This window comes from Danio aesculapii, chromosome 4 (assembly GCF_903798145.1).
Source record: "Danio aesculapii chromosome 4, fDanAes4.1, whole genome shotgun sequence".
NCBI lineage: Eukaryota > Metazoa > Chordata > Actinopteri > Cypriniformes > Danionidae > Danio > Danio aesculapii.
The window spans coordinates 16,214,340-16,286,428 of NC_079438.1; the positions used below are offsets into that span (position 1 = coordinate 16,214,340).

At 37.8% G+C, this 72,089-nt stretch overlaps 1 protein-coding gene, 3 long non-coding RNA genes and 9 other non-coding genes across 13 annotated transcripts in view; 4 read left to right on the top strand and 9 right to left on the bottom strand.

The window, feature by feature from the left end:
• LOC130222248 (uncharacterized) overlaps window positions 1-3,740 on the bottom strand; it is a 4,953-nt gene extending 1,213 nt beyond the window's left edge. Inside the window, exons 1-3 of the long non-coding RNA XR_008836377.1 lie at window positions 3,656-3,740; window positions 3,324-3,569; window positions 2,877-2,955 (exon numbers count right to left, since the gene is read on the bottom strand). This is a non-coding gene — a long non-coding RNA (uncharacterized LOC130222248). The remainder of the gene's footprint in view (window positions 1-2,876; window positions 2,956-3,323; window positions 3,570-3,655) is intronic.
• A 1,360-nt stretch (window positions 3,741-5,100) lies between these two features.
• trnay-gua (transfer RNA tyrosine (anticodon GUA)) lies at window positions 5,101-5,187 on the top strand. Its single transcript is given in 2 exon segments — window positions 5,101-5,137; window positions 5,152-5,187. It is a non-coding gene; the product is annotated as a tRNA-Tyr (tRNA).
• A 94-nt stretch (window positions 5,188-5,281) lies between these two features.
• Window positions 5,282-5,353, bottom strand: trnae-cuc (transfer RNA glutamic acid (anticodon CUC)). Its single transcript has one exon. It is a non-coding gene; the product is annotated as a tRNA-Glu (tRNA).
• Window positions 5,354-5,651: 298 nt separating this feature from the next.
• Window positions 5,652-5,724, top strand: trnar-acg (transfer RNA arginine (anticodon ACG)). The gene has a single exon. It is a non-coding gene; the product is annotated as a tRNA-Arg (tRNA).
• A 1,153-nt stretch (window positions 5,725-6,877) lies between these two features.
• trnay-gua (transfer RNA tyrosine (anticodon GUA)) lies at window positions 6,878-6,964 on the top strand. The gene is given in 2 exon segments: window positions 6,878-6,914; window positions 6,929-6,964. It is a non-coding gene; the product is annotated as a tRNA-Tyr (tRNA).
• A 94-nt stretch (window positions 6,965-7,058) lies between these two features.
• On the bottom strand, window positions 7,059-7,130 carry trnae-cuc (transfer RNA glutamic acid (anticodon CUC)). The gene has a single exon. It is a non-coding gene; the product is annotated as a tRNA-Glu (tRNA).
• Window positions 7,131-15,792: 8,662 nt separating this feature from the next.
• On the bottom strand, window positions 15,793-15,875 carry trnal-cag (transfer RNA leucine (anticodon CAG)). Its single transcript has one exon. It is a non-coding gene; the product is annotated as a tRNA-Leu (tRNA).
• A 22,527-nt stretch (window positions 15,876-38,402) lies between these two features.
• On the top strand, window positions 38,403-45,527 carry LOC130222085 (gastrula zinc finger protein XlCGF57.1-like). Its single transcript, XM_056454709.1, has 3 exons — window positions 38,403-38,454; window positions 39,035-39,229; window positions 43,173-45,527. The coding sequence occupies exons 2-3, from the start codon at window positions 39,100-39,102 to the stop codon at window positions 44,537-44,539; spliced, it is 1,497 nt and encodes a 498-aa protein (XP_056310684.1). The 5' UTR covers window positions 38,403-38,454; window positions 39,035-39,099; the 3' UTR covers window positions 44,540-45,527.
• Window positions 45,528-49,874: 4,347 nt separating this feature from the next.
• LOC130222293 (uncharacterized) lies at window positions 49,875-50,526 on the bottom strand. Its single transcript, XR_008836425.1, has 3 exons — window positions 50,481-50,526; window positions 50,035-50,213; window positions 49,875-49,954 (listed from the first exon to the last, which is right to left on the bottom strand). It is a non-coding gene; the product is annotated as an uncharacterized LOC130222293 (long non-coding RNA).
• Window positions 50,527-50,580: 54 nt separating this feature from the next.
• On the bottom strand, window positions 50,581-51,698 carry LOC130222274 (uncharacterized). Its single transcript, XR_008836406.1, has 4 exons — window positions 51,619-51,698; window positions 51,230-51,398; window positions 51,059-51,135; window positions 50,581-50,747 (listed from the first exon to the last, which is right to left on the bottom strand). It is a non-coding gene; the product is annotated as an uncharacterized LOC130222274 (long non-coding RNA).
• An 18,822-nt stretch (window positions 51,699-70,520) lies between these two features.
• On the bottom strand, window positions 70,521-70,592 carry trnah-gug (transfer RNA histidin (anticodon GUG)). The gene has a single exon. It is a non-coding gene; the product is annotated as a tRNA-His (tRNA).
• A 263-nt stretch (window positions 70,593-70,855) lies between these two features.
• On the bottom strand, window positions 70,856-70,937 carry trnas-cga (transfer RNA serine (anticodon CGA)). Its single transcript has one exon. It is a non-coding gene; the product is annotated as a tRNA-Ser (tRNA).
• A 714-nt stretch (window positions 70,938-71,651) lies between these two features.
• Window positions 71,652-71,724, bottom strand: trnak-uuu (transfer RNA lysine (anticodon UUU)). The gene has a single exon. It is a non-coding gene; the product is annotated as a tRNA-Lys (tRNA).
• Between the last annotated feature and the right edge of the window lie 365 nt (window positions 71,725-72,089).

The window sequence follows — 72,089 nt, forward strand, 5'->3', positions numbered from 1 at the left end:
AGTGAAGAAGCTCTGTCCTGCCTCACTGTAGTGTTGCTGAAAGTACCAGAGGTCGCTACTGTGTGAAACTTAGAGCTTATTTAATCAGCTTATTGTAATCTTTTAGAACAGCTTTATCATTGTTATTGTGATCCTTCTCTCTGTGTAGGAAGCTGTAGGGATGTGTCACAAATCACGACTGAACCCAATAGCAAGTGAACAGGGAGTTTATTAATTCTCAAGAGCCTGATACAGTAGCAGGCACAAATAGTTTGTGAAACTGAAATAGCTGTTGACAGGATGCAAGGAAATTCCAATATAGAGAAGAAACTCAGCTTCAGGAAGCGAACTCGCCACTAACGGAACTCAGCGAGGACAATGTGACAAGACACAGACACAAACATGAACAACAGTGAACTGACAATGTGAAACAAAAGCGCAGACTAGATAGCAAAGTAAAGTAATGCACAGCAGCTGTAGTGTGCTGATGAATCAGCTGAGTGGTGCTAAGCAACGAGAAATCACCAGTGACAACAATACCACATGACCGCACATATGCTGAAGGTAAACACAGAACATCAGCCACACACACCCAACACAGAAAGAACACACAGACCCACAACGTGTGTTACTAAGATTGTACCGAGTACAATATTACCAAACTTGGAAAAGTGATCTGTTATATTTCTGCAATACAACAAAAACTAATATATTAGTGATTGCTTTACTTCTGTAATGTGTTACTCTCAACACTAAGATTAAAAGCAGAGCAAAAGCTTCTACTGCTAATAGATAGATAGATAGATAGATAGATAGATAGATAGATAGATAGATAGATAGATAGATAGATAGATAGATAGATAGATAGTCAGAAGTTTTCAAACCTTTCTCGGGGCAATGACCTGCTCCATAGACCCTATAAACCAGCTCAATCCAGCAAAACTTCTTGTCCTGCCCGAAACTCTGACTACACATCATATCTTAATGATCAAACTGGATTTCGTGGGTTTCCTCTGGGTGCTCCGGTTTCCACCACAGTCCAAACACACGCGCTCTAGGGGAATTGAGTAAGCTAAAGTGCCCGTAGTGTATGAGTGTGAATGTAAGAGTGTATGGGTTTTTCACAGTACTGGGTTGCAGCTAGAAGGGCATCCGCTGCGTAAAACATATACTGGATAAGTTGGCGGTTTATTCTGTGGTAGCAACCCCTGATTAATAAAGAGACTAAGCCGAACATAAAATAAATGAATCAATGTACTTTTGAAAATGATTTTCCTGATTTTAGAGGAGAATTTGTTAGTTTGTTTTCTGCTTTTCTTTTGAGAAAATTCATGATCTCTGAAATTTACAGGTTTAATAGTATTTAGAAAAATAAAACTATATAAAAAATAATGTAGGGCTGCACGATGGTGCAGTGGGTAGCACATTCGCCTTACACAAGATGGTCACTGGTTTGAGCCTCGACAGGGTCAGTTGACGTTTCTGTTTGGAGTTTGCATGTTCTCGCCATATTGCGTGGGTTTCCTCCGGGTGCTCCGGTTTCCCCCACAAGTCCAAAGACATGCGGTACAGGTGAATTGGGAAGTCTAAATTGCCCGTAATGTATGTGTGTGAATGTGAGAGTGTATGGATGTTTCCCAGTGATGGGTTGCGACTGGAAGAGCATCCGCTGTGTAAAACATATGCTGGATAAGTAGGCAGTTCATTCTGCTGTGGCGACCCCAGAATAATAAAGGGACAAAGCCAAAATGAAAATGAATGAATAAATAATGTAAAACAGGACACTAGGACATAGTTCTTCCTCTGTTTTCCCCTGATAACTATGGTTAATAAAAGAATATCACAATATTTTAGTTAAAAGACTGCTTTATTACCTTTTTATCATTATTTTAAATGATTATTGTCTTCACTGAACCGGCCATGGAAAGTGCAACAGTGAATTATGTTGGATGTTGTTAATAAGAACAGAATTTTTTTTTCCATTAAGGTCAAACTAAACTGTAAGTGGGTAAATGTAATTCTAACAAGCATTTACCTAATGATTTTTTACCTTTTTTTGCATTTTCCTCGTCAGTAAATATGCTGTCTGTTAATTTACAGTTGTTGATCTGTCCATTTTTTTACCATTAAAACACAGAAAATAACCGTTTTTAATATAGAAAACCCTTAAGTTTATATAAAATGTTTTGTATTTTACAGAAGTTTGACCGTCAAAAAACTGATATTTTTGCGTTTGTTTATGTGGACACACTGTCAATTAATGGAAGTTTTCCGTTTTTAATTTACGGTAAAACATCTGTGTGATGAGCTGCCAGTACATTTTCCATTTTTTTTCCAGAATTTTTTTTTAGAGTGCACTCAAAAAACAAACTAAATGTATTCATGAACACTATTATTGCAGTTTGAGTTTCCTGCATTTAAGATCTTCTGTAACTCTGTGTTCAACATTTGCTCTGAGCTTAATAAATGACCATTCCTGTCTGAGGTAGAAAAATTGCTCAATTTAAGGAAAGAGTCTGTAATGAATCATGTAGACACAGTATTACATCAGAATGAAGCTGTCGAGTGAGTTTCTGTCTCAGAGTTCACAGCAATATGATAAGAAACAGTTTGAGAATCACAGACTCACTAATAAACACACAGATCACTCAAACACACAGATCGCTCATAAACACACAGATCACTTATAAATCACAAAGATTTCAGTATCAGAATGAGCAGCTTTCTGTGATTTAGTCTAGAAACACACACTGTTTGATCACGATATCAAGAGGTGTATGAAATCCTCAAAATGACTTCAGCTCAGCTGTAAAGTCTCAGAAACACAAAGAGATGATCGACGGATAATCAGACGATACTCATAGATGATATAAAGTACCGAAAGAGCAAACTCTCACCTCAAATAATGCCTGCAGATTTTTCTGTTCCTCCGCTAAACTGTTGAGTTGAACAACAGATCTGAAAACTCTTGCACTTCTGAAAAACATGTCAAAACATGTTTAAAACATGAGGGAAAAAAATATGAAAAACTGTCTTCCTCTGTACTGCAGTAATATAACAGGTCACTTTTCCAAATTTGGTATATATTGTACTTGTTACGATCTCAGTAACACAAGCTGCAATGAATGAATTCAACCCCAGTTGTGTTATTAGTATTGTTTATTCATATTTGTTATTTATATAGTTCATGATGTTACGTGTGTAGTAAAAGTAGCACAACAATGATTAAGCTGTTCAAAAAGGCTACAATAAGAAGAGAGAGAGAGATGTAGCATCCAATAATATATAATAAACAACCATGCAATGTAACATCCCCACGATAAGTTTTCAAACCAAATACTCACATTTGTATTTGTTTACTCTAGAGCACAATAATCTCTCGAAAGCTGCGTCATGTTCAAAACCTTTACTGGATCTTCAAGGTCTGTTCTTCATCATCATCAGATTCTGATTAAAAGAGGATTATGGTCTGCATTAACACTGATTATATGACTACTTCCTCCAGTGGAAACTCCAGAATGCAGTAAAGCTGACACCAGCACCTCCTCCTCAGTTGTCCTGTCCTGTACTTTTGAGCATTGGTGAATTTCCTGAAACACATACAGAATAATCTATGCCAGGGCTGGCAAACTCAATTCCTGGAAAGTCCTGCAGAGTTTAGATCCAACACATTTACCTGCTGCTCAACTCTTATCTGTGCGTCCTCGCTTCATCTCCTGAATTAACTTCATGCTTAAAATTCACATTCATGTGTATTTGTGTTTTTGGCTGAGGAGGAGCTGAAAACAAGGAAAGATATTGAGAAGCAGCCCATTATTCAAACAGGAATGAAAGACTCATTTTTTTTTCAATACACATATGGAGTCATTAAATCCTAATGGCAGTGTAATTCTGCAGCCGACTCAAAGACAGAAACTGAAAACTGACTGCCCTCCAACAGCTCACAGAGCCACTGTTGGTCACCCAGAGCATGATCTGACAGAGAATCAGGTTAACCACTGTCGGACGTACTGCTGAATGTTCACCCTGTCAGACGATGTTTTGATGAACACAAAGCACTCGCTGCTGAATGTAGAGTCTGAATGAGTTCAAATGAACTGTTCCTATGGTCTACTGTATTTGATCATAACATTGGAGTACAGTAAGGGTTTTTATGTGTCTGCAGAAGCAGAGATAATGTCATATAAGACAAACACAGATCTGGAGATCATGGAAACACACTGCAATATTTACAGCTCAGAGAATGTGGAATCAGACAGGATTGATTATGTTTGATTAATAATAGTGCAGCAAACCCTCACTGATGCTCCTAATATCATTCACAGCAGCTCATATTAAGCTGGACTCAATAAAAGACTTTCTACAGCTTATATCACGGAGTATACTCGATATATACAGTGATGTTTGTGTCCACCAGTGATGTGTCTTCATAAGTGTGCATGTTTACTGCTTCAGGATCAAGTATTCAGTGGAAGAAAGTTGTGTAAGTGCTGTGAATTCTTCAACAGGTTTCTTCATGTTTCTCAGCACTTCCTTTAGCGGAAAACACAGATGAAATTTCAACTTTAATGACACACAAGAGCAGCTCATTGTCCCGCTAATTATTTACTGACAAAACACTGGAAAACGCAGCAGATTATATGTAAGAAAGATCAACACATCAGTCATGTGCTGAACACTGTGAATTACACTGCTGCTGATTATTACTGCAGATTCAGCATTTACCGAAATGTGTGTGTGAGGGAGATCTGTGTGCGTGCGTGCGCCTGTGCAGTCACCCAGCCAACTTGCAGCGTAATCTCTTCCACTTGTAAGTCTCTGAGCTGCAGCAATACCTAAGTGCTCTGATAAAACATACATAAAAGAAACTATGGGATTCTAGCTTACGGAAACCTTGAGACTGTGTATGAGATCAGAAAGAACTGAAGTTTGTGCAAAGACTGGCCCTCACAAGTGATAGCTCCCATATGGTCTAGCGGTCATGATTCCTGGTTATCACCCAGCGGCCCGGCTTGGACTCCTGGTATAGGAAGGCTTGAGCGTTTTTGCTTCTGCCCTTTTTGGCCAGCAGTCAGACTGCGGCAACCCTAAGAGGGTGGGCTTGTGAAAAACCCTCGTACGCCTTCGATAGCTCAGTAGGTAGGGCGGAGGACTGTAGGTGGGATGTTGGCAATCCTTAGGTCGCTGGTTTGACTCCGGCTCGAAGGAGATCTTTTGCGCTCAGAGCTGCTTTCATGCCTGTGCAGTTCGAACATATCTATGTCGCTAGAGCTCAAAGTTCACCATAGAGGTGAAAAGGAAGTTCCCTGACCGGGAATCGAACCCGGGCCGCGTAGGTGAGAGCGCCGAATCCTAACCACTAGACCACCAGGGAAGGCTGGCAATATTTTGCCCTCAAGCCTAGCTGTGGGCCTCCACGCAAGTATGCTGCAGCTGCTCTGTCAAAAATGAATCTAATGCTTGTAACCTCCTCCTGGCGAAGAGAAAGTCTCAGACCATGGATCACAGTTCTTCTAGGGAGGGACTGTCCCATGCTCTGTGAGAGCATCCTATCGACACCACAACTTGCCATAATAACAAAGCACAGCATGTGTTGAATGAATTCCATGTTGACAGAGCCGTGTCCTTAATACAAGCAACAAGCTAACGATGACTAACTAAGGCCAGTAACAGGGCCAGTGGCGCAATGGATAACGTGTCTGATTACGGATCAGAAGATTCTAGGTTCGACTCCTGGCTGGCTCGCTTTGGTATTTTTGCTTTGCTGTCAGTCAGTGCACTGCGGTCGCCTTTCCCCCCGCTGGAGCTGTTCAGTTCCACTCTGGAGTGAATCGAGTTTCTGGGGCCGCCAGCACAGAGCCCGTGGGGTGCTCCCCTGGTTTCAAAGGCTGTCCCAACTGCTGATTTTTATTAACGTCTACTACAGCTACACCAATCGTAAACCCAGCCTACTTGTTGCAAAAGTCCCTACCACTTTGAAGTCACCCAGCCAACTTGCAGCGTAATCTCTTCCTCTTGTAAGTCTCTGAGCTGCAGCAATATCTAAGTGCTCTGATAAAACGTGCATAAAATAAACTATGGCTTTTAACCTCCTCTTGGAGAGGAGAGAGTCTCCGACCCTGGATCTCAGGTCTTCTATGGAGGGACTGTCAGGAATCCTGTAAGAGCATCCCATCCACACAACCTCTTGCCATAAAAACAAAGCAGAATGTGTGGTGACGGAACTCCAGGTTGACAGAGCCTTGTCCTTGTTTCAAACAATGTGCTAACAAGGTGCTGAACAGAGTGCCAGTGGCACAAAGGATAACGCTTATGACTATGGATCAGAAGATTCTAGCTTACAGAAACCATGAGACTTTGTATGAGATCAGAAAGAACTAATGTTTGTGACTCCTGGCTGGCTCGCTTTGGTCTTTTTGCTTTGCTGTCAGACAGTGCACTGCGGTCGCCTCAAAGGCTGTCCCAACTGCTGATTTTTATTAACGTCTACTACAGCTACACCAACCTTAATCCCAGCCTACTTGTTGCAAAAGTCCCTACCACTTTGAAGTCACCCAGCCAACTTGCAGCGTAATCTCTTTCACTTGTAAGTCTCTGAGCTGCAGCAATACCTAAGTGCTCTGATAAAACATGCATAAAAGAAACTATGGGATTCTAGCTTACGGAAACCATGAGACTGTGTATGAGATCAGAAAGAACTGAAGTTTGTGCAAAGACTGGCCCTCACAAGTGATAGCTCCCATATGGTCTAGCGGTCAGGATTCCTGGTTTTCACCCAGCGGCCCGGGCTTGGACTCCTGGTATAGGAAGGCTTGAGCGTTTTTGCTTCTGCCCTTTTTGGCCAGCAGTCAGACTGCAGCAACCCTAAGAGGGTGGGCTTGTGGAAAACCCTCGTGCGCCTTCGATAGCTCAGTTGGTAGAGCGGAGGACTGTAGGTGGGATGTTGGCAATCCTTAGGTCGCTGGTTCGACTCCGGCTTTAAGGAGATCTTTTGCGCTCAGAGCTGCTTTCATGCCTGTGCAGTTCGAACATATCTATGTCGCTAGAGCTCAAAGTTCACCATAGAGGTGAAAAGGAAGCTCCCTGACCGGGAATCGAACCCTGGCCATGGCGGTGAGAGCGCCAAATCCTAACCACTAGACCATCAGGGAAGGCTGGCAGAATTTTGCCGTCAAGCCTAGCTGTGGGCCTCCACGCAAGTATGCTGCAGCTGCTCTGTCAAAAATAAATCTAATGCAAACAACTTTTGAAGACTTTTTTTTCTCTCTCCCTTTATTTCCACTTTTCTCCATGTGTTTCACCCATCCAAAATCGGACTACATCAGTTCAACTGGACTATACTTTCTTATTTTTTTCTATTTCATCCTGGATCAAATTCAAGAATACATCGACGCACAATACAACACATACTGCTGCAATATGGACACACCAGATCACAAACAAAAAGGTAATCCCGCTCCAAACTCCAAGAGACCATGAGCCGATTCACCCTCTAACATGAACTCGACACCCTCCTCACCATCCTGTTGTACCGACTTAAGCGAAATATTACGCTCAATTGAAAATAAACTCTCCGGACTCGACAGAAAAATCGCACTAATAGAAGTCATTCACAAGGAATTCCAAGAACTCCGTCACAGTTTAGAATTCAGCCAAGAACAGATAGACACTCTCACTAAAGAAAACAACTTTTTAAAGGACTTAGTTCACGCACTTTCCACTCAGCTCACCTCCGTTGTCCCAGAAAACAAATCAATGAAAGAAAACGTATTGGACTTACAATCACGCAGCATGAGAGACAATCTAGTTTTCACAGGTATCCCGGACCAAACTCCAGACGACCCTGAAAAATTAATCAAGGACTTTATGACTAAACAACTCAAACTGCCACCTGAAACTGTACAAAACATCACTTTTCATTGTGTCCACCGCATCCGTTCCCAACAAAACAACAGCCGACCGCGTCCGATCATTGCAAAATTCGAACACTACAAACACAATGAACTGGTTCAAAAACAAGGCAGACAACTTAAAGATACAGCTTACGGTCTCAACGAACAATATCCAAAGGTCATTCTCGAACGTCGAAAACAACTCTTCCCAATCAGAAAACAGAAAATGAACGAAGGAAAACGAGCAATCATTACAGTGGACAAACTATACATAGATGGGCAGTTATACCGTGATAAGGACATTACCCCCTGGCTTTTCTGAACGCATCACTCCCGTAATGTCATCCAATCTCTCTATTCATCTCCCTCATATCACTGAGTTATGGTTTTTTTATTGCACCTAGGTCTTTTGTTTGCTCATTGTTCTGTGTACATCTTGTCAGCTCATTGTTTAAATTGTATGTCTATCAATCCAAAATTAACATTGCATTGTCATACACACACACACACAGGTACAATTCCACACTTTTTCAAATACATACAGTAACAGTTATGCATATGCAGTAACAAGAGACTCGTATATAAACATACATTGCTATTTTTTTACTTACTTATTTTGTACTTCTTTAAAATATGTCACCAATCACATTTCTATCTTAGAACGTCCGTGGACTCGGCTCCCAGGCAAAGAGGATCAAAGTTTTTAATCATTTAAGTAAAGTACAAGCAGACATATGCCTTCTACAAGAAACTCACTTATCAGAATCCGATCAAAACAAAATTAAATCATCGCAGTACCATCTATATTCTTCCCACTACAACACAAAACAGAGAGGAGTGTGTATCCTAATAAATAAAAAAAATCATTTGTTCATAATACTACAGTTACGGACCCAGAGGGACGTTTCATTATCATTAACATTTCAATTAACAATAACTCGCTCACAATAGGAGCAACTTATATGGCCCCAACACAGACAAACCACCTTTTTTTCAAAATTATTTTCCTCCATTTCAAATCTTTCTAATTGCCCCGTCATAATAGCAGGTAGCAGGTGATTTCAACACTGTTTTAGATCCAATTACAGACAGATTTAACAACATCGGCAATAAACGCACCTGGAAATCTGCAGATACTATAAAACAGTTCATGAATGATCTTGGTCTTGGTGATGGTTGGCGCCTCCAGCATCCAGACATCAAAGCATTCTCATTTTATTCACCAGTTCATCATTTGTACTCCTGCATTGACTTCTTTCTCACCAGTAATTCAATTATATAAAATATTTCTGAAACAAAGATCCACCCAATAATCATTAGTGATCACGCTCCAGTAATATTAAAACTAAATATAACCACCGCACATAAACCCATTTCTAGATGGCGATTTAATACTTCTCTTCTCCAAGACCATGATCTTGACAGCTATTTTAAAAGAGAGTGGGCATGCTTTCTAGAGATGAATGACTCTCCTGAAATATCTCCATCTCTTCTGTGGGAAACAGGAAAGCCAGTAATAAGAGGGAAAATAATTTCATATTCGGTTTACAAAAAAAAGAAAGAAAAAGAACAACAAGCTGAACTGGAAAAAAAAAATTAAAGAACTAGAAGACATTAACATAAATAATCCAACAGAAGAAACACAAGATACACTGAGAAAATGTTAATCACAATTAAATAAACTACTTAATGCACACACTCAGTTCCTTATTCACAGACTACGACAAGAACACTTCCATCATAGTAACAAATCTGGTAAATATCTGGCTAATCAAATCAAACACAATAAAGAAAAAACAACAATATCAGTAATTAAGGACTCAGCAGGGAAACCCACCAACTCACCAGAAGAAATAAATCAGATCTTTCAAAAGTTTTACAGCAACTTATATTCCACTGAAAAAGACCCATCCCAGGATGACATAAATTCATTTCTTAGCAATATCAACTTACCTCAACTAAATGAACAGCAAATAAATACTATTGAATCCCTTTATCAGATCAAGAAATTTTTAATGCACTTAAACTTATGCCCAATATTAAATCACCAGGTCCTGGTGGTTTCCCTGCTGAGTTCTATAAACACTTTTGGTCTATTTTATCACCACTTTACATTCGTTTATTAAATGAATTAAAACAAAAATCAAAACTTCCAGATACCATGAACACAGCCAGAATTGTACTCCTCCTCAAACCCAGTAAAGACCCAACATTACCATCAAGCTATCATCCAATTTCATTAATCAATGTAGACACTAAAATAATTGCTAAAGCACTCTCCCATAGAATGGAAAAAATCATGCCATCCATAATTCATCCAGATCAAACCGGTTTCATTAAAGGAAGACAATCATCAAATAATACACGCAGACTCGTTAACCTAATACACCACTCATCAATAAACAAAAACAAATCTATCATAGTCACCCTTGATGCAGAAAAAGCTTTTGATAAAGTAAACTGGAAATTCCTGTTTTCCACATTAGAGAGGTTTGGTTTTGGGGAGTCATTTATCAACTGGATTAAAACTCTCTACACATCACCATCAGCTACCGTCATTACTAATGGACTAACATCACGCAGCTTCACTCTACACCGGGGAACTAGACAAGGATGCCCACTCTCTCCCTCCCTATTCACCATATTCATCGAACCACTTGCAGCAGCTATCCGTCAAAACAACCTCATCAAAGGAATTCAAACATTAAGCATAAACCACAAAATAAGTCTTTACGCTGATGACATATTATTATACTTACAAAATCCCCAAACATCATTACAAGAAACAATAAAACTTATTGACACTTTCTCAAGTATTTCTGAATACTCAATTAACTGGAATAAATCTGCTATACTTCCGGTACATTCCGATAGTGTGGATGTGACATCCTAAACATCCCAATCCCTCTGTGCACCAACTACATCACATATTTGGGTATCAATGTTTCCCCCAGGCTGTCAGAGTTGTTTGGTTTCAACTATACTCTGTTACTTAAAAAAAAAGATGACGACCTTCAACGCTGGATGAACTTACCACTATCCATCGTGGGCAGAATATCAGTAACCAAAATGTCCATACTCCCAAAGATAAACTATTTATTTTCAATGATTCCAACACAGCCCACTCGTACCTGGTTCAAAACTCTAGATTCAATTATCACAAAATTTTACTGGAAAAACAAGACCCCAAGAATTAAATTGACAACCCTACAAAAACCAAAATCACAAGGAGGATTAGAAGCACCACATTTTTACTACTATTTTTTTGGCAAATCAGCTTCAAAACATACACAAATGGATTAAACCTAACTCATCAGAATACACCTGGCAAGATATTGAACAATCAATCTGCAAAGATATTAACATTTCAGAATTATTTTTTCGCAGTCAAACAATCAAGAAACATCACTGTTTTAAAATGCCGACAATAGAAGCAACTCTGACAGCCTGGTGGAAATTCTATCAGGTCACAAATTCCCCACTCACTCCATCTAAATACACCCCAATCTGGAAAAACCCTGATTTCGTAGCTAACAAGAAACCACTCAACTTCCGCACATGGGCAGATAAGGGAATCACACAACTTCAGCATATCTTTAATAATAATAACCTGGCACAATTTTCGCATATAGCCCAGACATACAGCATTGGGAGTAATTGTTTCTTGGAATATTTACAAATCAAATCGTCAATTAAATGAAAATTACTTAACCAATCAATCAATCTAGACCTTCCCCCTCAAATCTCAGAGTTTATTAATATATCTTACTACAAAAAATTGCTCTCCCAAATATACAAAATTATATCAAAATCAGACAATGCATTAGTTCTACCAACTGCTAAATGGGAAAAAGACTTATCCATTACTCCCAATGCTGCACTCTGGACTCAAATTTGCAAAAACACATTTTCCATGACTAAAAATGCTAATTTACAACTTATACAGTATAAAGTACTTCACAGATCACATCTAACTGGGCAGAAATTATTTAAAATGGGTTTCACATCAGAAATATGTTCACATTGCACACAAAACACCACAGACACTTATCTTCATGCCTTATGGCATTGCACTTCAATTAAAACATTTTGGGAAAAGGTTACTGACTCACTCTCCAACTTAATGGAATATCACATCCCACTGTCTCCTTCCCTCTGCATATTAGGTGACATATCCACAATAGATATAAATAATACAAATAGTCAATTACTTCTGGTGGCGCTAACTATTGCCAAGAAAACTATCCTCATGAACTGGAAATCAAGAAATACCATTCACATCTCATCCTGGAAAAACTTACTAACAGAATTCATCTCCATAGAAGATTCTCTTTGCCTGAAGCCATGCCCCAACAACACCTTCATCAGTACATAAACAAGAGGGGAGGGGGGAGAGGGGGCCAGGTAGAGGTAAGAAAAAAAAAAGTCTTTAATATCAAATCTAATTAAAAATAAATAAATTAAAATGAAAAAACAAAAAGTTTTGCATATTAATCTTATTAATACTTCCCCACATTATAATTCGTTATTTACATACTTCTTTATTTCCCCTTTTGTTCTATTCATTCTCCTTTTCTGTTTCTATCAAATGTTTTTTTTTCTATTTTATTTTTTTATTTTATTTATTTTTTTTTTTTATTATTTTTGTTTATTTAGTTTTTCCTCTCCTTTTTTTCCACAACCAAGTTCCATATAACTTCAAATGTTACAATAATAATAATTATTTGATTTAATTGAAAGAAGAAAGAGAAAGGAAAGAAAAAGGAAAAAAGAAAAAACTCCTTGCATATACTTACATATACTACACTCACAGGGTAAGTGTGGCGTGGGCATGGCAGCCTGTGCACTGCACTGGACTGCTCCATGCCACACGTCATACTTTTTTAATGCATCACAAAGCAACTGACAAACAGTATACACTTTAATGCTGATTTTATACCTTCCACCACCTCAAATTATTGTGAAAGCTGTTGTTGTTTTATTATTATTATTATTATTATTGGTTTTAGTATATCATAGTTATCACATTTATCATTCCTCCTCTCAATCTTTCATTCTTTTTTATTATTATTATTATTATTATTATTATTATTACTATTATTAATAACTAATCCTAGTATTACCTAAATTCTTCTTTTCAATATTTCTTTACTTTGAGTTTTTACTATCCGTATATTATCATTATTATAGTAATGTTTTTTTCTCTTCTCTCAATATTCTCATTGTCTTGTCTGCTGCAAATTGTTTCCACTTCCTTTTCTTCTACTCTTTCTTTTCCTTTCTTTTCTTTTTTTTCTTCTCTCCTTTTCTAATTTTCTAATCTTCTATTTCTTCTCTTTCCTTTTTCTACTTATTATTATTGTTAATATTATTTGTTCTCTTCCTGAAATCTCAACCCCCCCTCACCTTCTCACTATTATCATCAATATTATTACTTTTGTTACCATTATTATTAGTACTGTCCTGACTTGTCCTGTTATCTCCTCATTTTCATTATTACAAGTATTTCTACCATTGTCATTATTCATGTTGCTGTAGTTGTAGTAGTAGATGTAGTAGTAGTAGTATCAGTGGTAGTAGTCATTGTAATAGGTTCAGTAGTAGTACACGTTGTAGGAGTAGTAGTGGTTGTGGCTGTAGTAGCAGTAGTAATAGTTGTAGCATTAGAAACTCTCTGTAGTATTAGTAGTAGTTGGTGTAGTACTTGGAATTTATTTTTATTATTATTATTTTTATTATTGTAGTGGTTGTTGTTAATGATTATCACTGTTGTCCTTTCTTGCTTGTTTACTGTCATTATTACTATCATTATATCACTAGCATTATTGTCACTCCTTACATAAGTTACTTGCTTCATTTTGTGACTGTTATTGTTCCTTTTGTATGTACTCTGACCTGTTCACCAAGTTACCTTTACATGCACACACGCGCACACACACACACACACACACACACAAACACACGCACTTGGCGGTATTTGATTGTTTTGTTGTTGTTTTTTTGCATTTTTGTTATTGTTTCATTTTCTTTGTATTTGCATTATCTCAAATTGTGTATCTTTTGTATATTCTAATAAATAAAAAAAAAGAAATGCACATTCAGAACAGCGTCTTGAAAAAGATGCATTGATTGACTGACACAGCTTTTTTCTTCTCTTTCCCACAAAGAGTCAAATGTCATGACTTGACGTTGTAAGAGAATTAGCCGAAAAGCCCTGCGAATCCCATTGCCTTAAAAATAAACAGCATCTCAGGACATTCCACTACATGGCATTCCAAGGAAATTCTTTTGATGCCCTTTCGATGCACTTGCATTAAAGCCTACGTCCATTGTTTTGTTCACATGCTTTTCCGAGTTGCTGTAGACAATGCCTTGATGTTGCGCAAATGCCTCAAAACTTGCAACCTCAAAACTTGCCCATTAAGGTTGCCAGGGTCACTGCTACGCTTCGAAAACTGTGACGCAAAGAGATTGATGCGGCTCTTTGTCTGGTGCAGTAGGCAGTGCGTCAGTCTCATAATCTGAAGGTCGTGAGTTCGAGCCTCACACAGGGCGATGTGGTATCTTTAGGCACACGGGAGCACTTAGGTGACCGGGCGGCATACTTTATTACCTTCCGTGCCATTTATGCTTCCCGGGGGCAAAAAAGGATACAGCTCCTTTGGAGGGCATGCGGCGTGACGTTCCAAGAACATCTCCTGAGTCTGAAGCAATGATGGCAAGATGCTCCCATTCCTGTCGCGTTATTGATTGACGTTTGACGTGGATCCGTCAAATGCAATGACTTGATGTTGTAAGAGGATTAGTCGAAAAGCCCTGCGAATCCCATTGAATTAAAATTGAACAGCATCTCTGGACATTCCACTACATGGCATTCCAAGACAATTCTTTTTATCCCGTTTTGGTGCACTTGCTTTAAAGCCGTTTGACGTGGATCCGTCAAATGTCATGACTTGACATTGTAAGAGAATTAGCCGAAAAGCCCTGCGAATCCCATTGCCTTAAAAATAAACGGCATCTCAGGACATTCCACTACATGGCATTCCAAGACAATTCTTTTGATCCCGTTTCGGTGCACTTGCTTTTAAAGCCCACGTCCATTGTTTTGAACACATGCTTTTCCGAGTTGCTGTGGACAATGCCTTGATGTTGCGCAAACGCCTCAAACCTTGCAGTCTACAGTGCCCATTAACGCTGCCAGGGCCACTGCTACGCTGCGTAAATTGTGGCGCAGAGATTGATGCGGCACTTGGTCAGTGTTACTGTATCACTCGGACATGGCGCCAGAGGGTTAAATACTTGAGCCTGAGATCTCAGTTGTGCAACAGCCACGTCTTCACAGTGAGAGCATGAGCTGTCCGCGGGCACTGCATCGACATGCTGGACCCCCAGACCTGTGATGCGATACTCGTGCCCATCATCCGGAGATAGGAACCACCGCATCCAGAAACACACATTCAAAACAGCGCCTTGAAAAAGACACGTTGATTGACTGACACAGCTTTTTTCTTCTCTTTCCCACAAAGAGTCAAATGTCATGACTTGACGTTGTAAGAGAATTAGCCGAAAAGCCCTGCGAATCCCATTGCCTTACACATAAACGGCATCTCAGGACATTCCACTACATGGCATTCCAAGGCAATTCTTTTGATCCCCTTTCGATGCACTTGCATTAAAGCCCACGTCCATTGTTTTGTTCACATGCTTTTCCGAGTTGCTGTAGACAATGCCTTGATGTTGCGCAAATGCCTCAAAACTTGCAGTCTACAGTGCCCATTAAGGTTGCCAGGGCCACTGCTACGCTTCGTAAACTGTGACGCAAAGAGATTGATGCGGCGCTTTGTCAGTGTTACTGTATCACTCGGACATGGCGCCAGAGAGTTAAATACTTGAGCCTGAATGCACAGCCAAATATTAGGTTTGTCAGAAGTGGGATTCGAACCCACGCCTCCAGGGGAGACTGCGACCTGAACGCAATGCCTTAGACCGCTCGGCCACCCTGACATGCACACTTAGCTGGAGCTGTCTCCTAGGAGCCACATCGCAGCACCATTACATGGAAGCTGGTGTTTCACAGCTTGCCCAGCTTCAGCAGTCTACCTCGTTGGCGCAGTAGGCAGTGTGTCAGTCTCATAATCTGAAGGTTGTGAGTTCAAGCCTCACACGGGGCAAGGTGGTACATTTTGGCACACGGGAGCACTTAGGTGACCGGGCGGCGTACTTTATTACCTTCCGTGCCGTTTATGCTTCCCGGGGCAAAAAAGGCTATAGCTCCTCTGGAGGGCATGCGGCGGGACGTTCGAAGAACATCTCCTGAGTCTGAAGCAATGATGGCAAGATGCTCCCATTCCTGTCACGTTATCACTTGACGTTTGACGTGGATCCGTCAAATGTCATGACTTGACGTTGTAAGAGGATTAGCCAAAAAGCCCTGCGAATCCCATTGAATTAAAAATGAACGGCATCTCAGGACATTCCACTACATGGCATTCCAAGACAATTATTTTGATCCACTTTTAGTGCTCTTGCTTTAAAGCTCACGTCCATTGTTTTGAACACATGCTTAAGTCTTAAGCAACGATGGCAAGATGCTCCCATTCCTGTCACGTTTTCACTGCCAGGGCCACTGCTACGCTGCGTGAACTGTGGTGCAAAGAGATTGATGCAGTGCTTTGTCAATGTTACTTTTTCACTCGGACATGGTGCCAAAGAGTTTAAGTCTTGAGCCTGAGCGCACAGCCAAAGGTTACGTTTGTCAGAAGTGGGATTCGAACCCACACCTCCAGGGGAGACTGCGACCTGAATGCCAGCTGCCAAAGGATTGTCTGGCAATATTTCACAAATGTTGAAGATGAGAGCCAATCCGAGCGATAAGTGGGTATTTCAATTACATGATATAACGTAAACAGTTAAGTGTTTGTTGAAATTGGCTTAACAGAGTAACTTGTAAGGCTTCAGTACAGTATTTATGTAAAACACGTCATAGTTGTTTTTAAATATTAATGTATTTTAAATTGCATGTATATTGAGATTCACGTTGTATAATTTACTAAAGTTTGACCATTTATGAGAGAGATTTGAAAAGGTGGGGAAGGGATTATGAGTGTACAGTATACAGCATGTGGTTTTAAGACCTGAAATGTTCTTGTCCAGTTACTCTTATTGTTTTTCTTTTCTTTTTTGGATAAAAACTTTAAAATTACATATTAGATAAATATTACACACATTCTAGTTTTAAATTAATTTACATAGCTATTGTGTGCTTTATTAAGGGAGTCATTGAGTTAAAAATCCTTTTTTAGTTATAAAATTATTTATTACATTTTTCATGATTTTTTTTTTCAGATTGAGAAATGCCCATTGCAGTCTTGTGGCCAGAGGACCTTGCTTGGAGGTGTGCTGAAATGCATATGTGGTTTTCACACACAAAAGGTACATTTATGAATCAATATGTGTTTATTATTATTTATTAGAATAGCTTTCCTTCTTCATGATTATATGTATTTTTCTAATTAATTTAAGCAGAGTACTGCCTCTGCTGCTCCAGCACAAACGGTGGAACAACCTGCCCCTTCTGTACCTGCTCAGGAGGTGATGGAGAAGAGACAACCTGAGGCCCAGCCCCAGCCCCCGTCTACTCCACCAGTGGCATCAAAGATTTCTCCGCAATTGTCAATGGTACATTTAAAAAAAAAATCTAAAGAAATGAATAGTTTAGTGTTTCAAGTGTTCAAAGTTCAGTTCAAAGTTCAAAACATAAGAGAGAAAAGAACAAAAAGCAATAAAAAAGTTGAGGTGTTGCTAGAAACCTGCTTCTTTTCACACCTTTTGTACAGTGGGGGGTAGCAGACACTTGCTGATCAGTCGGTTTGAGTTTCTGTGATCTGGATTCCATCACATGGTCAGGTCATGGTCAGGGTTACAGTTTTCAAGCTACATTTCAACCTCTTGTCTTCAGAAAATTATATTTAATAATACATAACAAATACTAATAGTAAATACTTTGTTTTCATTTTAAGTGGAAGCTAAAATTTGTACTTTTTCTAAACAACAAGTCTGTAGGAGGTATTATTTAGAAAAAGTACTAATTTAAATTAAAAAATATATATATAAAAATAAATAAATATAAATATAAATATATATATATATATATATATATATATATATATATATATATATATATATATATAATTTTTTTTTTCAAGGTCAATATTATTATCCCCTTTAGGCTAATTTTTGTTTCGATAGTCTACAGAACAAACCATCATTATCCAATAACTTGCCTAATTAACCTAGTTAAGCCTTTAAATGTCACTTTAAGCTGTATAGAAGTGTCTTGAAAAATATCTAGTCAAATATTATTTACTGTCATCATGGCAAAGAGAAAAGAAATCAGTTATTAGAAATGAGTTATTAAAACTATTATGATTAGAAATGTGATTTAAAAAATCTCTCCGATAAACAGAAATTGGAGAGAAAAAAAAAACAAGGCGGCTAATAATTCAGGCTTCAACTGTAAATAACACATAGTGTGATGTTGTAATATACAATATATGTTTTTGTTGAAATGCATGATGTAATAATAGTACAGTAATACTGTATATAGCATAATGCAATAATTTATTCCTTTGGTAGTAAAAAAATATTAGTTTGCATATTGCTCCATGATCCAGAAAACTATCATTTTAATCAAAACCTAATGTGTCACATTTATTTGCAATGAACCTGTTGTCTATTTAAATCTATTCTAACTTATATCTTATTTCTTCCTGTTAAAGTAGCAGAGGGTGGTGGTAAAAAACAGCTTGAACCTGAAATCTGTAGAGAAAACAAACTGATTGTACAACAAAGATATAGAAAGATAGTTTGTCATTGCTTGAAATGTAATGTGATATACACTAATGTTCAAAAAATGGAATTGTTAAAATATAAAAGCTTCATATTAATCATATATAAAAAGAATTCTATTGTGTTTGATTTGCTCATACATAAAGTAGATTTTATTTGATTTTCTGTGCTGCTCATGAAACATTCCTTTATATTTTGGGGAAACATTAATAACGTTTTCAAGGATAGAATAACATAAATTATTCTTTATTTATTTAATTTACCTATATTATTATTTCACATTATTCCAGTTTTTACTGTATATTTGACCAAATAAATGTAGCCTTCATAAACATAATTAAAACCTAAAAAAATACATCGAGCAGATCCCAAACGTTTGAACAGTAGTGTACATTTTGCCATTGTGAACACAGTGTTTTTAATGAAATGTTTTTTGTCTTGCCCTTTATGAGTTCACCAAACCAAGATTTTCCAGATCCCACCATTGCTGCAGCAAAGCCAAATCTTAGTGTGGCTAAAAGACCATCACAGGTTGACGTCCAGCCCAGTTCAACAGTGGGTAGTGCTTCTACACCAAGCACGGCTGTAAGTATTGTCATTAACCACATAGTTTTCTGAGAGAATGTGGTATAAGCATTTTTTTACGTAAATTCGTATTTTTATTAAGTACAGTCACGTTAAAGCTCAATAAAACATCTCTGTAATATTCTTTTAGTGCATAAAAACATATATATTAAAAATAAGCACCATTCTATAAACTTTTTGTTCTGCATATAAGCTCTGTGACAAAATTTTACAGTTTAGCAGCAGTCATTCATTTCCAATGTATTATAATACATTAATGTTTAAATAAAGTAATGGTTGCAAAAAATTCTGATGAATTACTGTTAATTATAGATATATATTTACAAAATGTACTTTGTACAAATGTACAAAACTGCTTGGTTGTACAGACACAGGACCTTCAAGTTTCTGCCCCCGTCCTCACATCCATTGAGGTAGTGACCAGCTCGACAGAGCCGTCCAGCATTGTCTCAGGAAGTAATTTCATATTTTCGGTCCAAAAAATGTAATTTGGTTTGCATATTTGCTGCCCCAGCTGAATTCACACAAAGTTGTTTTAAGACCTGTCAATTAAATCGACTTGATGTTAATTAACTAAGCGTGATACATGTATAACAAAATAAAGAGAGTTAACAATAACAATAATATGTTAACAAAATAAAGCAAAGAATCACACAAATTAAGCCTTCTGCTGTTGATATTTTATCTTCACAGCAGTAAAAGAAAAAAGTTTGGATGGAAAATAAGTAGAAAGAAAAAAGAGAAATAACTATACTGGAGAATACTTATGTGTCTTTAAAGGGCACCTATGGTGAAAAATTAACTTTTCAAGCTTTTTAGACAGAAATGTGTGTAAGTATAGTGTATAAACTGTCATATTGGGCTGAAATAAACACACCCAGTCCTTTTTTTCAAATTTAACAACATAAAAACAGTGGACCAATTGGAGCTGTTTTCAGATCGACCGCAACTTTACGTAGGAGTGCGGCCCCCCGCCCACCAATATTGATTGACAGCTGTGCGCATTAACATGTCCGGTAGACACGTGTATAATTATATCATCAAGAGAGGACGAGCGCAAAGCAGCCGGGAATAAAAGGTGTGTTCAGTTCGCTAGGATCATCAATCATCATCAAACGTGATCAAGAGTGAGTTTTACAAGTTTAACATGTGTTAAAACAGAGCACGTGTGTAATGAATTACAGCGATTCACTTCAGATTCACTTAATCAGCACAGCCGCGTGTCAGAACAATTATAAAGGAAGACGCTTCAATCGCGGTTTGTGGACGTTAAATCAGGTTTATTTTGTATATTAATATAAGAGATATCCATACAGCAGTGGAGATTACCAGTACCATGTCACATGCGTGCAAAACGAGTGCAAAGCTTAATGCGCTCTCTCTCTGTGTGTGTCTGCGTGTCTGAGGTATGTGTGTGTGTATGTCTACGCTACATTTGTGTGTGTGTGTGTGTGTGTGTATGTGTGTGCGCTATGTGTTTGTGTCCTTGCTGTGTGTGTGCGTGAAATTTGTAATGACATTGTGTGTGACTCATTGTTGCAAATCCACAAAAAATATGCATCAAATACTGATTGTTAAAGTTCTTACTGTAGTATTTCTCACACACGTTATATGAGATCTGCTTCCTGAGGCAGCCGAGGGCGGCTATTGCTGACAGGCACATGGGAACGGTGGGCGGGGAGGACTAGCCTTAAAGGGCCAGTACATAAAAACAGCAAAACCTTTTTTCCAGCTATAATATAGACACTTCAAACAGCTATAATAAATAATCTGATGGTTGTTTTGAGCTGAAACTTTACAGACACATTCTGGGGACACAAAAGACTTATATTAAATAGGAAAAAAGGGGTAACCTATGTGCCCTTTAATGGAATATCATACATATTACAAGGTATTTTGCCAAAAAAAGACAGGTAAGCAAATTTAAGTTTTTTTTTTGAGCTAGAGATGGGTTACACATAGCCGGACTAGATTGAGTCTATACTTCACAGAGAAACTGAAACTACGTCTATTACTCGCAGGAACCTCATAAACATTATTGACCTTTCTTGCATGACGAAGTATTATACGTATCACAAGCTTGATTTAGCAGAAAAACAACACGCAACCAAATTTAAGGTTATTCGGGCTAAAATTGGGTTACACGTAGCCGGGCTAGATCTGGTCTATACTTCACCTAGCCGGTGAAATGACGGCTATTGCTTGCTGGGCTGTAATCATTGATTTTCACAGTAGGAAAAACAAATACTTTAGAAGTCAATGGTTACTGGTTTTCAGCATTCTTCAAAAAAATATTCTTTAGTGTTCAACAGAAGATTTGAACAGGTTTGAAATAAAGAGCGAGTAAACGGTGACAGAATTTTCATTATTCATTTGAGTGAACTGATTTACTTACCCATCACTGCTGTGCTCCAATTTGGCAGATCCAAGCACTGAGGATGACAGAGGTGCAGGGACAACAGGTCCCAATCCTCGACTTTAGTCTAAAGTGTGGAGAGAACACAATCAATGTCTCACTTTGGAGGGACATAGCCCTACTGGAGCTTTTCAAAGGAGATGAGATTGAGCCCTCTCACATGAGAGTTTACATCTGGGAGAGTGGGAAGGGTAAAATAAACTCTTCAACTTACACCACAGCAAAGGTAAAAAAAAAAAAAAAATATGAAGCAAAACATTTAGTAATATAATAACTTTATAGTATTCCTGCATTTTCCAAAAATGATAAATTTGCAAGAGTTGTGTAACACGGTACCACTCAGCAGCATTATTTTAGGTTTTTAAGAGAGCAAAACCATATGAAACAAAAGTTGAACTTTACTTGAGCACTTTTGTTTTTACTGAAACCAAGGTTTAAGACTTGGCTTGGAAGCATGCAAGTGTAAAAAAAGAAATACATGACCAAAAGTTTATACCATTCGAACAGTAGTTGTCAAATAGTCATAAGGCAAGTATTTTTTTAAAATCAATTTAAGTTAAAATATATGTGACGAGGGTATGGATACGAGTTAGAACTCTTTGAATCAAAATAACCGACTACGCCACCCTGGGAGTGACCCAGGGAAATAACTCTATTAGAAAAAGACACACAGGTTCGTTTCCCCTCAAAAAGGCACAGAGGCGTGAGTAATTACAAAAAGTACAAAAATATTTATTTTAATGAAAATGTAAGGTTGTACTCATTTGTTAAAAAGCACATCAAAAACTCATTAATATGGTCCTTTAAAATGATAACACTAATCATAAGTGCCTCACTTACCAATGGGTGCACAAAGCGGATGCTTTGAGCACTTGTTGGTCAGGTATACAAATACAGCGAGGTGCAGGACTTAGTATCTCTACTGCATGAAAAACGCAGGTTAAATACTGCCAAATCCCATTACTCAGCCAATTAAAAACTATCACATACCTGCAACAATGAACAGTCGTCCAGCCACTCCAGCCCAGAAAAATGCCACAGCCACAATGCACTATAACAATGCCAAAAGTAACTTAACGTTGGCCCATTCAAGCAAATGAAAAATTATCAGAACGAACACAATGCCTCTACCTGTAGCTGCGAAGACGGACACCCAAACAAAGTGCGTCAGAGTCGGACGTGACGCATCCCAAGGGACAACCAATCAGGCTTTAAAAAGGCGGTGCTACATGCCGATTGAGTGATGTCAATGTCAATCAGCTGCGCAGCACGAATGAAGTCAATGTCAATCAGCTGCGCAGCACCATCACATTTGGACTGACTCCAATATCAATATCAGCTGCACTACATCACATTCCACCCCCAATTTCTGCAACGTCGCCCCGACGGTGAACCAAACATACAATTGACCTAAGAGTCTAACTCCAAGGGCGGAAGAATGTACCAAACGAGTTACTCACTATACTGGACACAGTCCCTATACCTACAGCTCGTGGAAGGTGGTGCAAGTTAGAGTGCTGACCTGCTGTACTTCTCCCAGTTCTCCTTACCACGGTTTCTGCTGCTCTTACAGGGTCAGCGGGCACAACTTCCGGCTGCAAAGTCCCCACAGTTGCTGGACCCTCAAGTACCTCGTCTACAACCCGAGGGACAGGGGGAACAGCACCCTGTGACCTTGACCTTCCTCTAAGCTCTGGTGTCTCGGGAACTAGAACCAGCAAATCTCCATCACACTCCTCATCCAAAGGCTGCATGCACTCTCCCCTTGCAGGTTCAGGTAGACTAGGAGGCCGATCCTGACCAAGCTGGGCCTTCAGCAAGGATCTGTGAACATGTTTGGTTTTACTCAGATCTGCAACCGGGGCAATGGTATAAACTACCCCACTTTCAGTAGGCGCTTTTAGGATTTGGTAGACCACTGAGCTCCACAGGTCCTGGATTTTACATCTACCTCGCACCCCATGATCGCGAAGGTAAACCAGTTGACCCTCCTTCAGTGGTGCTTCCCTTACCTGGAGATCATGCCGGGCCTTCCGCCGGTCAGCGGCGGCACCCAATCTCTCACGAGCACCTTCAAAAGCGACTTGTAACCGATCTTGCTGTTCTACAATCCACCCATGAACACTGCCGGCTAACGGCTCTCTAACTCTACCTAAGAGGAAATCAATAGGAAGTCTAGGTTCTTGTCCAAACATTAAATAGTAAGGAGATTCCCCAGTTGACTGGTGAGGAGTAGTGTTGTACGCAAAGAGAACCTGAGGGAGACAGCATGGCCAATCACTCTTTTTAGAATATGGAAGGGAACGCAGAAGATCGTGTAACGTTCTATTAAAACGCTCACATTGGCCATTCCCAGCAGGGTGGTATGGAGTTGTATGTGACTTTACGACTCCATACAACCCACAAAGCTGCCGAATAAGAGTAGACTCAAAATTACGACCTTGGTCAGAGTGGATGCGACCTGGCACACCAAATTTACAAAACCACTCAGCCACAAGGACCTGGGCTACAGTCTCGGCTCGCTGGTCTCTAGTAGGTATAGCTAAGGTGTACTTCGTAAATATGTCAGTCATGACCAACACATTTTCGAGGCCAGACCTTGAGGGCTCCAACAAGGTGAAATCGAGAGCTAAAATCTCGTTAGGCCGAGAAGCCATAAGATGTCCCATGTAACTACTGGGAGCTGAGGGGGTGCCTTTAGCACACTGGCACCGCTCACACTCCTGGCACCAGCGTGCAATGTCAGCGAACATACCCGGCCAGTAACATCTCTGGCGAACCAGCTGGGAAGTACGCTCAACCCCCTGATGTCCATGCTGCTGATGCAGCTGGGTCAGGACCTCAGCTTTCATGAGGGCTGGTAGTAACACTTGGAGAACTTCCTCTCCGCCATCCGGGCGCAACACACGCCGATAGAGCACCCCTTCCATTTCAACCAGGCGGCCCCATTGGCGAAGCAAGATGACTGCCAAGCGAGAGAGTTTCTTACGCTCCTCCGAAGTGGGGAGCAACTTGCGCCTCCAAAACACCAACACCTCACCAATGACTGGGTCTGCTACCTGTCGAGCACCCATGTCACTGCCAGAGGGGCAGGGGAAGGCTGTTACCTGATTGACCTGGGTCACCAATCCATCTGGGGCTGTTTGCTGCAACACTACTGGAACAGCCACTCCTGGACACCGGTCTTGTACTTCTCCTGTACCTGAGAAGTTCTGCCGGGACAAAGCGTCTGCGTTACGATTGCTCCTACCCGATCTATACTTTATTTCAAAGTCAAATACGGACAATTGAGCAGCCCAACGATGCTCCATTGCACCTAACTTGGCAGAATTCAGGTAGCTAAGGGGGTTATTATCAGTGAAAACAATACATTTTTGGCCTAACAAATACTCCCTGAACTTTTCAGTCATGGACCACTTGAGTGCCAAAAACTCCAATTTCATTGAGCTATAATTAGATGGATTACGCTCAGTGGGCCTAAGACTGCGGCTGCCATACGCTATTGGACGCACCTTGCCCTGTTGTTCCTGTGAGAGGACTGCCCCCAAGCCTCCCTGACTGGCATCAATCTCTAAAATAAAAGGCAGAGAAAAATCAGCGTAAGCCAACACTGGAGCACTAGTTAACTTCATTTTTAACCCCTCAAAGCTACTCTGACATTCTGCAGACCAAGAAGCCGCAAAGTCATGGGCGTTGCCCTTTCGATGTTTTGGGTTTGCCAGTAGAGCCACCAGCCTATGGAGAGGGGCAGCCAACTTGGAAAACCCCTCCACAAAACGGCGGTAGTAGCTAGCAAATCCCAAAAACGAGCGCAATTCTGTAACACTGGCCGGGCAAGGCCAGTTGGCCACAGCCTCCACTTTACGTGGATCGGTGGAAACACCCTCAGATGAAATAACGTGACCCAAATAATGCACTTCCCTTTGAAAGAAAGCACACTTGGATAATTTGGCCTTTAACCCTTCCCTCTGCAGACGGCTTAGGACAACCTCCATCCGCACCAGATGTTCATCTATAGAAGAGGAAAAGACAACAATATCATCCAAATACAGGAGGAGGGATTGGCACTGTTGATCCCCAAACAACCGTTCCATCAATCGTTGGAAGGTGCTTGGGGCATTACACAGCCCAAACGCCATCCTATTCCACTCAAAAAGACCAAAAGGGGTACAGAAGGCAGTCTTAGGCTTATCCTTCTCAGTTACAGGCACCTGATTATACCCACTGGCTAGGTCCATGGTGGAAAACCAACAGGCCCCAGCCAGCGAGTCCAAAGTTTCCTCAATACGTGGTAGAGGGAATGCATCCTTTCTGGTCTTCGCATTCAAACGACGGTAGTCTACGCACATGCGCAGACCACCGTCCTTTTTCTTAACCAGAACAATGGGCGAGGCATAAGGACTGCAACTTTCTCTAATGACCTGGGTCTCTAACAGTTGGTTAATATGTGCCTTTACCACCTCATACTCAGACGGAGGGATGCGCCTGAACCGCTGCCGGACAGGGATATCGTCTAACAAGGGTATATCGTGAGATATCAGGTTTGTACAACCCAAATCACCATCGTGACTGGAAAACACTGGCAAATACTTAAACAGCAATGCCCTAACCTTACCTTGTTCTACTTCAGGCAGTATTGACAGGTCTAAGGTAGCTATTTGCTCCTGCACAGAGGGAGAAGGCTGTGCACTTACCTCAGCTGCAACCATGTTTACCTCTACGACCTCTGGGGGTAATGTAACCACATTAACCTTACTTACAACGCCCACAATAGTTCTGGCATACAACAGCACATCTATAGTGCCCACGTTAACTATAGGCACATAAACAGTACCACCATCCATCTTTAGGAGCGCAGGAGAGGCCAGCAAACCTGCAGGGAGACCTGAAATTGGAGGTTCAAACAGTACGGCATTACCCGAATACTGCACCGAACAAGTAGTGGCAACAAATTTTACAGTGCCACCTGGGATGCGACACGCCCGACGTCCACGCACCCTGACTTGTCCCTCTGCATTTGTAACTGGCTGAACTTCAGCTTGGTGACAATTTTGTAAGGCCTGAATGATAAAACTGGGGGCCTGTGATACTGCCGGTAAATCAAAAAGGCCTGTACCATGCTGGCCGAATAACTCCTGGTAGCAGCGGCTTAAAACATTCATACCCACTACACCAGGTGTTTGTGCACACATGCCACCAGGAGGATCCTTAACAACCAGCACTCCACAGTCTGAAACTACTCGCCCACAAAGCTCTATGTCTAATTCCAAATAACCAATATAAGGAATTGAAAGACCATTTGCAGCTCGAAGCTGTAACCAATGACATGATCTAAGCTGTTCTTGACCCCAAAGCCCAAAATTAGTCATGAAACAACTTTCAGTAATGGTGGACACCATGGAGCCAGTGTCCACCAAACAAGGGACCTGAACCCCACCCATAGATACAACGAGCTTTGGACAAGTAGACATTAAACACGGCATAAAATCATTAGAGCCTACCCTTTTCCCAACCAAGTTATGGCCCTGTAACTTGGTGGGAACTAGTTTTCCGACGGCTGGCTGGAGGACGACTGTTCACGTCTTGTTACAGCAGAATCAATATAGGCTGATGGTGCACGGACTGGTATCCGCTCGCCATCACAATTTCTAGCGAAATGGCCTGGCTGACGACATCTCCTGCAAATAACAGGATTGACTTTATGTGGCGGCAATTTAGACGAACAATTCTGAAGCAGAGTCATACTTTGAGCCAATTGATTCAATTGCTGTTGCTGCTTCAGCAACATGTCCCGCAATTCAGTCATTTCAGACTTTGCCCCACTACTAACGCTCCGATTCCCCTGCACCCCATACTGAATACCGTACGCTGATGGAACAGACTGACTTCGGCCCCGCGCTCCCCCAGGCATGCCCTCTCTTTCCCACCGAAGTGCTTCACCACGTGCGTCAACCAATGTGGCAGTAGGTTGACGGCGCACAAACTGCTTAAGTTCACGACGAAGGGTGCAATCATTAACATTTTCCACAAACTGATCTCTCAGTAAAGTTTCTGCATTAGGCATGCCATGAGGTGACTGACCTTTAACCTTTTCCAGAAGGCTCATAAGGGCCAAGGAAAACTCCACCAGAGTCTCCCCCTCCTGCTGTCTTCTGGAAAAGAATGACTCCTGAAGAGCTACATAGGACTTAGTACAGCCATATAAATCGCGTAATACCTGAATCACTCGCTTTGGATCCTCCCTTTCACTCTGTGGCCTATAACGAATTTCCTCTCTTGCCTCTCCCTCCAGGTGATCAAACAAGAAAAATGCCTGATCAGCTGAAGACAAATGGCGAAGACGCATGCAAGCCTCTGCTTCTTCCACCCACTCATTGATGTCAACTCCTGACCGCCCACTGAATTTTGGACATCTACGGTCTCGAGGAACGAAAACAAATCGTTCGGTTGATGAGGGACCAGCATCAATGAGTGGAGGATCTGAAACAGGAATAGAAATGTTAGATGGTCCCGGCACTGCAGCTGGCACCTGCTCTTGCCGTAGTCGCTCATTATCAGCTTTTAATTGAGTTACCAACTCCCTTAACTCACGTAATTCGTCTTCCATCGCTACAACCACGAACTAAAACGTACACGTGAAAAAATTAACTTGTATTGACCCACCAGGGGGGACTGCCGCAATCCAGTTCCTACAGAAATGAAAAAAATACAACCCACGTCTCTGCACACAATAAGAGGGGAATCCTGCCGACTACGCCAGAATGTGACGAGGGTATGGATACGAGTTAGAACTCTTTGAATCAAAATAACCGACTACGCCACCCTGGGAGTGACCCAGGGAAATAACTCTATTAGAAAAAGACACACAGGTTCGTTTCCCCTCAAAAAGGCACAGAGGCGTGAGTAATTACAAAAAGTACAAAAATATTTATTTTAATGAAAATGTAAGGTTGTACTCATTTGTTAAAAAGCACATCAAAAACTCATTAATATGGTCCTTTAAAATGATAACACTAATCATAAGTGCCTCACTTACCAATGGGTGCACAAAGCGGATGCTTTGAGCACTTGTTGGTCAGGTATACAAATACAGCGAGGTGCAGGACTTAGTATCTCTACTGCATGAAAAACGCAGGTTAAATACTGCCAAATCCCATTACTCAGCCAATTAAAAACTATCACATACCTGCAACAATGAACAGTCGTCCAGCCACTCCAGCCCAGAAAAATGCCACAGCCACAATGCACTATAACAATGCCAAAAGTAACTTAACGTTGGCCCATTCAAGCAAATGAAAAATTATCAGAACGAACACAATGCCTCTACCTGTAGCTGCGAAGACGGACACCCAAACAAAGTGCGTCAGAGTCGGACGTGACGCATCCCAAGGGACAACCAATCAGGCTTTAAAAAGGCGGTGCTACATGCCGATTGAGTGATGTCAATGTCAATCAGCTGCGCAGCACGAATGAAGTCAATGTCAATCAGCTGCGCAGCACCATCACATTTGGACTGACTCCAATATCAATATCAGCTGCACTACATCACATATACATGGATGGTTCACCCAAAAACTAAAATGTATTTATTATTTAATGACCCTGTAGTGGTTATAAACCTTTATGAGTTTCTGGTTCCACTTTATATTAGGTGGCTCAAACTACTATGTGCTTTGAAATACATTTGTTACAATGTACTTATTGTGTAAATACATCTTTTTTGTACTTATAATAAAATACCTATATGTAATTACATTGTTGTCCATCTCTTACACCTACCTATACCACCAAACCTGTCCCTAGCCCAACCCGTATCTCACCTCAAGAGCACCACAGGTGTTCTGCAAATACATTATGAACACAGTAATTACATTGTATTTTTTTGATGCAAGAACATAGTAATTAAGGCCAGCTAATATAAAGTGGGACCAAGAATAAAGTAAGAATTAAAGATATTAAAAATGTTTGAAAGCTAAAGTTGATCATTTGCTATTAAAAATTAAAGTAAGATCATTTGATAATACATTTATATTAGTCAACTTGAACAAAGTGCTGGTGTAGGCATCACTACAATAATAATTAATAATTCTTTACATTTATATAGCGCTTTTCTGGACACTCAAAGCGCCAGTGGGCAAATTTGGCCAGGATGCCGGAGTTATACCCCTACTCTTTTTTTCAAAGGACATCCTGGGATTTTGAATGATCACAGAGTGTCAGGACCTCGGTTTAACATCTCACCTGAAACACGGAATGCACACCCACAATGCACACATTTAGATTTGACATTTATTCAATATAATAAAAATTTTGGCATTTGTTGAGGGGGAACCTATTTGGTAGTTTTGTGATTCTATGATTTTACAGTTGATTTTAAAAAAATATCTAAAAATATTAACAGTACATCACTTTAACCACCAATGATGTTTGATAATATTGTGCATCTCTATCTAGAACTCACAAAAAAGTCAAATAAACTGTAAGATATCAAATCTTTTTGATTATAAACTGTGAATAAGCATATTCATTTACGTTTAAACTATTCAAATAAAATAGATTCACTTGATATGAAACTCTTCTTATTAAAGAACTTTTATAATGTAATCAAATATTACATTATAATTTCTGCATACATGACTGCCATTGCATGGTCTGCTAATAACAATATAACGTTTTTATTCAACTTTATTATTATAGCTCTGTAATGGAGTTATAATGATAAACAATCACTGTAATAACACTGTAACAATTACAGATGTAAACATGTCAATTTTACTCTCAATGCAGGTTGCTGAGAGAAGACATGAAACTGAGGAAGTAGAGGTTGTTGGGGTCTCAGAAGAGGGAGAAAGACTGCAGCTGCTTTTCAGCGATTTCAGTGAATTCGAGATCCCAGCCCATCTATACAATGGGAACATTGATGATTTGGTGAAAAAACTTCCATGCACAATAGCAATTGAGCATGCAAACCGGAGAGTTTTGGAAATTAAATTTGTATAATAATAGATATGTATTTCAATTAAGTTAGTACAGGAGTGCACAAACTTGGTCTTGGATGACTGGTGTCTAATAATTAGCTGGTCATATTGTGTCTGATTGTGGTTAAAATGTAACTATTCAAGACACCAGCAATACAGGACCAAGTTTGTGCACCCCTGTGTTTGTAGTTCTTTTGAGTTTATTTGAGTTAAAAGTTAAATGCAGTTGCTTTAGTTACAAAATTGTTTTATATCATAAATCATTTTTCTAACGAAAAAGTTTTAGTCTGTTTTAACCTACATACACATTTTATTAATTAATGAACATCTGTTAACCACACGGTAGCGTTAGTACTGAAACCATAGCCTTTCACATCCAAGGAGGAAACAAAAACCCATATTTAAATTCTGTACAATCAAGATTCATAACCATTGTGTATCATTTTCTCTTAGAATTAGGACTACAAAGGAACAATAAAATGTTAACTTTAGCATCCAGTAATTAACTTACCTTTGACAGTTATATTCCAGATCTTCTCCAAGTATGAGGACCCAAATAAATATTTGATACAGGTCTAGGCAGCCAGACTACACATCCCTTAATCCTCAACACCTCACACCTGAAGTTCATGCACTGTCAGAAAAAAGGGTATGGTTGGGGTCCATTTGTGAACACTTGAGGTACAAATGGTGAAGTTGTATACTCAATGGTTCAAAGTAGCACCCTAAGATACTTATATGTACCATTTAAGGGTAAAAAAGTACAAATATGTTCCCAACTGTCAAAGGGTCAATGTTTGGGCCATTTAAGGCCCAAAGAAAGGTACAATAACTTGTATGAAAAAAGGAGCAAGTCAACGTGTATGAAATTGTCCTTCATTTATGTCATGAGTTGTTGGTTATTTGGAAGAACTGCACAAAAAAAAACTGTACATTAACAATAACATTATTTAATTATAAAACATGGCCTTATAAATATTATAATTTTTTTTTTCTTAAGAAAATGTTAACATAAATCCCCCTAAATGTGAAGTGAAATGGCTTATTACACACAGACCTTTCTTTGATTATCAGATTTAATAAACTACTACAATGGACATACAAGTATATAGTTAGAGATGTATAGATGTATACAATAGGAATAAAAGGTAACCAGATTGGTAAACAAAAACAGAGTAGTACAACAGTGTAGCATTAATAAATAAATTAATAATAAAACAATTATAAAACGTAACGGAATATGCCAAAATAATACACCTGAGAACAAGTAATAGATTTAAAAGACCAAAAACTGGCCGTTAGATATACACAAAATGTATAAAATATCATGTTTTAACTACAATGGGGAGATTGAATCCAGCGGCAGATCCGAGATGGACTGGCCGTAGTAAAGCTGCTGTTGGCGGGGGAGAGAATCATAAAGCTCCCACTGACAGAGTCCGCATTCACTGAAGCATATTGTTAAAGACGCGCAATTTTTGTAAATAAACTGCTGATTCGAGTTTAAAACAACTATATTCTCGCCTGAAATACTCTTAAAACTACATTTTGTGATACATTGGATGAGATTTTTTTTAAACTTGCGGGTCTGCACAGCGGGATGTTATTCATTGACTTTCGCTTAGTAGCAGCCAGCAAATTTGAATTCGTGTTGTCCAATAGGATTTTTGCCCGCGCAGTGCATTCATAATGCGAGCTGATTATGTGCGACGGTTATTCATCTTTAATTGAGCTGTTTCACTACTGTTCTGATGTTCTTCTCGACAGAGGATGGACTTGAAGGACTCAAAGAGGCTGGAATACGCTCGTGAAGACGAAGCACAGACATTTGCAGGTACGTTTAATGTTAAATAACTTATTGTGAATATCCGTCGGGTCATATTCAATTCATATTTGACGTTACTTTGCCTTGTGTATGTAGTTAAGCCTAACGTCGAGTTACCTGGCGTGTGAGGGGACCCTTTTTTTGTAATTTAAGGTTAACCAGAAATGAAGATATGATTTTTCACATAACCTGACCGTGAGACAGAGCTCGAGACGCTGACAAAACAGCGGTGCAACGTCCAGAGAAACAGTTCAAACACATTTCGTTTTGTTTGGATAATGTCGTTAAGCCTTTATTGCATACGTTGTTAATAAATTGGGAATTTCCTTTAGTGTTGGTAAGCTAACCTTCATGTTTACTCCGAACTGGAGTGAAGTAAACACCTGTCCCCTTTATGTCTGAAACAATATAACGTTAGTTTATGCATAGAACCCGACCCACGTTGATTTATAGCAGTTGTATTTTGCAACGTTACATATTTAAATAACGTTATAAACGCATGTCCAAGAGAATCCTACTAATACCGGTGTCCCGTCAGATCAAGGTGCAGGTCGTTTATCAAACCTTTGAGTTGCTAATTTAAAGGGTTTTTTTTTTTTGCTGTTAACCTTAAATTCACACCGATCATGTTTTTTTTTCTTTCAGAAAAAGAAGTGGACGAGGAAGCAATGGAGAGTAATAACGTTAGTAAGTAACGTTACAATTATTCATTACATTCAGTATTTTGGCTTTCATCACTGTTTGTTAATAATTTATACATTAACTTATATTTGATCCAATAGGTGATTGCTGCAATTGGTGAGGATGCATCATCTTTTGAGCGTAATGCGAATGTTCTGCATATCCAGTACAATAAGGTGTGTGACCCTTTATTAAAAACACCCTTGTCAGTGAGATCACACATTTTAAATCAGTTCTCAGTTTAAATGAAAGTTTAATGTCAGTGTAGGCCAAACTGTAGGATCAAATGACTATTATAAATGTTATCACTATTGTAAAAATATTAGAATTTTCAAGCTTTGTGGTAAACACATATGTGCATTCAAGCTTACAACTATTTGTACAGTGAGAACTAAAGGGAAATGGCAACAAAGAATATTAGATAGTTTTTAGTTAAAGTGAATCACTAATTTCCTTTTTGTTTATTTTCAGTCGTGGTGAACCTGACTGAATGCATTTATCAACCATCTCCAACCAAGTGAGAGCTTCAAACACAGCTTTACCAGTATTGTGCTAAAGGTGCCTGAGTTTGATTAAGAAAAAACCATCTCCACTGGCCAAAGTCTGCAAAAAAGCAAAAGAAGAGAAGTTTACAGATGATCTAACAGGTAATAACCTAAAACTTACATGATAATAATTTTGCTAGATCCAACCCTTATTTCTTGGATGTGATCATTAAGTGCCTTTTCAAGCTGCATTTAGCAAGTTCAAACTCATGGGCCTTATATAGAAACCCTTTATATAGAGAACATTCCTCAATGTTTTTCTTTAAAAAATGTAATTCATAAAAATACATCAATATCTTTTATTCAGCATTTGCTAAACGTTCCAATAATTTTTTTTTCTTTATTTTAAAAACAGGTGCTTTATATTATTAAATTATTTAAGAGTACTTCATTATTTGTCTTTATTTTATTTTAGGGTGTCACGGTGGAGCAGTGGGTAGCAAGATCGCCTCACAGCAAGAAGGTTGCTGGTTCGAGCCTCTGCTGGGTCATGTGGCATTTCTGGAGTTTGCATGTTCTCCCCATGTTGGCGTGGGTTTCCTCTGGGTGCTCCGGTTTCCCCCACAAGTCCAAAGACATGCGGTACAGGTGAATTGGGTAAGCTAAGTTGGCCGTAGTGTATGTGTGTGAATGAGTGTGTATGGGTGTTTTCCAGTGATGGGTTGCAGCTAGAAGGGCATCCGCTGCATAAAACGTGTGCTGGATAAGTTGGCGGTTCATTCTGCTGTGGCGACCCCAGATTAACAAAGGGACTAAGCCGAAAAGAAAATAAATTAATGGATGACTTTATTTTGCAATAGATTCTGACTTTCGAGCAGAGAAAGTTGATTGCTTACAGTAATTACAATGGGAGAGGTTTGGGAACTGTTGGTTAAACACTTTAATACTCTAATAGATGTTATGCAGTTCTAACAGATTTTACATTGTTTATTGATGTCATGTTTTTTCTTTTCACAGTGGGATGATGATGATGCTCCATACCCAACTCTACAGATGGTTGAAAGTCCTCTGCAAAGTCTAGGAGAATAGAAGTTAAAAGACATTATTGCATCCTTCACTGTTTACTGTGTTTTCAACTTGGCTTATTCACACTACATAAAGAATGCAAAAGATGAACATCAGCAACTCCCCAAGATGGAGCAACAATTTGAATTTGAACATCAGCAACAATGTAAAGATAGAGATCCAAAATTACAAGAAAAACAACTTGTAGTGCAGCTGAACTGGTATTGCTGGGTCTTCAACAAACAGCAATGCTTGGATCTAGCATTTACTTTGGTGCATGCGTTTCGAGTCTGTGCATCAGTATTTTAAGACTAGCAGCTATAGACATTTCAATAACATTGCCCAAATCAACTGAGAAGCACAAGATGAAACAATGCTAAGAATTTTCTCAGCCAAACATCCTTAAAGAGATTGACACTTTCAGGGTTTCAAATTGAAACTGTTTTCGTGTGCTAATGCTAATGGAGAAGAAATGACTCTTTCCTAATGAAATACATTTTAAATGTCAATACTGCACTGTTGTGTGATTCATATTTCCATGCAAATACAGTAAGAGTTTGACTTTGAATGGGGTGTTATAAATCAAGACAGACGGACTTTCAGGCTCTTGAAACATACTCTGCTGATAAACAGTTTCTTAAGAATGTTTAGAAATTTGAAATCAAATGTGTAATACTGTTTGATCAAATGTGTTTTTGAGATCTAAAATTATAAAGGGTATAAGTGACATCTTCCAATTTACTGTACGGGAAAAGATTGCTTTGAGATTCTTGATGCTTTTAGAAAATGTAGAATGCAGTGCACTAGCAAAAATGTACTTCATGAGGTCTAGTGCTGTTTTAGAAAAATTACTTTGTTACATTGGTAAAAATGCGCAGTGAAATGGGCTGTATGTACTGATGTTGAAAAAAAAAATTAATACTAAGCTTTTTGCAGTTTCATAAAATGTTTTAAAATGTTTAAAGCAGCTATTTTTTTAAGTTTATGCATCTGGTATGACATTGTGATAGCTTAAAACGTTCATCCTCTGAAAAGGTGACAATGTAATTGTTTTGAATCTTTAAGTGTGTGTTTGTGATAAAATGTTAAAGGTATAAAGTTACAATTTTCATGCAGTTTGTACTCATGGAAAAAGCTTTTTATTCTTTTAAAATGTAATGTTTAAACATTCACCCTGTAAAAATGTTGATATTTAATGTTTAATAAATGTGATAAATGAAATTTAATGTGCTGTGTATGGAGTACAAATCTGAAATGAAAAGGTACAAAATTCATCCCTATGGAAGAGGGATTGTACCTTTTTTAAAGGTACATTATTGTACCATAGCCCAAGTTTGGAACAAATTAGTCAGCAGAGGTACATATTTGAGCCATCAAGGTACATACTGCTTGAGTACAAATATGTACCCATGTGAAAGGGTACAACAGGTGTACCCTTGAGGGTACTGCCCCAGTGACAAGCCATTGTAGCCCTAAAGGTACAAATTTTGCACATTTTTTTCTGACAGTGTGGGGATGTTTGTTCATTGACTCCAAATATAAACTTCTAGGGAGTTTCGTTTGTAGGAGCTGTGCAATGAACAGATGAGCATCTGCACGGACTGGCCTTCTTCTGAGTTCATGAGTGCCATGACGCACATCACCACAGAGAATTTTTTCACCACAGATAGTGACGTGTGCTTACTGGGCAATCTGTGAACCAGCAGTAACCCACATAAAGTGAAAACTGGTATTTTCGACATCAGGGTTTTGACTCTGCCGTTTGAAACCAAAGCTGCAATAGGGGTGGAGAGAATTGATGCCTCTGGAAATAATGTTGGTCCACTGAAGACTCTGATAAAGTCTCCCTTTTTGTTGTTTCCTAAGTGCCTGCCATTCATTCTGGGATATAAAAAAACAGGGCTGAGATGGCAAAGCACAGTGAAAGTATTTTTCCCCACTGCTTTGTGTAGAGAACACATCTGAAGACACTTCCTTCTCCAAGGTCTGTAAAAGGGGCAAAAAGTTTATCTCATATATATATATATATATATATATATATATATATATATATATATATATATATATATATATATATATATATATATATATATATATATATAAAACGAAGGAGAAACAGCTGCATGCCCTCATCACAGGCTGATTGGTCCCAGCTGCAGCCCATCAGCCGGCTTGCATTTAAACAACACAATAGAAAGGTGAGAAGGCTCAGTCACATAACACAAACTGTTCTGATGCAATGCCAAGAACGAGAGAAACAGGATATTAAAGGTTATGGATGGATAATACGAAGTAAAATAAATTATATGGAAATAGACACACTAACAATTTCGCCCACTATAGTATTTCCAGTAGTTCCCACATGGCTGATTGGTGATTTGGAAGTTGATTTTGAAATACTGAAAGAAAAACAAGAAAGTGAGATTGACAGCAAACGAGAAGAAAATTATATAAAGGAAAAATACAATGAAACAACTGAAATATACACAGATGCATCAAGAATTGGACAAAGAGTAGGAGTGTCACATAGTATTTCAAAGTTAAAGATTGAAGCTGCAAAAAGAATTAATAATAATTTAGCAGTGTATACAGCAGAATTGGTAGCGATATGGTTAGCTCTAAAGTGGGTTGAGGATAATAAACCAATTAAAGCTGTCATTGCATCTGATTCAAGTTCAGCACTTATGAGTATAAAACATTTAGTATCAGAGTCACGGCAGGACATCATTTACGAAATAGTGCAGATGAGAAATAATCTCAAAATCAGGAGTTATCATATCATTGTTGTGGGTACCAGACATATAGGGGTCAGTGGGAATGAGATGGCAGACAAGTTGGCAAAACAAGCAGCACATCAAACTACGATAGACATTAACATCAAAAACAGCAAGTCAGAAATCAAAAGTATCATTAAAACTAAAGTATTGGGAAAATGGCAACATATATGGAATAACGGAGTACAGGACGTCAATATTACACCATACAGAACAAAGTAGGAAAAGGTAGGGAAACAAGGAAAAGCAAACAGGAAGAAGACAAGTTCACAAGAATGAGATTTAATCACACAGCACTCAATAGTACATTACATATGATCAATAAACATGCAGATGGGATGTGTGAATGTAATAACAACCAGGAGACTGTAAAACATTTATTAATGCACTGCCCAACATTTCACACAGAAAGAAATAGATTATTCACACAGTTACAGGAAAAACAAGTGGAACCTAACATAAAGAAAAGTTGAGCACAGATGATGTGTGTTTTAGATAAGTTTATAACTTTTTGAAAGACACAGGGTTAAGTAATAGAATTTAGTATATAGCAGAATAGTTATCTATGGTAGCTGTAATATGCAGAAGGAAGGGAATGTAAGTATATATAACTTTTATATATATATATATATATATATATATATATATATATATATATATATATATATATATATATATATATATATATATATATATATATAAATTGTAGCGCTTTGTTTCATCATAAGAAATACATGAGTTAGTTAACTCCTGAATCACACTCCAATCCAGATAGTAGCGGTAATGCTGGTTGCCAACCACCAAAAAAACACAAGAAGAGGAAAAGAAGTGGCAAAAAAAGGTTAAAAAAAAAGACTTTTATTTTGACGTGGCGTGTGACGTCATAAGCCTGCGCCGCTCCCGCGTTGTGATTCAACTGGAGAAAGGTTTGTTTTGAAGTGTTTACGCTTATAAAGCGATTGATTAAAGTTTCATTTTTTTCATTCAGTGGTAAATAATGTACCTGCTGTTGACAATATTACTTTAACCCTTTATGCAACGTAGTAATCTTTTACTCATAGTAATGAGGGCTATTGTTTGAATAAAGATAGGATAACCTTTTTGTCCCAGAGAGGGAATTTGTCTTGTGCAAAAAAAGAGCTACAACATTTCTGTAAGCAGACAAAGTAAATAAAACAAACAAAACAATAAAGAAACAACATACCTAAAAGTTACAGAGATGTGTGTAATAAGTGTTTTAATGAAGGTTTAATTTATTAAATAGCATAATGTCTATATTAAACAGCATAAAGTAAACATCACTATATATAAGAAATGGAGTAATAGTTTTAATTAGCTCGTTTGTGGCTATTGTTTCTTACTCGGACTTACTTGATTTCTTTTTGTTCATTACTCTCATATAAAGAAACTGTTGAAGCAAGTATTGAAGAGAAGTTATTTTGTTTCTGTTCATTGTTTTATTTATTTTAAACAGAACATGTTTATTGTTTTGTTCATTTTAAACAGGATAAAGGGTCCAAACACAGATAAAAACTCCTGCTGAAGCGACTGATCTCCACACTGTTATAAAGATGGCGTTTATTAAAGTGGAGAGTGAAGACCTGAAGATTGAAGAAACATTCACAGTCAAACAGGAAGATCTGCAGGAACAAACAGAAGAAACATTCAGAGTCAAACAGGAAGATCTGCAGGAACAAACAGGTTGGTTTTCATTCTCAAAGACCAATTCAGTCATTTGATCCTCATTCAGATATATTTGAATAATAAGAATACTAAATTAAATCCATCTTGCAGTCCTGAGTGTGCTGCCTAGTTCTCCTAAATGCACATAAACACTCAGGAGCTATGTTTCCATCTAAAAAGGCAAATAAACTTTATGCGCAAAACTGGATTATCGCATAAAAGACGTGCAAATAAAGCAGCGTTTCCATTCAAAGAGTCAAAGTAAACAAAATAGTCACTTCCTGATTAACTGGCGCCAAATATCAACAGTAAAAATGGAATTTGCTGCGATAAGAGAAGCTGCCTCAATCTTTTCTTCATCTAATAAAGGACTTGCGCCTCAGAAGGCAATCCTGACACGCAGTGAAGAGCGGTGGCGTTTGAAGATGTCAGATGCGGAGCACAGACGCTCTTGATTCTGGAGGTCATTAATAATATAATAACACTAATACTTCAACGGTAAGGCGTTTTAGAATGACCAAAACAACAGTTCAGATGGTTCTGCAGTGTGCTCAGCCTGCTGATGTGTCCATTTACACACATTTTTATCATCACATGATCTCTTATAACAAAATCACATGACCTTTTTTAATGCGCATACTGAAATTTGTTCAGTAAAAGTGTTTCCATCGTGATTTATGCACATCTTTTCTTATCTAATAAAAAGTTTATCCTACTCAGTTATGCGCTAAAGTTTTTATGTGCATTTTCAAAAATTTATGCGCAGCATGACGTTTCCATCAACCATTTTTTTATGTGCATATGCAAAATAAGTGGATGGAAACAGCCATTAAAAGACAGGAATAAGTTTCTTTCGTCACTTGTTCTCATGTCTTTTGTCGTTATTTTATGTATTATTAGTCTCCCATTTTCTCTACCTTCTTAAGGTTATTGCTTTTCTTGTTCTCCTACTGTTTGTAAAGCATCCTTGAGCACTGGCGCTATATAAAATAAATAAAAACAATAAATTAAAAAAGTTTGACTGAGCTGAGGATATTTGATCTACAGTATTCTCATAGAAGATATCTGCTATTACAGTGATAGTGTTGGCTTAGTACTTTCCATTTGCATATGTCATGTTTATTACAATTTTTTTTTCATCAACTTCTTTATGAGTTTAAAGTTGTTTTAGTAGTTGTTACTAGTTCTCACTGCTAGTATCTGAGTTAGAATAACAACATTATTATAATAACTAATTACCAGGGCTATTGTGTTTAAACAGGGTTTCCGCAGGGTCTTAAAATGTCTTAAATTCCAAAATCACAATTTTAGGCCATAAAAAGTCTTAAATTTACTGAAATATTGTGTTGTAGTTCTTAAATCTTATTTTAAACAAGTCTTTATTTTCCTTTGTTCATGTTTTGCTACCAAATCTGGCCAAAACCCATACAATCACCAACAATCCATCTCAATAAAACTTTCAACTTTTCATTTAAAAAGGTCATTTTAACTCTGTTTATCATAATAATTTCATTATTTTCTTTACAATAACATTTGTTTAAACATGCTTCATGTATTTACTGCTGAGGACATCGACCTGGACAGATTGTTGTGTATAGATTTAGTTTATTATTTTTAAAACTTTTAAAGCATTTGTTCATTTTTATTATTTTTTAAAAGAAAGTTTATTTTGGAAAAAAGAGTGTGGATACAAGTAAAGCTTGCTTATTTTTACACAATATTTAAGATCTTTTGCTAAGAAATATCTAAAAACAATAATAAAAGTTATATATATATATATATATATATATATATATATATATATATATATATATATATATATATATATATATATATATATATATATATATATATATATAATTTTTTAAATTAATTTATTATTGTTTTATTAAATGCATTAAATTGTATTATTTTTTTGATGGGGCAAATAAAAATATTTTCCATCTGGGCCATTTGAAAAATTCCTTAGCCTTTAGCCCTTTATGAGTCTAACATTTCAGTCATAATGGTCTTAAAAATGTCTATAAAAGTCTTAAATTTATCTTGGTGAAACCTGCAGAAACCCTGGTTTAAAGTATGTCAAAAAACATGGAGGCCCCAATTTTAAACATGCTGAATGAAATGGTCACTAAAATAATTAATTGTTATAAAACATTGTACAGTATTCTAACCTATATGATGTTGCTGTGGGACGACGTGAGACAAAACTAACAAATTATAGTGGAACAATAAAGTTTAGCATTGCACTGACTACAACTGGCCAACAAACTAGTCTAAATGACTTTTGCTGCTTAAGAAATGGATTACAGCATGCTGATGATATGCAAACATTTGAGTGTAAAGTTCGTCAATATTCACCAATTGTTCACGTACCAGCAGGTGCCGCCATTGGAATCTTTTTGCTTGAGACTTTTTTTAAGGAATGAATTTTTAGGTCTTAAAAACAGTGTTATGGTGCTTAGGCATGGGACGATAACCGTTTTCATGGTATCCCGCGGTTTGAAAAAAACTTGAGGTTTTAAAACCGCCAATATTTTCTGCTGTACCGTCCCTACGGTATATGTAAGTTTTTTTTACATTTTGTTTTAAGTTTTAGGACAACAGTATCTCCAGCAGAAAAGATATCCAAAGATGCCGTTTTAAATTGTAAAGAAATCTGTTTTTGAAACAAATGAAGACAGCAGAAGTCAATGATTCATTTGAATTATTCAGCCTGACATGTTTACTGCTCCAACATACTTAAAAAAATTTCTCAAATGAAAATATTTTGTGTTTAAAGGGAAAAAAGTGTTTGTTTTTTACCCAGACATTTAAAAGAATATATTTTAGAGCAGTAATCACAGTACTGTGAAACCATGATATTTTTATTCAAGGTTATCATACTGTCAGGATCTTATATTAGCCCATGCCTAAAGCTGCTTGATGTTGCAAAGTCATATTTTCTAATTGTATTGTTTTTCTTTGTATGTGTAGTCATGAAGACACTTGTTTAAGTAGCCTGTTTCTGAAAGAGAGGTAACTTTAACTCGTAGTCAGTCGCCGTGGTCACTTACTCTGTGAAACTAACCTGGTCATTAGCAGGTTTTATTCTCTAAACTCTGAGTTTCAGTCGGTCTCCTCCCCTTTTTTTTTAAAGATGAAGCAGTATTTCTCGCTTAGCCTTTCATTTCCAGCCACCTATTTTTATGTGCATTTTGGATAGGCTATGAGCATAAAAAATTGGTTGATGGAAACGTCATGATGCACATAACTTTTGAAATATAGGCATAAAAACATGCGCATAACTGAAAAGGACAAACTTTTTATTCGATAAGAGAAGATAAACTTACGTAAACTACGCAAGCACTTTTACTGAACAAATTCCAGTATGTGCATTAAAAAGGCTTGTTATAAGAGATCATATGATGATGAAAATGTGTGTGAATGGACAAACCAGCAGGCTGAGCACACTGTAAAACATCTGAAATGTTGTTTTGGTCATTCTAAAAGGTCTGAACCGTTTCAGTATTAATGTTAATATATTATTAATTGCCTCCAGAGTGTCTGTTCTTGTGTGTGTTCATTGTGTGTTGGCATTGTCCTCTGAGGTGAAAGTCATTTATTAAACAAAGAAAAGATTCATGTAGCTTCTTCTATCGCAGTAAATTCTGCTTTTACTGTTGATATTTGGCACCAGTTAATCAGGAAGTGACGATTTTGTTCTCTTTGATTCATTGGATGGAAACGCTGCTTTATTTGCACATCTTTTATGTGATATTCCTGTATTATACATAAAGAAGATATTTAAAAAAAAATCTATAAAAAAAAAACTTAGCTTACTGTGTTCCACAATAAAGGAAATGTTTAAAACCACATGACAGAGAGTAAATGGTAAGGTCATTTTAATATTTGGGTGAAAACATCCATTTCTTGCTTGTCACTTTGAGCCTTCATACTAAAGTTAACTTTTTTTTTTTTTTAGACCTGATGGTACTGAAAGAAGAGACTCATCAACAGAATGAAATGGAAGAGAAACAGCAGAAACCCCAAAAAATAATGACTGATGAAAAACCTACACTGACTAAAAAGACTTCATCACACGGAAGACCTCGGAAATCCAAATCTGGGTGTAATTTCAGCTGTAAACAGTGTAGAAAGAGTTTCAGTCAAAAGTCAAACCTTGATGTTCACATGAAAGTTCACACTAGGAAGAAACCTTGCACTTGCAAACAGTGTGGAAAAAGCTTCAGTAATACAGGAAACTTAACCGTGCACATGAGAATTCACACTGGGGAGAGGCCGTATATGTGCCAACAGTGTGGAAAAAGCTTCTATCATGCTGGAAACTTGGCAGAGCACATGAGAATTCATACCGGAGAGAAGCCTTACTCTTGCCCTCAGTGTGGAAAGAGTTTTAAGCAAAATGGCACCTTTAAAGTCCACATGAGAATTCACACTAGGGAGCAACCTTACAGCTGCGAACAGTGTGGAAAGAGTTTTGGTCAAATACAAGACTTTAAAACCCACATGAGAATTCACACCGGAGAGAAGCCTTTCAGCTGTAAACAGTGTGGAAAGAGTTTCAGAAAAAAGCCAAACCTTAATGTTCACATGAGAGTTCACACTGGGGAGAAACCTTACACCTGCAAACAGTGTGGAAAGAGTTTTAGTCAAAAACAAAGCTTTAAAACCCACATGAGAATTCACACAGGAGAGAGGCCGTTTACATGCCAACAGTGTGGAAAAAACTTCCATAATTCAGGAAACTTTGCAATGCACATGAGAATTCACACTGGAGAAAGGCCCTACACTTGCCAACAGTGTGGAAAAAGCTTCTATAATGCAAGAAGCCTTGCACTGCACATGAGAATTCACACTGGAGAGAAGCCTTTCAGCTGTAAACATTGTAGAAAGAGTTTCAATCTAAAGCAGAACCTGAATGTTCACATGAGAGTTCACACTAGGGAGAAACCTTACACCTGTGAACAGTGTGGAAAGAGTGTTGGTAAAAAACACGACCTTGAGATCCACATGAGGATCCACACTGGAGAGAAACCTTACACATGCACAGAGTGTGGTAAAAGTTTCAGATGTAAAAACACACTCAAATACCACATGAAAACTCACACCGGAGAGAAGCACATGGATGGTCACACTGGAACCATAGTGTTCACATGTGATCAGTGTGGAAAGAGTCTCACACGCAAAGACTCCTTTAACAAACACATGAAGACTCACTCAGATGAGGATCGTTTTAGATGCAGAGAGTGTGGAAAGGGCTTTAAACATAAAAGAAGCCTCATCACTCACCAGAAGCTTCACAATGGAGAGCAGAGTCCTCAAAAATGAGGCCTTGTCCACACAAACACAGGTATATTCAAAACGGCAGCTTGTTTATGTAGTTTGGCTGTTCATTCATGTGAAGTTTATTTATAAACTATTTTCGTTTTCCCCGGGTTCCCATATTTCCTCCCACAGTCCAAAACACACGAGCTAAGTAAACTGAACATTCTAAATTGGCACCATAGTCGAGCTCTGAGTAAGCCGTATATCTCTCTTTAGTCATTCCTTTATGTGTCATTAGCACAGAAACAAGTCTGGGGAGTTCATCAAGATCTACCTAAGCTCAAACTCCCCTCTCACCCTGCTTACGAGAGGGAGCCCAGGCCTTGAGGATCTTATGAGCTTAGGGCTCTCTCCCGGGACAGCATGCCAAACAAGTGTGAACTCTTGAATACATATCTGATACTGATAATGAAACCCTTTAAACACCTGAAGATGTAAACTCAATAGCTGAAGAGGGGTGAAGATTTTGACAACTGTTTTGTAGTGTAGATCAGGGATCACAGCCCAGTACCAGGTTGTAAGATTTGCTACTGGGCTACAAGAATGCAAAACAACTCTATATGTTGATAGATTGTATGGCTTGTTTCACATGCAAACAAGTATCTGCATCTGAAAAGGTGTGAACCAAATGGCCTACAGGAACTCAAGAGTTGTGACCCAACCAAAACAGTTGGGTAATCTCTAAGGGGTTACATCCGTTGTTATAGTGTCTCACAGACAGTACTTTGGGTTAAGCTACTTGAAGACCGACGACTTAACATCACTGCTGAGGAGCTGCATTATTCCTTGTCTATAATAAAGCCTTCTCCCCGTAAGAACTTTGGTCAGCTTACTTATTTGATGTATTAGAGTGATCTAACAATGTGCTTCAACTTTGGATTGCATACACTGTAAAACTGCAGGGTTCCACACAATTCTTTCATGTTGTCACAACACAAATTTATGTGGATTGAACATTAAAAAAAAATTGTCCCACTGATCTTTTAAGAATTGTGTTATTTCAGCTCATTTTAATCAAGTAAAGTAAGTAATTAAGTAAAATAAATATATATTTTTGAGTGCCCTTGCAAATAGTTTATTAATTTGCCAATCAAATGGTCGGCTCTGAACAGAATTAGAATGATTAGGGAGGAGAAAATGTTTGGGGAGATGCAGGGAACACTGTTCTACACCCTTACGTTGTTTTTTTTGAACATTCACATTGTCTAATTGCGTAAACAAACACTGATTTACCTCCAATTTTGGGCTTTTGTCTGCAATTTCACAAAACTTGTTGGCGAATGAAAGTCTGCCTAAACTCGTGCAGTGTAAACTCGCCATAAGTCAATGACAGTGACCGACCAATGCAGACTCCCTAAAGCCCTGTTTAGACTACACAATGCCATTTGCCAGTAACGACTGATCAGATTTGTGTCAGGTTATGAGATTTTGACTTGATCTAATCTTGATGTGTTGTGGGACTTTGGTGACAAAACTTCGTGAAGACTTTGGTTACAAAACACGACACATTTATTTTGATAAACTAATTTGAGAAAAGAAACAAGTTTTCTTTCTGTAGATAACTGGCTGCCTTTAAAGATATGTTCATGTGAAAACTTCCACATTACTACAAATAAATCAGTGTATGGGAAACCCAGTGTTGCTATTGTGAATGAGAACATGAGTGATTTGTTAGCTTACATGCTAATTCCAGTACTCAACAGACTACTGAAGGACTGCAGCTATCTGTTCATTCAAATTATTATTAATATGCAATACATATTGTACTGATCATGTGCACTGCTAGATTACATTGTGTGCTGTCTGTAAGTGGTGTGTGTGTAGGTTATAGTTTTAGGTTTATATTGTTAAGGTAAATAATTTAAGAGTAATAAGTTATTTAATTAAACATTCTGATTGGTTTATATATATATATATATATATATATATATATATATATATATATATATATATATATATATATATATATATATATATATATATATATATATATATATATTATAGGTGGGCATAGATTAATTTTTTTTATCTAGATTAATTTAGAAATTAATCTAGATTAATGTAGATTAAAATAGCTCATTTTAATTCTGCCGAAGGCATTCAGAATATGTTTGCTACCCAAATAATAAATCTTTGAGAATGTGTTTCTCGAGTCAGGCAGCGCATTAGACCAGGGGCTCATCTCCTGTTTCCAAAATGCATCACAAACTGCTTGAGAAACTGTTCTACTATGATAATTGGTGATGAAAATAAATGATGTTCAATAAGATGTACTCGTGTTTACTTACTATTTATTCAGCTAAACATGAATGTTGAACTGTAGGCCTACATAAGGTCCAAACAGCGATTTCATACTTGCTTTTGATGTACATACATACAGAAAATGCTGCTTCTCAATGCCAAGTTCACAGAGCCCTGACGGTGTGTCAAGGATTGAGCATGTTTACATGGGCAACAATACTTTAATACGATTTTAATATGATTAAAACAATACTCTGATTTAGAGTATACCATGTAAACAGAGATTTATGACTACCTTAATGCGACTAAAGTCATAACTGAACTAAACAGAAATGGAATTAAGACATGTGGAGTATGCAGATATTAGTGGCATTACTGAAGTAAACATTGCAATCAAACTATTACCGTCATGTAGGACTTTTCGCCATATTTTCTGACAAGATCCAAGACAGGCGGCTGTCAGTAAAGCACCACACACACACACAAAACACGCACATACACGCGCACACACACACCGCGAAATGCGGAAGTTTTTTTTCTTTACGTTTGGTGAGCGTTATTACATTCTACAACACTCTCACCAGTCCTACTCCTTATTTGCGTCTAATACCCCAGTTTGTCACGGCGTATGAATGAAATATTTATGAATTAAAGTGAAACTGACGAACTGCAGCTAAAGTCAGGCATCCTGCTGATTTGATTCAGAAGGGCGCTTGTTTGTCAGACGGCTCATCGGTCAGGTATACATCCGCGCTATACTATCAAGGTGAAAGTCATCATAGCTTGTGTAGAATAGACCCAGCTCCGAACCCAACTTTGAGAATAGATTAACGGCGATAATTTTTTTTTATTGTGCGATAAGAGTCTCGCGTTAACGCAGCCATTAACGCTGATAACGGCCCAGCACTAATATATATATTAGTGCTGGGCCGTTATCAGCGTTAATAACGGCTGCTTTAATGCAAGACTCTTATCGCATGATAAAAAAATTATCGCCTGCTCGTATTGTGTGATTCAAGGCTGCCTTCACCAAGGACCTCAACCAGCGGAGGGAGAATATAAACCTGGAATGGGTCAATGTATGTCAGACTGACCAGAAGATAACCGCATTGTTTGACCACTATAGACTGTTAAGCCAGTAGATCTGTCTACGAATAGATGAATTAGTCATGAAGAAATATTGAAGGATTTAGAAGGATATATAGAATATAGATATAGATAGAAGGATTTGGAAAGTGAAATTTTAATCAATAAATAATTATTATTCTTTATTCATCAAAGGTGGCGACTGCGCTAGATCTACGATTTAAGGCCCTCAAGTGCTTGCCCAGAGCAGAGAGGGAGCCAGAGTGGGCAAAGCTAAGAGATTTGGTGAAGGGAGAAAAACCTGCTCTGCAGCCACTTAGGGAGGAGAACCCTGAACCACCCAAGAAGAAAACAGCCCTGCTACTGATAGGATCAGACTCAGAATCAGATGAGGAGACACCAGAAGACAATACTGTGGAGAGGTACAAGGTAGAGCCCAGTGCCAGTCTAGATCAGTGTCCACTGAAGTAGTGGTCGGAGCACACTGCGGTCTATGGTAAGATGGCCCACATTGCCCGTAAATACATTGGGACTCCTGCCACAACTGTCCCATGCAAGAGACTAGTTTGTCACCAGAAAATGTGAATAAGCTGGTCTGCCTGAGTGACTGGTAGAAGAAGGAGAAATAGAGATTTGACCTATTGAAAAAGCTACTGACTGTAAACAGTTCATCATGACCTCCTATGTAGGCCTACAGTTCAACATTCATGTTTCACTAAATAGACAGTTAGTAAACACAAGTACATCTTATTGAACATTATTTATTTTCATCACCAATTATCATAGAACAGTTTCTCAAGCAGTTTGTGATGCATTTTGGAAACAGGAGATAAGCCCCTGCTGTAATGCGCCACCTGGCTTGAGAAACCCGTTCTCAAAGACTTACTTTTAGTCATTATTTAGGTAGCACACATGTTCTGAATGGTTTTGGCAGAATTAAAAAGAGCCATTTTAATCTAGATTAAAAAAATTAATCTACGCCCACCTCTAATATATATATATATATATATATTAGGGGTGGAGCCGAACCCGAAAACGGTATTCAAATACACACAAATAGCATATTTTTTACAAATACTTATTTCAAACAAATACTTGAAAAACTATTTGTATTCTGGAACAAAGTTTAATGTATTTTATTATATATAAAAACTTAATATCAGAAAGTTGCGTTTCCTCATATGACTGCAGCAGATGCCCGCAAAAAAAAAAGACTTCAGTTCATCACTATTTTAGTTGAATAGATTTTTGTACCTTACCTGGGTTCTGGAGACAGTTTTGGGATGGAGGAAGGGAAGTTTGATCAGGAGCTGCATTATTGACGTCTGCAGTCAGGTGCTCTCATGTTTGTTCTGTTTATGTAGCTCTATTAGTGTGGTAATTTAGACAACAGGCTGTTCACAGAGTAACGTTAACGTTTGGTTAAAATGGTTAAAACATTGCTTGCATAGTTGTGTCGAATTGTATGCACTTGTGGGAGTTATATGGTTCATTTAAATACTCTGTCTTTTGCAGACAGCAATAGGCTATAGGCTAGTTAACTTTAGCATAGCTTCTCGTCACTCATTAACTTAACTTAGTTGAAACTCGTCACATGGATTTGGGCAACCAAATAGAAAAAAGTGTGGCTACTGCAGAGCCATCTCTTGGTCCTGCATGTCAAAAAAACTTGCTCAAGTGGGCATGAGCTCCTTCTGAAGATACAGAGGGTAGGCAAATATCTCCCCCCTGTACATATTTAGGGCTTTCAGTAGAAACCCATGGTGACACACTGCATCCTCCATCTCTTCTTCATCCAGTTTGGAAGCCCTCCTTGATGTTTCCCTTGCTGCTGTCCACATTGAGTCCCCACATGTGCCTTTTCCCTGTGTCTATAAAACATAATAAACAAAACCATCAAATGAAACTCATGTTGTTAATATATTGCATTTATTCTCTCAAATTAAAGAAAATCAAGGTTGGACTTATACTGTATAATTGTTTTTATGACTGAAACGTACAGTTCTCACTGCTTTTAGAATGGTGTCGTCAAATCTAGACAGCACTGTCTTCAGCCACAAAGAGCCCCTCGAAAAAGCAGGAGCCTCAGAGCTGAGAAAGAAAGAAAAACAAAATATGCAATAAATCTGTAAAGTATATAAAACACATGACTAAAGTGATTAAGAATATACCTTGTCTCTCGGCGAAAGCAATATAGTTTTCTATTTCCATCTGCTGAAACAGCCAACATTTCAGGCATGCAGGCTGGGCAGGTGAAAGGTGCACTACAGCAGAGCTGGTCTTCCTCAAATGAAGCATATGGATATTCTAAGAAGCTGCACTGTAGTGTATCGCCGTTAATTTGTCCAGTCTGGAAGAGATGTCAAATTAGTTAAATACAACATGTGATGTCTGTCTATGGTAATAATTGTTATATTATGCTAAACCAAACCTTTATTTCTTAAAAGTTTCTTTTTTATCACAATTTACTTAATAGCAAACGAATTTAAAAGTGCTCATGCTATAATTCTTCCATTAAAATGACAGGAAAGCAGATTTAATGGTTGCCTAGAAGCATAAAAAACAGAGGCACACTTCTCTATTTAAGTCACCGAAAAAGGAGTGCGGTGCACCTCACATTTTCAGATCTACAGGATTTGTTTTGTCTGGTAACAGTCTTACTCTACCTCCAATCTTAGTGCAATGCTCCAGCAGCTTTGCGAAGGCTTGCCTGGAGGGATGACTTGGAGTTCCTGAAAGGAGCTCAGGAGGTCCAGAGTATAAAATGTTGAACTGGTCACTGAAGCAGGCCAATATCCACTCCTAAGTAGGTCTTTCAAGTCAGGGGTCCACTGATGCTGGCATGTTTGGCAAATATATATTGGCAGATGCAAGTCAAAACGCCCTAGGAACAATATTAATAATTATTAATAAATATTAATAAATATTAATATTAATAAATACACTTTTACCACATACTTGTATAATTTTACAGTTCTGCACATTGTGAATGGTTGGGAGTAACACAAGTTCCTATAATCCCAGTTTACATTGACATTACACATTGTTTAGGTTTGTCTCGCTAAATTACAAACAATCGTGCTACAACAACAATACCATCACAAATACAATACCAGAGATATATACATATATGTGTGTGTGTGTGTGTGTGTGTGTGTGTGTGTGTGTGTTACTATTGATGGTAATTAAAATCACTGCTTTGCCTGGAACCACAGTGAAGTTTGTGCCTTCACAGGAACATTGTGCCACCTTCACATATGGCAATATGCAAGCTGGTAAAAAGTGACAAAAATATTACTTTAGACAATGTATAACTGGTTGCAGACACACATGGACAGCAAAATATGGGTGTTTGTGAGAGCATACCTTGCTCATGGATTCAATATCGATCTTCACCTTTGACAACATGTGAGGTTGGAGGAATGGCTTCCAAAAATCCATGAAAACACATTCTCTGTTGTGGAGTGGCTGTTGTTTGTGATGCAGTACATCACAGTCTCCACAGAACCACTCCACAGGAAGACACTCTTTGCACCTAATAAAAACAAACGAAGAATCTAAGATATTACATTTTTTTAGATGTTAGTTTTAAATTTGTTTTATAAGACTGCATAGTAGCTCAGTGATTAGTACTTGAATGATGAATCTAGAAATAAACCAAGAAAGTTCATATACACATGGTCCACAATTTATCATTGGTCAAATTATCATGCGGTCGTCCGTTTATTCCCAGTTCAACATGAATGAAAACCAACCTAATAACAGCAGGCTCGTGGCAAAGACAACACAAAGGATGATCAACGGCCTCTTTTTCAATAAAGCATTTGAGGTTGTATGGTCTTCCTTCTTCCTAGCGCTCTGATGCTTTCGGTTGCCGAAAAGACTAAGAATCCGCAGAGCTTCTATGAGGCTCAGCAGAAGGATATGATGTTAAAATGTCAGAAAGTCTCTCCATATTTTTTTCTGTACAAAAAATAGAAGAAATTTAATTGAGCATCAATTCAAAGTCAAATTATCTTAAATCACAAAACAGTGTTCTTAAACCATCTAATGCGCTGCCAGTTTAGTCTAAGGAGTTTTTCTTTCATTTGAATAGGTTGCATATTTAAACCTAAATTCATCTTTTTGATTTACCTAATTGCTCTTGAGGATTTAGTTTTGCTGAGGGTACAGTAAGTGGAATCTCCACACTTGATGACATTGAGCACTCAACAGGGATGGGTGTGACTGTAAAACATTACATAGAAAAATAACACGTTATTGTAGGATATCCCTGCATTCATGTGTTGTGTCTTTACTCAAACAATTAATAAAATCATACATTTCAGATACATACTGTGCAATGTATTTTACTTTAGTATAGAAAACACTACTGAAAGGTTTTTCTGCTTTTAAATTACTTTTTACAATTGGAATTGAGATATAACCTGTTGCTGAAGCATGGCGTCGTCCTCCTTGCCTCCCCCTTGGCTTGCCACCACCCATGTTCCTTTTAGAGCCCTGTGGAGCGTCTTCTACAGAGGGTGGACGTTTCCTCTCCACAGCTGCTGTCTGTTGCAGTGAATATTTCTGATATAATTTTTCCAAATGAAATTACCTCATTTGCCCATGTCAATAAGCATTATAAGATGTTAATTGTGTCATGCAATGTATATGGATGCAATCTTCAGCATTCTACATTCATTCATTTATTTACCTACCCTGGCTTCAGCTAGAATGTGGTCCAGCTTCATTTCAAGAGCCATTCGTCTTCCATCTTGGTAGTGAGGGTCCTGCAAGATGGACAATTATAACACACAAGCAGCGGTAGTGAGATAGATAGATAGATAGATAGATAGATAGATAGATAGATAGATAGATAGATAGATAGATAGATAGATAGATAGATAGATAGATGTTGGCTGTGTCTGTGCGTGTGTGTTGTGACAGAAGACTCGTTCGAGAAAATCTGCGAGGAGAGCAGAACATATTAATTACTATTATTATTATTACATGTTAAAAGGCATACAACATGGGCCTAAGGTTCCTGATCTCACATGTAAAGGAAGTGAGATCACCTTCAGCTGATAACAAACTAGATTTACCTTTTACTAGGAAGCATAACTGGTCATTTATTTATTTCATACTTTGAATCTCTGTACTAATAATGTCCAACGTTACACCTGTTGATATTAACGCTATGTATTGATTATAGCCAAACTCTAAAGACGTAAGGCCAAATGCATCGATGTACAGTGTTGAAATTATGTTAAATTATTAGTAGTGATGGCCATGATTGAAATGTTTTGTTTTTTACATTTTTGGACCAAAAGTAGTACGTCTTGGATTTCTTTTTCCTAATAGAGCTAGCCTGTGATTAAGTAGCCAAGTTAACCAATTTTAGCATGTTTCACAAGCCTACATTTTATTTAACTTTTGTCTATGATAAGATGTTAATCTATAATCGGGTTTTGATTTTTGCTCTAAAATGTACATGTCAGTTTAATGCTTGCAAAAAGAAAGGCATAAATGTAAACATTTCAACACAATCTCACGGCAATTCGTAATTTTTTGATTTAGTGGCTAATTCGTATGAATTCGTACAATCTAATTTGTATGATTTAGTACGATTTGCTCATCCCCCAATGATAATTGGGTTTAGGGGTGGGGTTAGGTGCCACGCCTCCTTTTTAAAATCGTACAATTTCGTACGACTGAACTCGTACGAATTAGCCACTAAACTGACAAAACGTAAAATACTTACATTTTCTTGTGAGATCAGGCTTAACATTTAGACATTATGCGATCATTATGAGTCGTGACTTACCAGAATGGAGCTCTGAGCGCAATGATGAGATGAATTAATGCGCGGAATGACCCATGAGGCGGAGGATGATGGGTAATGCTCATAAAAACACAGAATGTAATCTTTCCCTCCGATTTTTATCAGAGAATAAAGCAGAATATGTATATATATTTTTTTATTATGTAAAAAATGTGTGTGTCCAAAATTACTGCTGTTTTGGTTTTACCGGGTGGATCTTAAAAAAATTACCCCAATTACAGGAAAAAAGCAATAAAAACAGCTAAAAAACAGCGTCTGGTACCCTATGGCAATAGAATAAATAAATAAATAAATACTGTATACCCTGTGGCAAAAATAAAATAAAAAAACAATAAATAATCAAAACAGCGTCTGCTATCCTATGGAAAAAATGAAATAAAATAAAAAAAAAATAAAAAAAATACTGCGTCTGGTACCGTGTCAATAACAATAATCAAAATACTGCGTCTGCTACCCTGTGGCTATAATAATATTTAATAAAAATTATTTTTAAAAAGTGCAGCATCGGGTACCCTATGACAAAATAAATTGTGCTAGAGACACGAAAATGATTTCCCATTAAAATACATTGGATGGAAATTCTTGCAGGGTGACATGGAAAAAGAAGAGAAATTCGTGCCCATGAACACGAATCAATAGATTAAATTTCGTGACTATTTCACGAACTGCCGTGAGACTGGGTTGGAGCTCATGTGTGATTTTGCGGCTAAATATACATCATTATATTAAAGGGCATCTATGGTGAAAAATCTACTTTTCAAGCTGTTTGGACAGAAATGTGTGTAAGTGTAGTGTATAAACTGTCATACTGGGCTAAAATAAACACACCCAGTCCTTTTTTTTTTAATTTAACAACATAAAAACGGTGGACCAATTGGAGCGGTTTTCAGATCGACCGCAACTTTACGTAGGAGTGCGGTCCCCGCCCACCAATATTGATTGACAGCTGTGCGCATTAACATGTCCCGGTAGTCACGTGTATAATCATATCATCAAGAATGGACGTGCGCAAAGTAGCCGGGAATAAAAGGTCTGTTCAGTTCGCTAGAGTCATCAATCATCATCAAACGTGATCAAGAGTGAGTTTTACAAGTTTAAAATGTTTTAAAACAGAGCACGAGTGTAATGAATTATAGCGATTCACTTCAGATTCACTTAATCAGCACAGCTGCGTGTCAGAACAATTATAAAGGAAGATGCTTCAATCGCGGTTTGTGGACGTTAAATCAGGTTTATTTTGTACATTAAAATAAGAGATATACATACAGCAGTGGAGATTACCAGTATCATGTCACATATGCGTGCAAAACGAGTGCAAAGCTTAACGCGCTCTCTCTCTCTCTATGCTATGTGTGTGTGTATGTCTACGCTACATTTGTGTGTGTGTGTGTGTGTGTGTGTATGTGTGTGCGCTATGTGTTTGTGTCCTTGCTGTGTGTGTGCGTGAACTTTGTAATGTTTACATTGTGTGTGACTCATTGTTGCAAATCCACAATAATGCATCAAATACTGATTGTTAAAGTTCTTACTGTAGTATTTCTCACACACGTTATGTGAGATCTGCTTCCTGAGGCAGCCGAGGGCGGCTATTGCTGACAGGCACGTGGGAACGGTGGGCGGGGAGGACTAGTCTTAAAGGGCCAGTACAAAAAAACAGCAAAACCTTTTTTCCAGCTATAATATAGACACTTCAAACAGCTCTAATAAATAATCTGATGGTTGTTTTGAGCTGAAACTTTACAGACACATTCTGGGGACACAAAAGACTTATATTAAATAGGAAAAAAGGGGTAACCTATGTGCCCTTTAATGGAATATCATACATATTACAAGGTATTTTGCCAAAAAAGACAGGTACGCAAATTTAATTTTTTTTTGGGCTAGAGATGGGTTACACGTAGCCGGGCTAGATCTGGTCTATACTTCACCTAGCCGGTGAAATGACGGCTATTGCTTGCTGGGCTGTAATCATTGATTTTCACAGTAGCAAAAACAAATACTTTAGAAGTCAATGGTTACTGGTTTTCAGCATTCTTCAAAAAAATATTCTTTAGTGTTCAACAGAAGATTTGAACAGGTTTGAAATACAGAGCGAGTAAACGGTGACAGAATTTTCATTATTCATTTGAGTGAACTGATTTACTTACCCATCACTGCTGTGCTCCAATTTGGCAGATCCAAGCACTGAGGATGACAGAGGTGCAGGGACAACAGGTCCCAATCCTCGACTTTAGTCTAAAGTGTGGAGAGAATACAATCAATGTCTCACTTTGGAGGGACATAGCCCTACTGGAGCTTTTCAAAGGAGATGAGATTGAGCTCTCTCACATGAGAGTTCACATCTGGGAGAGTGGGAAGGGTAAAATAAACTCTTCAACTTACACCACAGCAAAGGTAAAAAAATAAATATGAAGCAAGACATTTAGTAATATAATAACTTTTTATTATTCCTGCATTTTCCAAAAATGTATTAGATTCATTAAAATGAATACATGAAATTAATATAATAAATTTGCAAGAGTTGTGTAACACGGTACCACCCAGCAGCATTATTTTAGGTTTTTAAGAGAGCAAAACCATATGAAACTAAAGTTGAACTTTACTTGAGCACTTTTGTTTTTACTGAAACCAAGGTTTAAGACTTGACTTGGAAGCATGCAAGTTTAAAAAAAGAAATACATGACCAAAAGTTTATACCATTCGAACAGTAGTTGTCAAATAGTAGTCATAAGGCAAGTATTTTTTTTAAATCAATTTAAGTTAAAATATACATGGATGGTTCACCCAAAAACTAAAATGTATTTATTATTTAATGACCCTGTAGTGGTTATAAACCTTTATGAGTTTCTGGTTCCACTTTATATTAGGTGGCTCAAACTATCATGTGCTTACTATGTGATTTGTTACAATGTACATATTGTGTAAATACATCTTTTTTGTACTTATGATAAAATGCCTATATGTAATTACATTGTTGTCCATCTCTTACACCTACCTATACCACCAAACCTGTGCCTAGCCCAACCCGTATCTCACCTCAAGAGCACCACAGGTGTTCTGCAAATACGAACACAGAACACAGTAATTACATTGTATTTATTTTTTTGATGCAAGAACATTGTAGTTAAGGCCAGCTAATATAAAGTTTATAATAAAAGAACAAAGTAAGAATTAAAGACATTAAAAAATTTTGAAAGCTAAAGTTGATCATTTGCTGTTAAAAATTAAAGTAAGATCATTTGATAATACATTTATGTTAGTCAACTTGAACAAAGTGCTGGTGTAGGCATCACTACAATAATAATTAATAATTCTTTACATTTATATAGCGCTTTTCTGGACACTCAAGGCGCCAGTGGGCAAATTTGGCCAGGATGCCGGAGTTATACCCCTACTCTTTTTTTTTCAAAGGACATCCTGGGATTTTTAATGATCACAGAGTGTCAGGACCTCGGTTTAACATCTCACCTGAAACACGGAATACACACCTACAATGCACACATTTAGATTTGACATTTATTCAATATAATAAAAAATTTGGCATTTGTTGAGGGTGAACCTATTTGGTAGTTTTGTGATTCTATAATTTTACAGTTGATTTAATAAAATATCTTAAAATATGAACAGTACATCACTTTAAGAGATGACCACCAATGATGTTTGATAATATTGTGCATCTCTATCTAGAACTCACAAAAAAAGTCAAATAAACTGTAAGATATCAAATCTTTTTGATTATAAACTGTGAATAAGCATATTCATTTACGTTTAAACTATTCAAATAAAATAGATTCACTTGATATGAAACTCTTCTTATTACAGAACTTTTATAATATAATCAAATATTACATTATAATTTCTGCATACATGACTGCCATTGCATGGTCTGCTAATAACAATATAACGTTTTTATTCAACTTTATTATTATAGCTCTGTAATGAAGTTATAATGATAAACAATCACTGTAATAACATTGTAACAATTACAGATGTAAACATGTCAATTTTACTCACTCAATGCAGGTTGCTGAGAGAAGACATGAAACTGAGGAAGTAGAGGTTGTTGGGGTCTCAGAAGAGGGAGAAAGCCTGCAGCTGCTTTTCAGTGAATTTGAGATCCCAGCCCATCTATACAATGGGAACATTGATGATTTGGTGAAAAAACTTCCATGCACAATAGCAATTGAGCATGCAAACCGGAGAGTTTTGGAAATTAATTTTGTATAATAATAGATATGCATTTCAATTAAGTTAGTACAGGAGTGCACAAACTTGGTCTTGGATGACTGGTGTCTAATAATTTGCTGGTCATGTTGTGTCTGATTGTGGTTAAAATTTAACTATTCAAGACCCCAGCAATACAGGACCATGTTTGTGCACCCCTGTGTTTGTAGTTCTTTGTTAATTAAATAGTTAATGATTAGTTTATTTGAGTTAAATGCAGTTGCTTTAGTTACAAAATTGTTTTATATCTGAAATCATTTTTCTAACGATAAAGTTTTAGTTTGATGTTTTAACCTACATACACATTTTAAAATTACCTCAATAATTAATGAACATCTGTTAACCACACGGTAGCGTTAGTACTGAAACCATAGCCTTTCACATCCAAGGAGGAAACAAAATCCCATATTTAAATTCTGTACAATCAAGATTCATAACCATTGTGTATCATTTTCTCTTAAAACTAGGACTACAAAGGAACATTAACAATGTTAACTTTAGCATCCAGTAGTTAACTTACCTTCGACAGTTATATTCCAGATCTTCTCCAAGTATGAGGACCCAAATAAATATTTGATACAGGTCTAGGCAGCCAGACTACACATCCCTTAATCCTCAACACCTCACACCTGAAGTTCATGCACTGTCAGAAAAAAGGGTATGGTTGGGGTCCATTTGTGAACACTTGGGGTACAAATGGTGAAGTTGTATACTCAATGGTTCAAAGTAGCACCCTAAGATACTTATATGTACCATTTAAGGGTAAAAAAAAAAGTACAAATATGTTCCCAACTGTCAAAGGGTCCATGTTTGGGCCATTTAAGGCCCAAAGAAAGGTACAATAACTTGTATGAAAAAAGGAGCAAGTCAACGTGTATGAAATGGTCCTTCATTTATGTCATGAGTTGTTGGTTATTTGGAAGAAATGCGCAAAAAAACTGTACATTAACAATAACATGATTTAATTATAAAACATGGCCTTATAAATATATATATTTTTTTAAAGAAAATGTTAACATAAATCCCCCTAAATGTGAAGTGAAATGGCTTATTATACACAGACCTTTTTTTTTTGATTATCCGATTTAATAAACTACTACAATGGACATACAAGTATATAGTTAGAGATGTATAGATGTATACAATAGGAATAAAAGGTAACCAGATTGGTAAACAAAAACAGAGTACAACAGTGTAGCATTAATAAATAAATTAATAATAAAACAATTATAAAACGTAACGGAATATGACAAAATACTACACCTTACAAGTAATAGATTTAAAAGACCAAAAACTGGCCGTTAGATATACACAAAATGTATAAAATATCATGTTTTAACTACAATGGGGAGATTAAATCCAGCGGCAGATCCGAGATGGACTGGCCGAAGTAAAGCTGCTGTTGGCGGGGAAGAGAATCATAAAGCTCCCACTGACAGAGTCCGCATTCACTGAAGCACATTGTTAAAGACGCGCTATTTTTGTAAATAAACTGCCGATTCGAGTTTAAAACAACTACACCCAGATAGCAAAATGACATAATTTCAACCTTAAATCAACAATTCTTTTGATATCGAATCCACGTTGATCACCGACGTTGATTCAGCATCGTTTTGCTCATCGGGGTAATGTTGAAACGACGTCAGGCACTCCATTCAAATCTAACCTGAAATCGATGCAAATGGTTACTTACCCAACGTTGAATCGATGTTGACTTTCAGTCGATCGAAACGACGTTATAGAATCCACACATTTTCAACAGATAATCGACTTAATTGGTTTGTCTATCTAACGTTGAAATGATGTTGATTTTAAGTCTATTGGAACAGCATAGAATCCACACATATTCAACATATAATCTATCCAAATGATTTAACGTGGAAATGAATGCTTAAACAACCTTTTCAACATGAATAAATATTACATAATTACAGTTTTTAAAGGATACATACTATAATTTAATCTGTATATATGACAAAACACACCACAATCTGTCATCATTTTTTTTTTATTTATACAAATATACAGCAGTAAACATTCGTTGAGAGCATAAATTCATTCAAAACTTCTATGCATGCAGTACACTTAAACACACAGAGAGAACATTTAAATTATAGGCTGCAAAAGTCAAAACCATTTACTCAAACTGTAGAATATTAAATACATTTGTCTATTTGTGTTCTAATTCAACATGTATTTTTCATTAGAGTAAAAATGCATTTTATTTCAGATGTGCATAATAACATTGGTCAGTTAACTACTAGATAAAAAAGAATAACGAATAACCTTTGAAGTGAAGTGCTTCAAAACAAGTCTGCTATATGCTTCATCGCCAAAACACGAGTTGCCGTGAGATTGTGTTGGTTTGGTAAATTAAATAATAATCTAGCCTAAATTAAAGTTACATATTTACAGTTTCAGAGAAGCCATATTAAACTGTTACTATTAGCTTGTTCTTTATCCTCGCGCTGCAGATGGTCTATTTAACTGTTAATATGACAACACGTGGAAAGGTTCAAGGGGTATGAATATATTTTAGGGCACTGTAGCCCAGGCTGACTGCAAAGCAATTTTTTAGACACTTTGAATAAGTAAACTAATATTCTTTTTTTCTGCCAGCCAGTATAGAAAATTTAACAAATCCACTACCATAGCTACAAGAAGAAAGTAAATATATTATTGTGCATTTAATTATCTACAGTTTTACAATAAGGCACGTTCAGTGCTGGCGCGTCCATAGAGGTGACCTTGGCAGAATAGGCAAAATAGTGAGGGCGGTGTCCGCAACAAGTCGTTTGCCTGGAGCGCCAATGCAGCTTGCTCCCTGGCTACGTTTCAAAGAGGTATATTGATCCCTGTTAAACCAGACAGGACAGACAAGTAGCCTACTGTATGTGGAAGGCTTAAAATGTGAAGTATTTAGTAGTTCTTATTTGAAGTTATTCTTCTTTAATTTATTATTATAATAAGATTTAACTAGTTTTAATTTTTATATGGTTTTATTTTTTATTATTGGTTAATCCTATTTATCAATTGAACAAATATAAAGTCTTTTTTTTTTGTCTGCATAAGGTAAAGTAAAAGACGTTTTGAATGGAAAAGTCCACAAAAGAAAAGAAAAAAAAACATGCAGACCATAAATATTAAATATTGAAAAAGTAGTAAGAACAAATATGAAAGTTTTATAATTAGAAGGTTGTGTGTTTAGCATAAAATACCTATATTCATATTCTTTTTTTAAATATATGCATAATGCATTACAAATATAGATTTTCATGGAAAGTGTTACTGACTATTTGTTGCTACTAAATATTCCGCTATTATGGGTGCTCGTTTTTGCTGTATTAATACCTTCATAGGACATGAAATAGCATAGTTCAGTTTGGTGTAAGTACGTCTGTCCAGTCCAAAATCTGATGTCTTCAACTGGAGATCACAGAAATCCTGCATTAAACACAGTTAAAATGCAATAATTACATGCACGTTACATCTAGTGCATTGTTTTATAAAGTATCATCCCATATTTACTGAAGGTAAACAAGTTTAAACAATACATACATACATATATATATATATATATATATATATATATATATATATATATATATATATATATATATATATATATATGTATATATATATATGTGTGTAATTTTCCTAAAAGATTAATGGTACAAATGATTAAAACATACATGCATAGGTAAATTTCACTCAATAGTAATAATATTAAAAATAAAATGTTTTCTGCAATTTGTTATTTCTAGTCATTTCTGAATGAACTAACTGAATCGGAACTTCTAAAACAATCACAGAAACGAGCACAGAGTATAAGGACAATATTACAAAAAATGTTGTAAAGTTTATTGTAAAAAAAAAAATTACTTTGTTCACAATTTTACTGCTTTCCATGATTTTACTAAACTTATTGTAAAATAACAGATCCTTAGCTAGCATGTAAATTAACTTTGAGAATAGAAAACAAGAAAATGTAGGCTAACTAAACCCTAATATGATTTTTTTAACTAAGTCAGAGGATCTTGGTCTCTAAATTTGTGACTGGCAGAAGTTGTGAAACTCACATTCTCATCGTACAAGTGTGGATAGCGTTAAGGTCTTCTCCTGTTGAATCGCATGCAGCAACAAACACAATGGTTCTGTGAAAAGGAGCATGTAAAAACACCAATGATAAATGGAAAAACACCAAAGATACTTTTACAATATCTATTAGGTATTGTTCTGGGGATATACATTTAAACATTGTAGAAGCTAAAAGTCTGTAAAAAATAATAGCACACACAAACTCCCATGTTCAGTGTTTATGATAAACATATGTAGCGGTAAAAATGCACAAACTTACATTTCAGTGGAATGCACATACTGTATGGTCTTGACGGCAAACACGCCACATACTGACCTACATATAAAAAAAAAAAAAAAATATATATATATATATATATATATATATATATATATATATATATATATATATATATATATATATATATATATATATATGTCAATTACTACACAGCTCAATTAATCATTCTAATTACAAGCATTAAAACAATATAATTGTAGCCTACCTCATATACCTGAATGTTACAGGCCTACAGGCATTTTAATGGAAATCTCACCAAAACAATCTAATATTATTTATTTTATTATGTTTAAAACTGAACACTTAAAAGACTTTATACACCTTTATTGACAATAAGATGCTAATACACTTTTTTATTTTAGAATTTACTTAAATTTAATGTAATTTAAAAATTTTGAAAATTAGATGAAACTGTCAACAGTCAACACAACAAAACAAAACAAACTGATCAGCAAGATCTTATTTTAGAACTTATTGTCGTCCACTGCCACCATCTCTGTCTGGAGCGTAACGTAACCATTTTTTTACTACTTCGCTAAAGTCTGTTTTTGATGCTTCTTTCCCCTGGGGAGTATTTTGTAATGGACCTGAAAGAAAAAAAGAACAAAAACTAACATTATGTTATTTTTTTCACATTTGTCTAATATGTTTAATCATGTCTACATTTTAGAGATTTTTTTGTATAGAGAACCAACTATTACTTACGGAACATTGTCTTTTGCAGATTTGAGGCTTCAAAGCTCCTTTTCTTTCCACGTCCAGCCCAATTAAAATGGGATGCCAGCCTGTTTGTTAAAACATGGCTTAACATGCGTCTCACAGTGTCCTGCAAGTTGAGTCCACCAAGTAGTGACAGCTGGCAAATCTAATGAGAATCAATATCAGCATTAACATAAATGTTCATCTAAATCCACACAAAACCAGACAAAACATTCAGTTAAGTTATGTAGATGGAATATTGCAAATTTTGATTGATATCTGAGAGGTTGCTTGACATTTTTATTTTTGGCATTATCTGTTGACTTCAATCATCAATAACTTTTGTTCACAAATTTGCCAAAAGAATCTAGAGAAGCAAACCATAATTTTAATGCTAATATATCAAAACAGGTTTCTTAGATGCTTTATGGTGTAGTAGTGTAGATTATGATGAAGATAAAACTTAGCATTTGATTAAGGATCAAATGGCTATTAAATATAAAAAGTTTACTAATCCCATGAGCCTATTAGTTCCTCTGTCCCATGCCACCACATTAACAAAATCCTAAGAGCACTCTTGCTGTAGTGATGAGGAACTAATAGGCTCATGGGATTAGTAAACTTTTGTTTACTAATGTAACATTTACTAATGTTACTATATGTTCAAATCTTAAACTATTATTTAAAAATGTATTAATAATATTTTAATATTATATTATTAAATATATATTATTAAATATTATATTATTTAATATTTTAATATTTAAAGATTTGAACATCATGTGCAAGGATTACCAATCTTGTTACTGAAGGTCCGGTGCCCTGCAGAGTGAGAGGGGTCTGAATGCAGAACTGGTGCAGTGCAATCTGAGCTGCATCAATGCTTTTTAATGTGCTCACCTAACCCCACTCTTAACCCTACCTGTCACAGTGACGTCACTCACTGAGTGCATTGTGTCTGACATTGCATCGCTAAGTGATGCAATCTCAACTTGCATCATAAAAGCTGCATCCAGATACTATTGTGCAGGGTTTAGCTCCAACTTGCCTCAACACACCTGCCTGGATGTTTCAAGTATACCTAGTAAGACCTTGATTAGCTTGTTCAGGTGTGTTTAATTATAGGGTTGGAGCTAAAATCTGCTGGACACCGGACCTCCAGGAACAAGTTTGGTTATCCCTGATCTAGTGTGTCCTAGACCTAAAACAAGTGAAACATAATTGTAACTACATTACCAGACATACCAATCTGTTTGTCTCAGCATCATTTTGCAGCATCCTCTCAAGGGCATCAAAGTCATCCAGTGACTGTGCTGGGAAAGCAAAGCTGCTTTCGGCTTGAAGTGGAATGGGTATTGGCGCTCCCTGTAACTGCTGTATCATTGCCCTCTGTTCTCGTTGCTCATTTTTTATTTCCAATAATATTTTCAAAACGTTCCTCTTAAAAGGAGACAACTCTGCAAAGAAAATGATTAATTAATTAGTTAATAAATATTGTAGAGGGAGAAACTCAAGCTAATTTCTGTCATTAGTAATTGAAAGACTAAGATAAAACAAAAAAAACAAAACACTACATATATACATATATATATATATATATATATATATATATATATATATATATATATATATATATATATATATATATATATATATATATATACACATATATATATACAGTTAAAGACAGAATTATTAGCCCCCCTTGATTTTTTTTTCCCTTTTTTTTTTTAAATATTTCCCAAATTATGTTTTACAGATTCAGGATATTTTCACAGTATGTCTAATAATATTTTTTATATTATTTTATTTTTATATTTTTATATATTTTATATAATATGTCTAATAATAATATTTATTATTTTATTTTTAAAAAGTCTTATTTGTTTTATTTGGCTAGAATAAAAGCAGTTTAAAAAAAAACAAAAAACATTTGAAGGTCAATATTATTAGCCCCTTTAAGCTAATTTTTGATAGTCTACTGAACAAACCATCATGCAATAACTTACCTAATTACCCTAACCTGCCTAGTTAACCTAATTAACCTAGTTAAGCCTGTAAATGTCACTTTAAGCTGTGTAGAAGGGTCTTGAAAAATATCTAATGAAATATGATGTACTGTTGTAGGAAAATCCGTTTTTTCCTTAGGTCCCTTCACTCTAGTATTTTGTATCACCAGTGAGTGTCTGCATCAAGACCGTACAAGCTTGGAAAAGATGAGAAGAAAATCAGCTGAATGGTTCAGTATGATTTTATTCTGACACAAGGGAGGGAAGAGCAATCTTATATACACATTGAGGATCCTCCTGCAACTGAGCCCTAACACAAAAGAATATTATCATACGAGGGAAACAACGATACAAAAACAGCTTACAGCAACCAGAATACGTGAGAATGTGTGCGTGTAGGTATGCGCGCATCTGTGAGCGACTCAGAAAGTTACTTTTGCTCAAGGACGAAAGGTTCCGGCCACACCGAGATAAGATGAATAGAATATGCATGCACACACATTTCTGCAGTGAAAAAACACAGTAGAGAGAACAGAAAAACAGGCTGTAAAAACAGTAGAATACACACACATAATAATCAAATCCTTCAATCCCCTCTTTTAGGCTCTAAAAAGCCTAACGCATAGGAAGTAGTTCATACCCATGACCAGTCATACTTTCAATGGTAGCATAAACACGATTCATTATACATTGTACAAGACATGGGCCGCAACAACAAATCAGTGATACACCAACAATAATAGGAATCATCATCGATATAAAAGGCGTCACCCAGCCAAAAAGATTGTGGAAAATATTCCATCCACCGTTATGATTGGGGCGATAGTCAGCTGTCATAGCATTTTTCAATTTAGTCAGGGTACCTAAGGCATCTCTCATAGCATCACTATTGATGTCATCTGATATATAAGTGCAACATGTCGTGTTTAGCAATACGCACACACCTCCACCAGAGGCAGTCAAAAAGTTGAGTGCCATCCTATTTTGCATTACCATAGTCCTAATGTTAGAGATCTCTTTATTTTGGGCCTTATCTATAACTTGAGATGCATTAATGAATAATCCCAACCTGTAATCCAATGTTTCAAGCCTTAGCATAACCTTTCCCACACCTATCTGAGGAAACAAGGACAATGTGACCTTGTTACTCGTGGACCATAGTTTGAACTCATCAGGAACGTCCTCACCCCATATGGGGTCATGGGGCACAAAAGTGGGCACACTTCGTCGTCTTCTCCTTAAATCAGTGCCTGGCACAGTGGCCATGATGAACGTGTGATCAGTAACATGTATTGGGGCACATTGACCAATCCAGTTTGCGGGTAGTGACATGTAGGCTGTTCGTCCACATAACCACCATCCACCTTGGACAACATAGGTGCCATTAGAGGGGCCCGACATACTTACTCCCTCGCCACTGCGCTATATCTGCTCACAGTTGAGAGTGCTGCCCATATAGATAGTGCCATTGGTCTGATTATAACACATAGGATGCTTCAAGGTGTGGTTAAAGAAAACCTTGTGTCCAATTGGTCTTCCTTGTGAGGTATGATTAAATTTTACCCAAAACATTGAATCACAGGTTCCTTTTTTGAGGCCTATCCTATCAATGTCAGAATCATTTATTTGAATTTGGGGGTCCTGATAACCACATCCAGCAAAGCTTGCATAACACTTAGCCTGAGTTTATTCATTGGTTTACCATATAGGGTGTTCTGTTTGGCTGAGTGAGGCATCACTGAACAAACATAACAATTCGACACATTGTATGACTTTACCAAAACCTTTACATATTTATACCACAGGTTCACTCCAATAGGATCCTCTCCTGGCTCTTCCTCCAAATCAAAATATTTATGCTCACTCCATCGCCTGTGCTGATGACGTAAGGCAGGCAGTGAAATAAACAGACACACTTCTCCAGCTTATGGTGTGAACTGACAGTTTCTATTTGATAAACAGCGCTGCGTGTTCAGCTCCTCTGCTATCAGATAGCAACCATACAGTTTTATCCTCCAGACGTTGTTAGAATTAGATGGCTGGCCAGCACTTTAATTATGTAGATGTGGGGCGCCCCTCTGGAAAGAAAGGAAATCTCAAGACAGATTATGACTGTATATACACATATATGCAAACAAACTTTAAACTGTAGATGGAGCCTCCTTCAGTCTGGTTGCATGGATCCACTGTGGGAAAGAGGAAGTTAAGACAGCAGTTCGAGTGACTGCAACAACTTCAGCGGGTGCACTATATTTGGTATCAGAAAGATCCTCACCCATCTTAGCAAATTGTTTAATTAATAATTTGTCCCCAACCTTGAAGGGGTGTGTTTTATCCCCTGGCATTAGTGCTGCACAGGAATGTAATTTAGCCCAGTATTGGTTCAAAACCCCAATCAGTTGTTGCATATACTCGCTAGTATGAACATCACACGAGCCATCACCCAGTGCATGCCCTCCCTTTCTCCAGGGGGCTGGAAAGGGTCTACCCATTACTGTTTCATAGGGTGACAGCCCCTGGAGTCCCTTGTGAGGGGACATTCTCATGTCCGCCAGTACCACTGGGATTAATGCAGGCCAATCAGAGCGCCCCATGCTCTGCATAGCGTTTCTCAATTTGTCTTTGATTGTTCTGTTAGTTCTCTCTACTACACCTGATGACTGTGGGTGGTATGGTATGTGCAAGTGCCATGTAATGCCTAATTCTTTAGCAAGGCCTTGAATCACCTTTGCTGTGAAAGCAGTGCCTTTGTCAGAGTCAATGCCACATGGTATACCATATCTGGGAATAATGTCTTTTGTCAGATATAAAATCACAGTTTTTGCATCTTCCTTCGCACAGGGGAACGCTTCAACCCATTTTAAAACCCTATCTACAAACACCAAAAGATATTTATGTGGTCCCCTCTTAGGAAGGTGAGTTAAATCTACCTGCCATTGCTGGAATGGGCCTTCTGGCATTTGCAGCTGCTGGTGTTTAGCCTGTGGTTTAGTCACATGATTTTAAGCACAAACTAAACATCTGTCTAATGTGCTGTTAACATGATGTGATAAGTTAAGTATACACAGAAAAGACATCATTGTGTCCAGTACCCCTCTTCGGCCGCAATGTGTAACACCGTGAAACTCACGGACAAGAAAAGGTGCACAAGCAGAAGGAATGCACACACGGCCATTGGCATCCAGCAAAATTCCTGAGGAATCAGGACAAGCATCGAGCTCTTCCCAATAAGTTTTGTCTGCCACTGAGGCTGTAGCTTGAATGGCCACAATGTCAATAGGTGGGAGCATAGCACTAGTAAGCACAGATGGGAAGTGGAAACCTGAGAGATATTCAGCCAACTTGGCATCCTCCCAGATTGAGCTGCTGCTTTGGCTGCTGTGTCAGCCATGTTATTTCCCTTGGCCTCAGGGGTGTCAAATGTAGAATGGGCTTTCGTTTTAATAATGTCTATATTTGTAAGCGCTTTATCACACGGTTTTCAGCTACCGTGTGATCTTCCACACACTGTGCAACCCAAATTTAATCGGGTACAAGAACACAATTATGCAGGATAACCCATCATCTACACACTGTGCAACCCAAATTTAATCGGGTACAAGAACACAATTATGTAGGATAAACCATCATCTACACCGTCGTGGTGTAGGATAACACATCCACACAATCACTGTGTGGGATAACCTCTAAATCTACAAAATTCTACAGATAAAACAGGATATATCTAATCAGGCAGTGTGAATAAAATTCTCTTACCTGACCAGATATATCCCGGACGAGCCCCCAGAACTGTAGGAAAATCCGTTTTTTCCTCGGGTCCCTTCACTCTAGTATTTTGTATCACCAGTGAGTGTCTGCATCAAGACGGTCCAAGCTTGGAAAAGATGAGAAGAAAATCAGCTGAATGGTTCAGTATGATTTTATTCTGACACAAGGGAGGGAAGAGCAATCTTATATACACATTGAGGATCCGCCTGTAGCTGAGCCCTAACACAAAAGAATATTATCATAGGAGGAAAACAACGATACAAAGACAGCTTACAGCAACCAGAATACGTGAGAATGTGTGCGTGTAGGTATGCGCGCATCTGTGAGCGAGTCAGATAGCGACTTTTGCGCAGGGACGAAATGTTCCGGCCACACCGAGATAAGATGAACAGAATATGCATACCCACACACATTTCTGCAGTGAAAAGACACAGTAGAGAGAACAGAAAAACAGTCTGTAAAAACAGTAGAATACACACACATAATAATCAAGTCCTTCAGATGGTATGCAGTTTAACCCAAAGAATGACCAGTCTGTCAGATGATGAAGAGCCAGAGTCAGAGATTTAAATAAATAAATAAATAAAGTTTACTGAAGATGGTTTGCTGTTACATCAGCAGAAGCCAGCATCAACACTCGACATGAGTTCCAAGGGCGCTCTGCTTACAATCACAAATCAATAACAATTATACTCTCATATAAGGTTATTAATTGCGTCACGCATATAGGTGTTCTAACCTGATTGGATAAAACACAGATAGACTAGGAAAATTTCCACGTGGGTGCGTGCGTACAATTCTGAACAATATCTCAAGCATAAACGTCAGACATCCACTAGATTGTTTAGAGCTGACTCCAGACCTGTGAAACGGATCCACAATCAAATAGAACACACACACTTAAAGTATAATCTGTTTCTTATCCGAGGCTGAGTGTAGTCTCAGCCTTCTTTATCAAAACTTGTTAAAAACCGGTATAATCTACATTCAGGCAGTTATATCCTTACCGGCTGACAACACTTTCTCATCACAGCACAGACCTGCGTCCTCTTAAAAAAAAAAAAATGCAGTTGTCCTCCAGGAAACGGCGTTTCAGAGCTGTGCCATGCCACTACTGAGCTGCACCGTGAAAGACCTTGAAGTCATTAGGTGTTACCAAAGCCATGGTCCAAAAGCACATTTCGCCTGGGCCTTTTGGAACTGTGCTAGCATCAGTCTTGAAAAGAGCTGTGCATAAAGCAACTCTCCAGAAGCAGATGGAGTGGGGAAAATGTGCCACAAAGGGACAGCCAAAAAGGACTGGGCGACTTGGAAAAAAAACTATCAAATCCCAATCTTGATGAGCCGTACAAAATGTTGCTGTCGATTTATTGAACGTTTCTCTAGGCAACATCAGAGTGTAGGGACTACAAAAAAAGCTAAATTGCGACTAGTCGCTGGACTTGAATTAATCAATATGGGATTAAACACGCAGGCCCGCAACCAAACGTCGCAAAAGCCAAAGTTCCTCTCACAGAGAGAAAAAGCAAAAGCAGCTGGCTGTTCCGTAGTCGGCAGGGTTCAAACCTCTGTGGGGAGACCCCAATGTATTTCAACTCCATCGCCTTAACCTCTCGGCCACGACTACACATGGTGGCAGCCAGTTGACTTTTTCTGCTGAATGTGGGCAACATTGAACGCAGCACAGTTGGGGCATAAATGGTCTGAGGTTGTAAAAAGCAGCACAAGCATTGCTCGCAGTTAACAGGAACACGCTGCCGTGACCCGGATTCGAACCGGGGTTGCTGCGGCCACAACACAGAGTACTGACCACTATACGATCACGGCACACCGCTCGCTCACCGACAAGCTCTGCAGCTGCCTGGACACTAAGGGACACTGGTTTGTGACCGGGATTCAAACTGGGATTTCTCTGGCCACAACACAGAGTACGGATCACTGTACGGTCGCGGCAAACCACTGTCGCTCACCCACAGCTGCCTGGTCACTAAGTGACAGGGGCTTGTTTGTGAGATGCAGAGGAGATCGGCATTTCCGTTAGGGGGCAATGAGCAAAAACAGCAAGTGGACTTTGTGGAAATACCAACCGACGTAGTCGGCAGGGTTCAAACCTGCGCGGGGAGACCCCAATGGATTTCGAGTCCATCGCCTTAACCTCTCGGCCACGACTACACCTAGTCTTGACTCGTCCGCTCTGTTGGACGGATGTGGGCAACACTAGATACAGCAGAGGTTGGGGTGAGAAATCCAGCCGTGGCCTGAGGTGACGAAAACTCAGCCCAGCATGGCTTTCCGTTAACAGGTACGCGCTGCTGTGACCGGGATTCAAACTGGGATTTCTCTGGCCACAACACAGAGTACGGATCACTGTACGGTCGCGGCAAACCACTGTCGCTCACCCACAGCTGCCTGGTCACTAAGTGACAGGGGCTTGTTTGTGAGATGCAGAGGAGGATTGCAATTACGTATAGGAGGCTGGAAAGAAAAGAGAACAACAACATAAGTGGACGTGCAAAATAACGTAGTCGGCAGGATTCGAACCTGCACAGGTAAAGCCCAATGGATTTCTAGTCCATCGCCTTAACCACTCGGCCACAACTACAGATGTCTGTTTTCTCTCTCCTGCTGAGGTGGCAACCAAGCACAGGGTCAACAGGGGTAGAGGAAGGTGCACTAGCTCTTGAGCAACTTTTCAGTACAATCTCTGGGAAGCAGGGACAGCATAGCTCTCTAATCTAACACACTCAGCTAACTTCATGGGCACTCTTTCCACACAAGCTGATGATCTGAATTCAGAGCAACGTGCTCTCGCAGGCCACACCACAATGGACAGCCACCAAATGATATGAAAAGAACAACAAGGTCTCTGACAAACAGACAGGTCTTCGCCCGAACAGGGACTTGAACCCTGGACCCTCAGATTAAAAGTCTGATGCTCTACCGACTGAACTATCCGGGCTCCTGTCTGTGGAAGCACCTGTTTGCGGAGTTGGCCCTCTGCAAGCCCCTTGCCATAGCTTAGTGGAACCTTTTAGGTTAATCTCAAGAAGGTTTCCACAGCTACCGTGTTTCATCCACCAAACATTGCTCCCAAATTGAAGTGAGACCTTCAAAGACTACCCAGATGGCACTTGAACCAACAATCCCAAGCCCCGGAGGTTGATGCCTTATCCCTTAGGCCACTGGGCCATTTCGCCAATCATTTGTCATGGATCTTTTGTATGCCTTCAACAAGATGCCAACGCATGGAAAACTGCACTGTAGGATCTCGATGCCAGTTTGCATTCAATCAAAAAAGATGTTTCCAACTAATGGACAAACATT

Coding starts and splice junctions, on each gene's coding strand:
- LOC130222085 (XM_056454709.1), top strand. CDS start 39,100: ATGGCGTTTATTAAAGTGGAGAGTGAAGACCTGAAGATTGAAGAAACA. Junction 39,230..43,172: donor AGATCTGCAGGAACAAACAG/GTTGGTTTTCAT, acceptor TTTTTTTTTTAG/ACCTGATGGTACTGAAAGAA.